Source organism: Chrysoperla carnea, chromosome 3 (assembly GCF_905475395.1).
Source record: "Chrysoperla carnea chromosome 3, inChrCarn1.1, whole genome shotgun sequence".
Lineage (NCBI taxonomy): Eukaryota > Metazoa > Arthropoda > Insecta > Neuroptera > Chrysopidae > Chrysoperla > Chrysoperla carnea.
This window is the reverse complement of record NC_058339.1, coordinates 46,657,950-46,718,897: the sequence shown is the minus strand read 5'-3', so window position 1 is coordinate 46,718,897 and position 60,948 is coordinate 46,657,950. Positions and strand designations below refer to the sequence as shown.

The 60,948-nt window shown below is 28.5% G+C and overlaps 6 protein-coding genes across 6 annotated transcripts; 2 read left to right on the top strand and 4 right to left on the bottom strand.

Annotated features, from left to right (window-relative positions):
- Window positions 1-5,546: 5,546 nt before the first annotated feature.
- LOC123295022 (nuclear pore complex protein Nup75) lies at window positions 5,547-8,607 on the top strand. Its single transcript, XM_044876221.1, has 9 exons — window positions 5,547-5,677; window positions 5,745-6,434; window positions 6,571-6,693; window positions 6,755-6,970; window positions 7,417-7,526; window positions 7,591-7,808; window positions 7,867-8,085; window positions 8,145-8,244; window positions 8,354-8,607. The coding sequence occupies exons 1-9, from the start codon at window positions 5,654-5,656 to the stop codon at window positions 8,565-8,567; spliced, it is 1,914 nt and encodes a 637-aa protein (XP_044732156.1). The 5' UTR covers window positions 5,547-5,653; the 3' UTR covers window positions 8,568-8,607.
- Window positions 8,608-10,429: 1,822 nt separating this feature from the next.
- On the bottom strand, window positions 10,430-11,054 carry LOC123294562 (7,8-dihydro-8-oxoguanine triphosphatase-like). Its single transcript, XM_044875633.1, has 2 exons — window positions 11,028-11,054; window positions 10,430-10,953 (listed from the first exon to the last, which is right to left on the bottom strand). Exons 1-2 carry the CDS (start codon window positions 11,040-11,042, stop codon window positions 10,480-10,482), a joined length of 489 nt encoding a protein of 162 aa, XP_044731568.1. The 5' UTR covers window positions 11,043-11,054; the 3' UTR covers window positions 10,430-10,479.
- Window positions 11,055-11,109: 55 nt separating this feature from the next.
- On the bottom strand, window positions 11,110-11,878 carry LOC123294564. Its single transcript, XM_044875636.1, has 2 exons — window positions 11,770-11,878; window positions 11,110-11,431 (listed from the first exon to the last, which is right to left on the bottom strand). The coding sequence occupies exons 1-2, from the start codon at window positions 11,872-11,874 to the stop codon at window positions 11,219-11,221; spliced, it is 318 nt and encodes a 105-aa protein (XP_044731571.1). The 5' UTR covers window positions 11,875-11,878; the 3' UTR covers window positions 11,110-11,218.
- Window positions 11,879-15,365: 3,487 nt separating this feature from the next.
- On the bottom strand, window positions 15,366-18,204 carry LOC123294563. Its single transcript, XM_044875635.1, has 4 exons — window positions 18,140-18,204; window positions 17,625-17,835; window positions 16,726-16,868; window positions 15,366-15,530 (listed from the first exon to the last, which is right to left on the bottom strand). Exons 1-4 carry the CDS (start codon window positions 18,171-18,173, stop codon window positions 15,475-15,477), a joined length of 444 nt encoding a protein of 147 aa, XP_044731570.1. The 5' UTR covers window positions 18,174-18,204; the 3' UTR covers window positions 15,366-15,474.
- Window positions 18,205-18,450: 246 nt separating this feature from the next.
- LOC123294561 (E3 ubiquitin-protein ligase CHIP) lies at window positions 18,451-20,961 on the top strand. The gene is made up of 6 exons (XM_044875632.1): window positions 18,451-18,764; window positions 18,860-19,058; window positions 19,120-19,355; window positions 19,419-19,475; window positions 20,155-20,271; window positions 20,798-20,961. The coding sequence occupies exons 1-6, from the start codon at window positions 18,645-18,647 to the stop codon at window positions 20,921-20,923; spliced, it is 855 nt and encodes a 284-aa protein (XP_044731567.1). The 5' UTR covers window positions 18,451-18,644; the 3' UTR covers window positions 20,924-20,961.
- A 9,573-nt stretch (window positions 20,962-30,534) lies between these two features.
- On the bottom strand, window positions 30,535-54,232 carry LOC123296069 (probable serine/threonine-protein kinase dyrk2). The gene is made up of 3 exons (XM_044877531.1): window positions 53,390-54,232; window positions 33,216-33,341; window positions 30,535-31,626 (listed from the first exon to the last, which is right to left on the bottom strand). The coding sequence occupies exons 1-3, from the start codon at window positions 53,525-53,527 to the stop codon at window positions 30,535-30,537; spliced, it is 1,356 nt and encodes a 451-aa protein (XP_044733466.1). The 5' UTR covers window positions 53,528-54,232.
- Window positions 54,233-60,948: the final 6,716 nt, after the last annotated feature.

Sequence of the window (60,948 nt, the reverse complement as noted above, 5' to 3'; positions counted from 1 at the left end):
CAAAGCAACGAATAAGAATGACCGTTAGATTTAAGTACACCTAAGCGCGCATAGCATTGCCGTTGCTGGTCTATATGTCTTTGTACACAAAACTAAAAAACGTTAAATCTTAAACACTGTATAATAAATATTATTCAGCTTTCTTAAAAATTTATCGCTAGAATATTTATATTACAAGCAATTTTAGCAATTTCGAATTAAAAGTATGTAATTATGATAGAAACGCTACTCAGTTAACTTGTTTTTTACGCTCAGCCTCATATACCTATATAGTTGTTCGGTATGATATTACCATGTAAATGGGGTAGATTTTTTTCGAAAAGATGGTACCTTTTTCTATTTTTTTTTTATCCAAAAGTATATATATATATATATATATACTGACATTTCCTAAGCGTGTCAAATGTGCGAGTTTTTAAAGTTTAATTATTTATTTTGTGATAATTATAAAATTTATCCAAAGTAATTATTACCAATTAAATTTTTTTTTTTCAAATAGTGAAAATTTTAAATGAAAATTTATTTCAAATAGTTTCAAATTTGTAAATTTTTTTTTAATTTTTAATAATTATTGAACTTTATACATAAGGCAAACCTAAACAAGTGAAAACAAACAATTGACTGAGTTAATTGTTGAAATACCATGTATAGGCAGTGTTGATTACTCTTTCACATTACACATACATACATGTCACACATATACCACTAGTTCGATTTACATCTAGGCATATAAATATCGCGAGTATGACAAAGTACATGCGTTAAGCAATGCATCTAAGTAAGAGATATTATAGATGTTATATGAAATTGCAAGACTATCGTGGCTTCGATGTCTTTTCAGCTATACAACAGTTCTTCTGTTGTGTGCCTGCATAGAGTGGGAGAGAACACATGTGTATCATACTGCTCACTTAGATGCATTATATAAAAATTTCAGCCTGATATGTTTTTTCGTTTTTTAGTTATCGTGATGACAGATGGACAGACGACAGACAGACAGACCGAAAATGGACTAATTTAATGATTTTATGAACACCTATACCTAAATTTTGTTCATAGCATCAATATTTTTAAGCGTTACAAACTTGGGACAAAACTTAGTATACCTTGGTATATTTCATATACATAAAATAAAGTATATAAACAAAAAATCGAAAAAAATTTATGGTTTCTGATTTGAATGAAAATTAGTATATAAGGTAATTTTGACCCAAAAAATTCAAAAATCGTATTCATTTGTTGATTGAAAGCATAGTTTTAGAAATATCACCCATTTTCTCATATTTTGGCTCGATATCTCCGAAACTAGTTGCCTAACCGTTATATTAATACCATTTTTGTAATTTATGGGTCATAATTACCTTACCCCTTAAAAAAATTCCAAAAAATCGAAAAAAATTTATGGTTTCTGATTTGGATAAAACTTAGTATATAAGGTAATTTTGACCCAAAAAATTCAAAAATCGTATTCATTTGATGATTGGAAGCATAGTTTTTGAAATATCATCCATTTTCCCATATTTTGGCTCGATATCTCCAAAACTAGTTTCCTAATCGTTATATAAATACGATTTTTGTAAATTAGGGGTCAAAATTACCTTATAAACAGAGTTTTATCGAAATCGGAGCCAACATTTTTTTTTCGATTTTTTCGATTTTGTATAAAGGGGTACCCCTTAAAAAAATTCCAAAAAATCGAAAAAACCAATCCTTGTAATTTTGGAATAATTAATAATTTTGAATGGAATACGCAAAGTTAATTTTTGATAAGGAACATTTTTTACATTTAAACTTTTGTTCTATCTCTATCGGTTTACAAGATGGGTCCTACGGACCCAAGGCCCAATTGACCTATGATGCTCATTTACGAACTTGACCTCACTTTTTACGTCCTGAGTACGCTGTAAAAATTTCAGCTTGATATCTTTTTTCGTTTTTGAGTTATCGTGTCCACAGACGGACGGACGGACAACCGGAAATGGACTAATTAGGTGATTTTATGAACACCTATGACAAAATTTTTTTCCTAGCATCATTATTTTTAAGCGTTACAAACTTGGGACTAAACTTAATATACTATGTATATTTCATATATACATGGTATAAAAAGCTGGTGTCATTATTTTTGCATAAATTTTATAATTGCCACAAAATAATTACTTAATCTCTCAAGTACAATATTAATAAAAAAAAATAGCTTTTTTCATTTTAAAAAAATGTTGCCCATCTTTTGAATAAGAAAAAATATATACGGATAGCCCCGTATGAAAATCCCGGCAAATGAACAAAATTAAAGCAGTGGCGTAAAAGTATTGTAAATAAAAAAATTTGACATTCATTATCATTAAAAAACTATTTTTCTTCTTCTTTTTCAACTAGTGTTCTATACATTTCATAATCGAGCACAAAAATTTTTATGTAAAATTAAAAGTGAACATGAAATTTCGAAATACGACCTTTTTGAATTACAATGACGATATAACGATATAGATTATGTATAGAAACAGGTAGCAGGAAATTAGAAAAACTGATTAGAGATAAAATTACGAGAGCTTGATTAAATTAAATCAATAAATATATGAAATTATTATAAAATAAGGACCAAAAGATTAAATATTTATTTTTTTAAATTAATTAATTCCTAACTGTTTGTTCAGTTGATTTTTTTAAATGTTAATAAAGTTTTTTAGCGGGCGTTAAATATTTCAAATATTTTAGCCTATTAGCTAAAAAAGTTCATAAAAAGAAAGCTCACTGCCCACAAACAAGTTTGTGAAACTGTTACACTTGGCTCTAAAAAACAAAATATGTGACCCTAAAGGCATAATGTATCAAATTTTGACATAAATTTTAACACAAAACTCAAATATAATCAAATTAAAACTTAGAAATAGTTCGACAATAAAAAGGATCATATATTGCAATATATTGGGCCATATATTGGATCATAACATCCAAAAAAGGGTTGTCTCACTGAAGTTCAATTTAAATACCGAATTTCTCTATTTTGAGCTTATAATTAATAACTAAATTATCATAATTTGAGAAGGCTTTTCAAATACTACGCAGACTTATTACTATTTTCTATTCGCTAAAGTCAAGTACAACCCGAAAATTAATAAATATTGAAATTATGTATTTAATAGATTTAAATGATGAATGCATGTAATTATTGCATTTTGGTTTATCAATAGTAGGTATGTAAATTTAGTTCCTGAAAGAAATTTAGGGTGCAAAATAGTAGTAAAGATAATTGATACTGCAGTATCAAAATACGAAAAAGACAACGAATAAAAGCAGCCATACATGACGTATATAATCATACTACCTGTTTTCTTTTGTGGGGCATCAAACTGTCGAAATAGTTAACTTGTAGTTAAATTTTGTACGATGGAATTTAAAAATATTGAAAAATGGCTATTTCACAAAGTTTAACGGTAATTTGACGTCACAAAAAGAAGCATAACTACGTTATCCATCAGCAGTTCTTTTTTTTTATTGTGTAAAATATATAGATCAATAATAATATAGACTAAGTACGAATAAATTGAACCGAAAATGACTTTTTGATAGAGACAAAAACTTATTTCTTACATAGAGTTGAGTTAATCCATTTATTTTCTACATTTTCCCAACGAAAGTTATTATTACATGCAAGTTTCGAATTTTCCTTTTTTCTATTCAGGACTAATTTGAGTTAACGGCGTTAATTCAAATTCATATATCGTTTAAGTAATACCTACATTAAATTATTCATCGATTAAATTGTAGGTATATACCCTGATACCAGTTGTCTTTAAATATATAAATTTCGATAAGCAGTCCGTCAGAATCCTTAATAAAAAAAAAGCTAAATTCTTTAGCGTAATTTGCTGTTCAATTATGTTCACGGTTAAATGATTCTTTAGATCGTGGATCGTAAATCGTCAAGCACAAAGCCCAGCAAATTATTTCAAAACCCTGATTTTGCACATCCACTCTTGAATTCCTATAATCGATTTATAAAGCAATCACACTATAATTAAACTATAAGACATTCTAAATTATAGAATTTTACATAGAAAATTAATTTCCTAAACAAGCAGACACTTATAGCTTGAATATATAGCCTCAAGTTTTCAAATCAACGTAGTAGAAAACTTGGAAAAATTTCGATTGTAAATTAATTATTAATAAGTTTCATCAGATTTAAATGATACCCTTTGTTTTAATCAAAATTTTCGCAACACGTTATGGTTGACGCAACGCATAGAAATGATTTTATAAATTTTACCATAGTTTAAAATGGCAGAAGTTAGTACTTTTATGCGTTAGATACTTTTATGTAAAAACTATGGCTCTTATCTTTGTTACAAATGCTGGTTTTTGATTGGTTAACGACAACCAAGTCTGTGTTTCACATCGCTGGGGAGTTTCCTTAGTTGCTCAACAGCAGTTGTGCGGACTTAAAAGCAAATCATTTCCAGCAAATAAACTCAGTAAAAAACGGCAAAATAAAAACAAATCTTTGAATTTCATTCAAATCAGATGAAAATTTTCAAGAAAATAACATAAAATAAATAATATACCTATTGAAAGAAATCATACTCACATAATCATTACATATAAGTTTGTTATTGAATTGTAAATGAAAATATGTACATTTTATTATACAATTGTATACTAAGACAAATAAGTACATAATATTATACATAATAATTAAATAAATAATAATTTTTTGTACATGAATTAATAGAATTATTATATAATAATGTCATTTTGGTAATGAGTTTTCTTAAAACTGTTTGTTGTTGAAATCGAAGTTACGCTGGACCAATAAAAAAATTTGAAATCTGTCTTTATTGTTTTATTTATTGCACCTCTGTTCGTACAAAATTCGTTGATACACCTAAAAAAATGAAATTAAATAGAAAAAAAAAATCAGCTATACTGCTGATGTAATATATCACCATCTAGTCTGATCAGTAAACAAACAAAGATTGGTGGAATAAATAATATTTATTCTACAAAAATGTAGCCAAAAAGTGAAACGACAAAAGGGCCCTTCTATTTATTAATATAAATATAATCCACTTACAAATATCGAAAAATCTGGCATACACAACAATACTATACATATAATTTATGACCTTGCCAAGAACATAATTTTTTAAATAGCCGCCACAATAATCTTTCTGTTAAAAATATTCAAATATAAACAGTTGCCCACCCTGCTTTTTTAATAGGCGTCAAAATCAAAATAGACTGAATCAATATTCTTAAATTAATTTACAATTTTAATATCTTGTTAAACTAAAAAATTCATTAATTAGCAAACTTAAGATAAACTTAATAATTCTTATTATATTCTTAACAGGATGATTTACGTAATCTAATAGTAAGAAATAATTTTAAGAAATGACAGCGAAACTTATAACTAGTTAACAGTCTAGGTTTAACTTCAAAGTCTGTGAACTTAAAAAGTGTTATTGTGTGGTTAAGTTATTTGAATTTTGTTGTTCAAATATCAAATTTTGTAATAAGTAATTTTTTTTTAATTAATGAAGTTGAACTGTTAAAAGAATTTATTGAATTTTCTGACAATATTAATAAGACGGGCAGATCACGAATGAAATATTTGACTTCATTCACAAAATAAGTTATTTTTAGTAAAATGGAAAAGAAACCGGTGACATATGTAATGTATTCGAATGTTGAATAATCCTTTAACCCATAATAATTGCTTGATTTTTTTGTAATTGCAGACAATTCCAGATAGCCTTTGTTACAGTGCGGGAATAACAGGCTCTTGGATATCGGCTAATACAATTGGAGCCCATGCTTTTAAACCAGTTAGGTTTAATCACAGAGACGCTCCCAGTCAATATGCCCAACGACCAACGTTAATTCACCATATACGCCCAGAAATTGTTATATTTGACCCAATCCTTCGAAAATTAGTGAATGAAGCTAACGGAATATTTTTAAGAGTCCAACAAATTAACGAAACTGAAAAATCAACAAATAAAACATGGCTAAATTTAAGCCATCAATACCGGTCTATTATACGTGCATGTTTAGAAAATTTACAAGAAGTTGAAGAAAGCAATGAAAAATATTCAAGTTATCTTACGATATTTTTTGCTGTGGAATGTGTTTGGCATTTGTGTGAAATTTTATACATTGATCAAATACCTGGCGATGTTGTTTTGAATCCACTGTTAGAATGGATAAGATTTCATTTTCCAGAACATGAGCGAAATGCAACGAATTTACTTAGTGGTTCGTTGATCAGCGGTGCTGAAGCGCATCCTAAATATTGGGATACAGTAATTGGAGTATTTATGCAGGGGAGAATCGATATTGTTCGTGCTTTATTAAAATTACATACGGCTTCGGACAGCGTACCATTTAAAATCGCAGACAATGTTTTACGAATAATGCCATTATATAATGTAAGTGGATACCCAAAATGATCATTTTTCAGGTTTACTTTTTTAATTATAAATTACAAGACAACTAGTTTACACTAAATTTAAATTAACAAAATTTCTTAAAGCTATTGAATAGTCATAGTATGTGAAATTTCAGGTTTATGGAGGATTATCGGCGAATGATTTTCAAACCCGTTGGAAACATTGGCAAATGGATACACAAACCAAAATAGACTCAAAATCATTTACAACTCAAAAAAATTTAGAATTAATGATGAAGGTATTATTTCTGTAAATTTCATTAATTGAAGTTAGAATAATATTGGACATTATCATTTTAGTTATCTGTAGGCGACAAAGCTATGTGGGAATCAGAAGGTATGGCACGATGTGATACGTGGTATGAATTTTTAGCATCCTATTTATTATATAGTGAACCATTTGTAAGGCGGTCACATTTAGGCCCGTTAGCCACTAAATGCTACGATTCCTGGCCTACTACCAATAAGCATTTGGATCAAACTTTATTGGCAATTATGCAACAAGATTTACATCAGGTAAAATATTATTTGATTTTATTTACCGGACCCAAAAAAGGTAGAAATTGTATTTGGATAGACGTCGAAGTCTGCAAGTAGGCTATTTCCTTACATTGGTAAAGTAGGGAAATAGCCTACCGTCAGTCGTCCGGTTTCGTTAGCGTTTAGCGCGACGGCGGTTTTAATTTTCTAAAAGAAAAAAATGTGCCTCGTAAATTAACTCCAAAATCTGAAAATTATTTTGTGATTAGTAAATTAATAAAAAATTAGTTTTAAGATCGCCAGTCATGCAAATTCTGTAACCGGCCGCTTCAGTCACGGATGACACCAAAATCTTAATTTAAAAGTTAATATTATGTTAATGCATGTGGACGGGAAAATAATATTAGTAGACAGGGGCATATTATGCTGTTTTGTGATTATTGGTGGCGTAATCTCATTTTTAAAATTATTTTCATGTAAAGGTAATTCATGAAATACAACAAATGTCAGAAAATGGATGGTTTGCTGCACATATAACAGATTTATTATACCATTGCGGAGCACTTTCGGATCTCGATAGTCAAAAGAAAATGTAAGATATTTTTTTTTTTAAACATGTTTTTTTTTTCTTGAATAATTAATTATTTTTCTTATAGAAATTCACATGCTTTACGAAATTCTCTAATTCATGATTATGGCGTGATTCTAATGAGTCATCATTCACTGTGGCAAATTGGAGCAGATTATTTATCTCATAGTAACGAACCAGGAATACGTCGTCTAGAATTACTTTTGGAGAGAGTGCCTTTCAAATCAGAAGGGCGCGCTTTAAAAATCATTCAAGTTGCTCAAAAATATGGATTTCCACATATTGGTATGAGAATTAAATCATTCAACATTTCTTAATTTTATTGAAATTTTCATTCTTTTAGTTAATAGTATTTGTAAGCAACAAGCGATGTTGATGAAACGGAGAAACCGTCCAGGTCACGCATTAGGTTGGGCATTAAAGTCAAAAGATTCCGTGTTAGCAGGTCAATTAGCAGATGGCTTGTTAAAAGAATACAGCGAAAATGGAACATTAGTTTCAACTGATTTATTAGATTCTTTAGGCGCATCAATGTTAATTAGCGATCGACTAATATTTTTAGGTAATTAATTTCATTTAATAGTATTTAAAACAAAATTTTAATTAAAATTAATTTTGTAGGAAAATATTTTGAATTTCACAAAGAATACAAATCAAGAAATTTCAAAGAAGCTGCAAATTTATTGATTTTGCTTCTATCTTCAAAGTTAACACCAAAATAGTAAGCTTTATTTTTAAATGTACCTTAATTCTTATTAGTTGAAAATTAATGTGTCAACCCGATAAATATTAATTATTGAAATAATATGCATTTTTTATTTACTTTTTAGTTTTTGGGGAGTATTATTCGCAGATGCACTTCCATTATTAGAATGTGATGATACTGTATTAAATTCAAATGATACTTATGAATTTTTACATTGTATCGAACAAAACTGTTCAGATCCAAAATATTCTGATCAGATCGAATTAATACGACTTGCAGCTGCTCGAAATCTAGCTCGCGCTCTGGTTCATGAAATACAAAGTACTGCCTCTTTATAATAAAAAAAACATTATTTTTAAATATAGTTAAAGAATTATTTTTTGTATTTTAATTATTAATTTATTTTCCTTTAAATACATTTTATCGTTCAAAAGATGGTATGTAAATTGTCCTGTGAGTTCTTATTATATCGTAGGTTTAACTAAATAGGCTTTTCTCCATTAAGAATAAATCGGTTGGATGAAAATTTCTAATTATTAATCATGTAATGTAGATAACAAAGCACAAAATTTAAAAAAATAATAATAAAAATAAATAAGGATTAACTATGGTAAATTTGCTGTAATCGGCGTAATGTTTTTTTGGCTCCTCTCATTTGACGGATCCCAATACAAGTTTAAATTTTGTATAAATTCTATTTATATTGTCATTTAACAAACAATTGACTGAGTAAATTGTTGAAATATCTGTATAGAAATTGTTGAATATCAAAGCTTGCATTATTTATTTACAAATTAGAAGAGTTAAAAAACCAATACAATTAAGCCACCATATATTTGTTTTTCGATAATATATTTTAGAATTTTAACTTGTTTTCTGAGAATATTTCATAAGACCACTAGTTGAAGCTATCAGCAAATTATCAACATCTCTTATATTTTTGGAAAATATGAACAAGGTTTTGTCCTGATTGGCACGCGTCACGGGTAAACAGTGATGTTTACGAAAAAATGTTTTGAACAAAAGTTTTTTTTATAAGGAACATTTTTTACATTTCAACTTAGGTTCCACCTCTAACAGTTTACAAGGTGGGTCCTACGGATCCAAGACCCAATTGTTTCTATGTTGCTCATTTACCAACTTAACCTCACTTTTAACGTCCTATTGTCCTGGGCACGCTTTAAAAATTTCAGCTTGATATATCTTTTCGTTTTTGAGTTATCGTGCCCCCGGGCGGACAGACAATCATAAATGGGCTAATTAGGTGATCTTATAAACATCACTGTAAAAATTTGTTCGTAGCATCAATATTTTTAAGCGTTACAAGCGTGGGTTTAAACTTTTAACTTATATACCTTGATAATAGTTGGTATTTTACTGATATAGTCTCTGGTTGGTATGTATTTCATGTGTACAGGATATAAAAAGTATTATTTTACACAGAAAACGCGAATGAAATGTAAACAAAACTGGATTTGCTAACGAATACAGGTTATTTAATTTAAATTTTTTCAAGCTGTTTGCTTAAAAAAAAACTTTTATTAGTTTTTGGGTAAAACGGGCAATTTTTCAGGTAATCAGCCAATTAGGTACTGACAACACTGAAGAACACACTGCGTATTATACATATATTATAATAAAAAAAATCAATCTTTTAGCAAAAATGCTCCGCTAAATTATGCGTGTGTTACTGCATGAAATATCCACACTATAAACATTACAAATAGCATTCCGTATTTTAATAAAAAAATAATTATTTATAAGGTACTCTCACAAATGACATGTTCATAACCTTTACAAATATATAGCATGGATGATGTTTGAGGGTTGGGAAATGAAGATAACTTGATAGGGACATATGATATCCAATGATTATTTATCATGCAGGGATGTAATTCTGATCCCAACTAATCATAAGCTTTTTTTTTAATTTTACATATAGACTTAAGACTAGTTAAAAATAGTAAATGTTATAAAATTTTCGGCTCGCAACTCATCACAACACTTTTTTTTTTTTACTTTATCATTATGGTCGAGTTAATATTTTGAGATTTCGATTTAAAAAAATGTAGTGTACTCAGTTCATAATTTTCCTAACCAGCCATTAATCAACATTTAATAGTCGCTTCCGGCAGTCCGGCTATGGAGGGTAGAGGTAAATGTCATATGCGGATTTCATAGGTTACAATAATTAAACGTATTCCTTGAAAAAAATTTATTTAAAAAAAATGGTTAGGTACAATAAGCAAACTATACTTCTTTTAATTCATATTTTAAAATTTTGCTATGTCCTCGAAAATAAAATTTACCTTCAAATGATTTATCATTTAACATTAGAGGATACCAAATTTCATCATCCAACCACATTTTATCATAAGGAATATCATTTATATCAAACCATTGTGGTTTCATTTCTTCGGATTCAATCAAAGTTCCATCATAGTCATGGCTCTTAAATACATGTACGGCTAGTAATGTGGGTTTTCCTTCAAAATCAAATATAATAGTTCCTAATTTTTTCATATTGATGGGAATTAAACCACATTCTTCTTTCAATTCACGTTTTGCACCTTCAAAAACGGTTTCATTTTTTTCAACTTTGCCGCCAAAACCATTCCATTTACCGACGCCAAATCCTCGTTTTTTTAAACCCAGTAGTATTTTCTTGTCATTTTGTACAAAAACTAATGTATAATCTTTCATTTTGCAATCAAGCTTCTCAAACTTTTTAAAATGAAAAATCTAATTAGTATATATTTTACACAAATACAAAAAGAAACTATTTTGAAGGTACTTACTTTTGGATGATCCATTTTATAAATAAATTAAATAAATATTGAGGTTAAAAAGATCCTTTATTTATAAAAGTTTTTAATACAATTCGTTATATTGAATATATAGTAAATATGTGAATAAATAATTTACTGGGCCCAAAAGGGATGAATTGACAATTATCCTTTGATTAATTATCTTAAAAATGGCGACTACATCACACATTTATACTATATGGATGGGTAATTTGAACCATAGTTTTTTTCTCAAATCGTTTTTCAATCCTTTTATCAGCTGATTGTTTTACAATTTTTTTATTTAACTCACAAGGTAATTTCCTCGGATTGGAATTGAATAATAAAGATCTTGGAAAAATGTATGGTGGACCTCTACTTGTAGAAACTTCACCTCCCGACAAATTACTAGCACTCTGGATGAATAAAATATTTTATGCTGCTTAATTTTGTCTTAGAAGCACCAAAAAATTTTTTTTCTGATTGATTGAACAAACAGGATAATTGCAACAATATTCATACACAATCATGTGTAGCATAGTCTCAGATTGGCCCCGTTCCACAATATTGCTGCAATGACTTATTCGCAATTAAAGCCATTAGCGGTCTGTATATCTTTATAGATCAGGTCCTTATACTGTTAATCAAACAGACAAAGAAGGCGTCTAGTGCCGTCGTATTGTTAAAAAAACCAGAAAATACAAATTTACTACCAATTTATAAAGAGTAAAGTCAAACCAGATAATATACCTACCTGTTTACGAATTCCTTCTTCCAAAATAATTGGAACGGATTTGGTTATAAATTCTTTATTTTCATTTCCACGTAAAGTAGAATCTGCACATCCTCTCATTTTCATCAAAGCTAATCTTTGAACCTTGCGATCTAATCTTAAGTTGGTTGTTACTCCTTCAGATATAAATCGGGAGTGTATATTTGTACCTATAAAATTTGCATTACTATTCGCATACTATTATCAAATTGAAAATAATTACGAAAATGATATGAAGGCACTATCGTGTGTTTAGTGTTTAGAGTCTCACGTTAAGATAATTTAGAGTAGATAACTAGCGAGAGCAAAATACTATCGTAAGTTTTTTTGAGGAAAAATTAGTTTTCTCTGTAATTGCGTTCATTCACTGATCTACGGGTTGGACATACTTCTAATGGAGTCGAGCTAGCACGGGTCTGTCGGTTTTTTGGCTTTATTGTTAACTTTATTGTTTGGTTAAAATTTAGATATTATTTTGTTCACGCTAATCATCTACTCCCAATTATATTAACGTAAAATTCGCGTTGAACACATGATAGTGTCCGTATGAATAACCTCATCCAAATAATAAATGAAATAAAATCAAGGTACTTCTCATTGTTGCTCCTAACTGCTTTATTTTATTTTCTCTGTCATGTTCAATGCTCATTTTGGTTTCATATTGTAAAAACTGTATGATTCTTATTTCCAAATCAGTTGTAGTTAAAATCTTTAAAGTTTAAAATGAAATGATATTAATTAATTTCTTAAATTTAGTTTTTAGATTTAAAAATATTATCATTTTATTTCCTCCAAATTCACAATCAAGTTATCAAACCGAATAAGTTTAACTTAAATTATAAGAAATCAAATAAATTAATTAGATTTGGAAAATTGAAAAAAATTTTTGGCTCACATTTGGATAGAAATCAATGCGAATAAGATAGAATCGGAACTAACAAAACATTCCAGTATATCCGGCCGGCGTCATAGAGACCCACTAGCTTTATCTCATTTCTAGCAACTTATTTGGAAAAGATTAGCAGTACTGTGAGGACATGCAAATGGAGCTTTGAAATTGAATCCCTGTTTATTTTTTGGAGGCCGGTGAAGATTTTAGTGTCTTATTCATTCAATGACGACTGAAATGTAACCTCACCTACGTTCCTGTAGAAGATTTATAATTATTTAAAAGATTGTCTGCTCATCTAACCCCTGTTTGTAACTATTGCGGTCGTATTTTTTTTCAAGAAAAACGTTTTTGTAAAAATTACTATGTACTTAGTATGCTTGCAAACAAAACGTACATGGGCGTAATCAGTTTTTGATCCAAGCGAGTTTTTGAAAATATGGGTAGACAAATCAACTAAACGGTTGTAGTTCTTCCTTTGTATTAAAATAAGGATTAAATGAATAATAATTACCATAAATAAATTATGCGATTGTTTAGAGAAATTATAAGCAAATACGCGTATATTCTGACTAAACACAGAAGTGAAGGGTTCCAAAGTACGCAATTTGATTCCCGATATCATATTCCATATATAGATATATCCTTTATTTGTTGAAGAAACTATATGTTTTTGACATATAGATATTGATGTTACAGAAGAATCATGTTCTAGACAAAAGTAACAGTCACCATCCATTAACATACTATCCCAAATTCTTATGCAATGATCTAGTCCAGATGTTACTAATGCAACATCATCAATTTCTAAACCAGTAATAATTCCAGAATGAGCGACAATCGACTGAAAAATACACACATTAATAATACAGCACATACTTTTTAATTTTTTATTAGAAAATTGGTGTCTTTCTCAAGAGCGATTAATTTCTGTAAAAAATTGTTTTAGTAAGTACTCTGTTTATACTATTGAAGAGACGAGTAGAATTTATTTTGGGAAATGATTTTCGGTCAAATTGGGTAAAAGATAATTCTATAGCATATTGATCAAAAGTTTCAAAGGGGTTCTTTTTAAATTAATAATTTTTAAGATATTTAGGGTAAATTTCCCTGCCTTTGTATGAAATACGTTTCAGTATTTTAAAGTTTCACAGAATATCCCTCCCAATAAAAGATTGATAAAATATTACTAGCTGAATATTTTAAGTTAAACTCGTAACGTATTGAATCCCTGAAAACAAAACAGAATTTTCAAATGTAAATGCCAAAATAATTGAATTGTGAGGAAATAAAAGGCGGGTAATACGAATCCTAAAGATTGCATATTTTACCTAATTTGATTATTCGGTTCGCCAGTGTTCGGCCATGACTGTATATCACTGCACTCTAATTTTAACGTCTGGCCTGTGCCTATTTTCATACGGACGACCTCTAAGTTTTCATTTATTTAAATGTATGCATCATTTGTATTAATTTGAATATACAAGTTGTTATTAAAACTTCACTTACTGTTAGCGGTACAGTTTTGTGGTACAAATATTTACTCAATTGTCCATTACTATATCCAACATAGTAGTATTGTAAATTAGGGATATTTTTCACAATTAATGGAGTGGCATTTACACAAGTTACTTTTGATAATAGAAAACTTGATTTTATATCATGAATTAAAACATATTCATTACTACAAGAAATCACAGATTCGCTTATAGCCGATATACATATAATGGCCGATAGATGTCCAGGATATCGAGAATCTGACTCTTTGTCCCATAAGTGATAAGCATTCAACCAACCATTTTCAAAACCCAAAAATATTCGGCTTATATTTTCACGCAACAGCATTGTTGTAATTTGTTTTTGAACAAGCACTACACTTAAAGCATTATGCGTCTTTTTTCCAGTTAACAATGAATAAATTTTAATTGTTGTTGATTTCATTGAATTCGTAATGAATAAACTCTTATCAACAGATATTCTGAAACTCGCTGGATATTGGTTTATTCTAAAATAAAATTTTTGTATGTTTGATGTTTTAAAAAATACACTATCAAATTGTAAAATATATTTTAAGAAATATTATTTTACTTGGCGATTATATATTTTCCAAAAGAAAGTGTTTTATTTTCAAAATCATGAAGTTTTTGCCATTTTATAATTTTATCTGATGATATGTTACGTTTTGGTTTTTCTAAAATAATGTTTGAAAATCGAATATTATCATTTCTTTTATTAACTAATTTTTTTTTCTGAAAATGAAGACAATTGCATTTTAAATACTTTTTTTAAAGTTTTACTGCGATTTGATGCGACCCAAGCGGAAATTAGCTGAAATCGCATATTATAATTCATTTTTAAATTAAAAACTATAATTTGTGGCTGAAATTCTAACTATGTATATATCTGTATATATAAAATTATAACTGACTGGTAAATCAACGAACAGCCCAAACTCTTGGGGCTAAAAAAAAACAGATAATAGAGAATTTTTTCTTGCATCAAATTACAGAAATTTTTTTTTATATAGGTATGTAAATGCACAAAATCCTTGATATAATAAGCAATTTCAGATTAGAATATTTTCTTGCTTCATACTTTCTAGAGCATGTTCTAAAATAATTATACGGAAGCTCTGGAACCAAATCATAAATGTCTTTATGTAAATTAAATTATGGAATTAACGACTTACTTGTTTTATCAATGCTTTTTCTATTTGTATATTAAGTTGCATTTCTGCTTCTACGGCCTTCACAAGCCTGTTCCAATATTTATTGACTTTCTTAGCAATTTTCATGGTTTTAGGATCTAACAAACTTATGATTCGGCGATTTATCCAAATAGGTAGTAACTGAATCTGAAAAATTTTAAACACTTATGATTAGAATTCATATATTTTAATCATTATATTATTTTGAATTAATTAATCATTTAAATTTACATAATCCAATGAATTTTTTGCAACAAATTCTAATTCACTCCTCTTATGTAAAAGGCGGGACCTTGACTTCTTGCTTGTTACAATTACACTATTCCTTTCGATAACGTTGAAATCACGTAATGTTTCAAGACTATCAGAAGTTATCAACTGAATAAGACCACTTTGATATGGATGTCTTACAGGTGTAGACTTTTTCATGGATTTTTTAATATTTTTTAATCCTCTTTCCCATGCTTCACGATTAGTTTTGATTGATACTGAGGTCACAGGCCCTATATAAAATTTACTTTGAGATGTTTTTGGGATTATATTACTATCCTTTGTATATTTCACTAATTGTAGCAGATTTCCTGAAGATGTTCCATGATATTCATTACTTTGACGTTTGATCCTTAGAGTGACAGCATAGAAAAAAACAACCCGCATTAATGCTCCACCACCAACTTTGAATAAAGCTACATTGAAAATTGTTTATGTTAAATGGCATATTAATAGCTACGTAGATGTAAGTACGGACACGCAGGTTCCCCATTTGCACGGTGGTTAGCTGGTTGCCTGATCTCCCCCCAAAAACAGCGTATTCGTAATTTAGAGGTGATCAACTCAAGCTGTGTTTAAAGAGTCTAAATTTGAGTACCTGTACATTTAAGTCATATAAATTGACTGCTCACAATCGGTTTTAACTTTTAACTAAGATGCTACCGTAAGTGAGGAAATCCACTTGACAGTAAAAAATATGCTCAATTTTTTTTTTTATATGGCGAAATTACGCATTTCTTATTTCGGGTTGTTCAGCTGGTATCCAAGGCTTACAAGTACCCTTCTCAGACAGCTATATCTTTAAAAATTGACTACAGCTTAATTGATTGTACAGGGTTGTTGAAAGATTCTTACATTATCTTTCTATAGCTGCCATAACGGTGTTGTCGGTGTTATTTTATTAATAAGTACTACGTATAATTTAAAAGGTAAAACCAATAGTGGTCTAATCGAATACTAGGAAAATTCTGAGCCAGTGAAAGTTTAATCGAAAATCAGACCGTCTGTTCCCGAAGTTTCCGATGTCATCCAAATATTTATATGACAGCATAGAAGGTACTGAAATACGTACCCATTAAAACTTCGAATTGCCTTGATTCTGATAAATTACCAAACCATGTCAAGTCTTTTTCTCTTATTTCATAAAATGTAGCACTAGATATCGTTCTATTATCATCAAATATAATTTTGTCAAATAAATTGTCAGTTTCACACCTAAAAATTAAAATGTTAAAATTTCAAAGTATAAAGAACTATGCGGAATCCTTATGTGGAATTACTTTCAGCGAAATTTAAAAAATTTGATACAAAAGACCTTTTTCACATTTTTTTTTTTAAATGAAAGTAAATGTTTTGATAAATGGGCTAATTTTTTCCTCGATTTGTTTGAAGCCATATGACCGAGAAAACAGACAATGAAAATCATTAAAATTCAAATTGGCGAAAACGATCCGGAAACACACGATGTTACACTAAGGTTGGTTTGACGTCATTTAAAGTTGATAATAGTGATATATTAATACTGTTGACACTGTTTTATTGTCATTGCTTGTCGGATTGACATCACAGATCACGTGTGCGATGGAACAAAAAAAAAATCGTTTTAAAATATTTCAAATATTGTGGATTTTTAACAATTTTTTTCATGGTGTTTTTATTGTTAAAAATGCGTAATTTTTGAGTTACAGGCTCTACTCGACCTATATTTTCATAAAAAATTATCAAAAACCATTTCTGTTTTTCATGAAAAAGGTCTAATAGTTCTAAAGTTGCTGATCAAGAGTATCAATTTGCCCAAAGTTTGAAAGATATTTGGAGTCAGTTATCTTCGTATGAACTATAAATTCGATTATTTTCAAGTTTCCCAAATTCATTCATGTATACCTAGTGTTCAGTTTACATCTAGGCATAGGAATAGCTACCACTATTGTATCAAATGGTTAACAAAATCAATATATTGTAAAAACTAACTGTGTTGCAATATAAATACATTCTTTATACACATTTCCACGTGTAGTATTAATAATGTTACCAATAACATTTAAACCTTTGGTCTTGTTCAGTAAATCTTCCACGAATTTAACACGTTCCATCCAAGCAGTTCTGATGAACCACATAAGTAAAAGAGATAGATGATCTTCGAATTCTGCATTTTGTGCGTTGTGAACCCGTAGTAATTGAGCTATATGAAATAAATATCTGATATTAAAAACAATATAATTCAATCTTTATAATATTAACAATAATTTTCAAATGATACCGCCTACAAAGAAAGAACCTAATATCGTTCCAAGTAGTATCTATCTGTTGCGTTTTCCTGAAAATCGTTAATTGGAATTATCAAATTAGCAAAAGATTGATTTTAGATAATTTTATCTGGTTTGACAGGCTAACTGATTGGCCATTTCTTGAAAGAAAAGGGCTTTTTTATGGCATATACTTGAAAATATGGTATAAATTCTTGTGAATAGCAAATACCTACTAACATTTATTGCTTTCAAAGCTTTTACGACCCCACATATTAATTTATTTTAATTATTGAAATATTTGCAACATCAAAAATTTACATTTCGATTAAAAATTGAAATTTATTATTAAAAAAACATGAATTCAAGAATTTTTAAAAAGTGTTACAAACGTAGGAACTTGTAGGAGCGCAATAGCATATTTTTATAACATGAGTAATAGAACTGTCAACAATTTTAAAATAGAACAGGTAAATGTCTTTTTTAAGTTCATCTGTTTGATAATTTATGTTAAAAAGTTGTTTTAATATTATGTGTAGCATTCATTATCATCGTAGACTTATTTGGAGTTATGATTGTGAGAAAACAACAAGAAAAAATAAAATTGTCAACTCTTTTGTAAAAGAAGCATTTCTAGAAATTATTTAAGGTTACTGATTATTTAATTATTGATGTGCATTACGTCCTGTAATAAATAAGTATTTTAAATGTTTAAAGAAGTTAATCAGATATATTTTGTACTAAAATGAGTAAGCATATGTATTCCACACAAAATTTAACTGATAAAGAATTAAAAGAACAAGGTAATCGATTGTTTAGTTTAAGGAAGTATGATGATGCAGTTTCGTGTTACAGTAAAGCCATTGTAAGTAAACCTTTAAACCTGACGAAAAATCAATTATCTTAATACAAATTAAAAATATTTTTTTAACATAACCTCATTTTTGTCCTAAATTTCAGATAAAAAATCCAAATGTTGCTGTGTATTTTACAAATCGAGCACTATGCTGGTTGAAATTGCAAAGGTGGGATGCTGCAAGTGCAGATTGTCGCCGTGCACTCGATATGGACGGCACGCTTGTAAAGGCTCATTTTTTTCTAGGACAATCTCTCTTGGAACAGGACTGTCTCGATGAAGCTATAAAACATTTACATCGAGGTATAATTAATCAATATAAGTTGACAAGTTTCATTTAAAAAAAATATATTTTGTATACTAGCAATGGATTTAGCAAAGGAACAGAAAAAAAATTTTGGCGACGATATCGCTTTACAATTAAGGACAGCTCGAAAGAAACGGTTTGCAATTCAAGAAGAAAAACGTATTGCTCAAGAAATTGAATTACAATCATATCTAAATAAATTACTCCGTGAAGAGACTGAACGACAGCTAAGTGTTTTAAATACAGATGATCCAAATGATCAAGAGAAGGCAAAACAGATTGAAGAGCAATGTGTAAGATGTGTAGCTGATTGTATTAAATTTAGCATTTTTAACTAATACTCAAAATAATTTTAGGATACATATGTAAATGAACTGAATTCCATTTTTTCAAAAGTTGATGAACGGCGAAGGGTATGTTTTTATTATATTATATTTTATATGACGCGTTGTATATTAGATTAAAAATAAAAATAAAAATACTCACTTTTAGAAAGCTACAGTCGTGTATATATTACACGATTGTGTTGCAACTGTAAAATGTTTCCAACTTAATTTATGCCCTCACGGGTCAACAATGATGTTTAGGAAAAAATGTTTTAGAACAAAAGTTTTTTTTTTTTTATAAGAAACTTTTTACATTTAAACTTTTGTTCTATCTCTAACGGTTTTCAAGATAGATCCTACGTATTCAGGACCCACTTGACCTATGTTGCTCATTTACGAACTCAACCTCACTTTTACGTCCTGAGTGCGCTATAAAAAATTTCAGCTTGATATCTCTTCGTTTTTGGGTTATCGTGTTGTCGTCGAACGGACTGACATTCAAATGGACAACAATGAATTTTATGAATACCTATGCCAAAATTTTGTTCATTGCATCAATATTTTTAAGCGTTACAAACTTGGGACTAACTTAATTTACCTTGATATATTCATATATACATGGTATAAAACCGATACATTTTATTTGTATGTCACATACGTTTAGTTTGATTTCGAACATGACATGTCTTACACTTGGATTTTATTTGCAAATAACGTAAGTGTTTTTGAATGATACTCCTTAATTGATAACTTATTTGTTTTTTAGAAAAGAGATGTTCCAGATTTCTTATGTGGAAAAATTAGTTTTGAAATTTTGCAAGATCCTGTTATAACACCAAGTGGAATCACTTATGAACGAAAAGATATTGAGGAACACTTACAGGTAATTTTTAAAATAAGTTTTTATATAATAATTAATAATTTTAAATGGCCCATAAATATTTAGACCAAATTTTATTCTGGCCCCACTATAGTAAAATTAGTCATTAAAAGGCAAACCTTTAAGAAAATTCGTTACTAGAAAAAACATTGATTTTATTAGAATAACAAAAAACAACAAAACGATTTCATTAATTCAAAGCTTGTCGTTATTAAAAATTTTCCGGACTTCATTTGATTCAACACTCCATTTATGAAAATTTTCATAGAAGAAAAGTTGTTAAGCTATAGATAATTTACCATCAAAAGAATTCTAGACTTGTGTTTATCAATGACATAATATGCTGGCGGACACTAATATATTTGAGATATCAAAATGAATTTTTCCACAAAAAATGGAGCTGGATCAGAATATTTTCAGAGTCAAACCTAAATTTTGGGCTACCTAATTTTGTATTATTAAAAATTGGCTATAAAAATGTACGATATTTATGTTTCTCAAAACTTTAAATTATTTATTTGTTTATTAGAGAGTTGGTCATTTTGATCCTGTTACCAGAGTAAAATTGACTCAAGATCAATTAATACCAAATTTTGCCATGAAGGAGGTTGTGGATGCATTTATTCAAGAAAATGAGTGGTCGTTAGATTATTGATTATTATTTAATGGTGTATAATTATGAATTTTTAAAAAAAAAAACAGAACCTGGTAAAATTATATTTTTCGGATACATGGATAATTTTTTGTTACTTATTATGTAAAAATTACTTTAGCATTCGATTTTAATTAGTTTATATATTCGTTAAATGTTATTTATTTAACTTTTAAGTGCTGGTTCTTTAGTCAAAATTTATATCCTTGATTTTAAATATGATTTAATAAAGGTATTTGAATAGATCATATATTTTTGAAAAAAAAAAAAATCATTCAGGTTTTATTGAAACTGTACATGTACATATAAATGATAAAGAATACATGAATAATATTATATTGAATAAACTAGTTATAAGCAATAAAACAATTAAATTTTATTATAAAACCTCTTACCAATTATTTACGATACATTGAAATTTTTCTTTCTATTATCTACTTTTTATCCGGCTCTAAAGTTGAGAGCTTGACGTTACGGTGGCAAAAAATCTCATATTCTTAATCGAATACTTATTATTCAAATTAAGGTGAGCAGTTTTAAAGAGCTGTATTATGCATTTTGTTAAAATATATTCTCTCGCAATAAAATGTGGACCCTAAAGTTCCTTGTAATTGTGGGTCTTGAAGGGGGTATATTTAACGTAGTAAATGAATACTTATTGATGATTTTGAATTATATTATTCTTGGTAGACACTTATTGTCAATAAAGTGCCATTTTTATCAAATTTATTGATTTATAATCAAAAAGCTGTTTTTATAGACATATTTTAGCTTGAATGTCATATATCACTCTGAATGTGCTTTTTGTCAAGAAAATGTTATTTAAGAACTACTTGCCAAATTAGGCTAATTTTAATATGTTTTTATTAACACGCTTTTGTATGTCAGGTTGGAATTTATTAATTAATTTTAAACTTGTCGGTGAGCTAGAGACCAAAGACTATAGGATAGACAAGAAGCAGAAGTATAATTATAAGTGACATCTGGAGTCTGAGGCGATCAACTATTAAGTTTGTCGGCCTTTGCGGGTATGGCTATTAAGTTTAACTACTTTGCGGGGGTGACTATTAACTATTAAGTTTGAAAGCCTGACTCGGTAGAGGCGCTGAAACTCGTATACTACGATTTTACATTAGCTCATATGGGCTGCTTCTCCTCTATCCTATGCTCTTTGCTAGAGACATGAAATTTGGACCATATCTCAGAAGTAGATGACAATGCATTCACATGGCCATAAAAAAAATAAAAAAAAATTTTGTGTACCATGTTTTTATAACGGACTAAAAAGTTAGCTATTAAAATACTTGCAAGATTGGAAACGAAAAACATGGTGAGCATGCAATACATAACTTTAAAGGGTGTAGTGTCTGTTAATTTTAATTTAATTTTTTATAATGTGCTTCCTGTCAAGTAAACATCAAACAATATTAATTATTAGTTCTTAATTTAATTGTTAGATAGTGTTTTTTAGTTGGTCCCTTTATTTAATAGGGAAGTCTCATATATCACTTGAAGTAAGATAGAGATACTTTTGTCCTTATCTCTCTTACGTGTTGTTTTAACAGCTTGCATCCCATGTGATTTTTCATTGGCGTCGCCATGTTGTTTCTGTGTCTTTCAGTCCCTCGACTAATAACATCAGTCGCACATTACAAAAAAACTTGATTGTATATATAATGTAATTCACGCCTATGATGAGACAAAATAAAAATAAAAACAAGTGAAAACAAACAATTGACTGAGTTAATTGTTGAAATACCATGCATAGTCAGTGTTGATTTCTTTATCACATTACACATACAAACATGTGACACATACATAACTGATAATCAAGTATAGAGAGTTTACAGACACATAGACGTATAAATACATATCGCTTAGTTTTCGAAATAAAAATTTTTCAAAAATTAAAAATTCAATAATCGATTATAAGAAAAATGTGTTATTTTTACAATCTCTGAGGGAATTCACTTAGATTCCTGCGCTACGATTTTTTTTTTAAAGAAAAAATCTATCAAATAAACCTAATAAAAGGAATCAGGTAAAATTATCAAAAAATGTTTCAAATCACAGGTGTATGCTGGTTTATTATTAATAATATTTCAATAAAATTACACAATAAAATATATAATATTCATAAAATACAAATAAATAATATACAAAATTATTATTCGCACAATTTTTTTAAATTAATTTTATGTATTTTTTTTAAATTCCGTTCTTTTTTATTCATTTTATTTTTCAACATTATGCAGGTACTAATTAATAAATTAAGGTCAGAGTACATTTAAAATTAATTTCGTATGTGCCTCAATTAAAATTGCTTATAAAATATTCATTTTTGGCTTAATGCGCAGAAACATAATAGCATAATAGCGTTATAAATATTTATTGTTAATCATAATGTTTACAATTATAAACATTATAATATGCAAAATTGCAATTTGTATAAACCTTTAGGGGTAATTCGTATTCTTTACACTTTCAAATGAAAGTGAATAAAAAATATAATAAATCTACTAAGAATTTTAAACTGAATCTATCACCCGCCTGTTCACATTTTTCTACTATTCATTGTTTCTCCATATTTTTCCAATACGAATTCTAATCTTATGTATGATACCTACCCTAAATTCACCTCGTTTATTTAGACAGGATTGAACTTTCTTTTGTTTATTTGTTTGTATGCTAGTGTTTAATTCTGGACTTTGTTCTTTTGCGTTTAGAGTGATCCAAATAGAATAGGCAACATGGGTGATTCTTTAAATGGTTTTATATCAAAGTTGAGACCTAAAGATAAATGTGTTCAAGCTCAAGAAAAATTTAAAGCTTTTAATTATTTTTAATGTTCAAAAAAATGTTATTTTTGCCTGTCAGCCTAAAATGATAGACCTTGCCTATGTCACAAAGGCTGTACACACGACATTCTATCACAAATAATTATTAATCCGACTTAATAATTCCGGTTTAACGTGTAAGTGTCCAATAATAATTTTTACGTCATTTTCAATTTACTCTTTATTGTTGCGAAACTCATAGTATATTTAATCGTAATGAATATATTTTTGACAAAAATTCTGAAACAACACTGCATGTTTTATCTTCATTATTGAAGAAGACGCATAGTTCAACAATGCATAGATCACTTTAAGGGCGAAAGAACACGCAGCACTGTAAATTTTCTAGTGTCCAATCAATGATTCGACTTCGGCTTCGGCTACCTTCGGTCTAAAAATCACCTTCAACGAAATCTTCGACTTTGGTCCAAAACCCGATCGAAGTCGAAGGTTTCATCAAAGGTGTTTTTTTCGATAAATTGCAAGGTAATTTTTTTAAATCATCTCTAGATCAACTTCTAGAGATGATTTAAATTACCAGTCTAAATTTTAAAATCATTTATATTATTAATTGCAGCTTGTAGCCAATCTTGAGTCAAATTTTTTAGAACTTTTAAGCTTCGATTTCGGCCAAAGGGTGCGGCGATGGCCGATTAATCGGCTTCGGTCAGAAATGGACCTTCGATCGGATAGTATTGGTTTTATGAATTTATTTCGTCAAATATGTTTGAGATTTATGGCTCTGGATGGTTTTATAAATTTAATTCGTCAAATATATTTGAGTATTATTCTTCTCTTAAAAGTATATTGAAAGTTTCATGTAAGTAATTTTTTGCAACAATGATCTCAACATGCTGGGATCATTTAAAATACTAAAGCCACCATCTTGTAGTCTATTCGGCATCGCACTAAGCAAGAAATTTTATTTGACTGATTTAGCAAGAAAAATTTGCAAAATCGTACCGCCATTTAAATGGTACGACTATTACACTTTCCACGAAATAATGTATTTTTTTAACAGATGCCATTTTAAAATTGTGAAGATTTTAAAGTGCCACTGGAGGATTGTTTAGTGTTATTAATGTAGAAAAATTCAGTTAAATGGCGGTACGATTAACTTTCCCCTAAACAGTTCGTAATTTTAATTATTTATAATTTTATCCATAGTCGATACGGCTTGCTTATTTAAGTGATTAAAAAAAATTTTGTTGGACTTCTGATAGTCGGAGTCCTTCAACTTCACTTTTTTATGAAGGATGACTGGCGATTAATTCTAACGGTAATACGTTTTGATTAATCCAAAAAAATTACTTGAGATGATTTACAGTAATGGGAGGCCGTAATCCTCTGGGAGGAGGTTTTCGGAATGTATAATATAACAATCACAAACAATTTTAATAGCTGTGTTTTACTGTAGTTGTGCCAAATTGCTTTGTTCTACGTAAGGAACCTTTGTCTTCATGTCAAGAGCATAATTGGGATGATATCAAGATTTGATAGGTTGAATAAAATCAATTTGAAATTAAAATTATTTGATATTTTATATCAATTAAGTAATATGACAACTTATTAAATAAATCAAATCAAAATAATCATTAATTGCTAGGTATTTTTGTAAACCTCTCTTTCTTATAGATTTCCAAAATATGGTGTTGTATGCTTTATGTTTGACTATAAATCTTGATTTGGAGGATAATAATTCTTTAACAAACATAATACAATATTTTTAGAATTCGTGCATTTTGATTGACAATAACTAAGAATTCTGTTAACTTATAAAATTAATATTTTTTGTCTTTGATTTTATTCCCTTAGGGCGGACTTAGACTCTTCTAATTATGAACATACTGAAAAGAATCCGGATAAAAAAATTCGATATATTCCAATTAAAACCATAAATCCAATTATAAAGTCGTTAAGATTAAGAATTAATCGGAATTTAAATTTTTCATTCAAACTCATTTATAAAGACCAGAATCGAAATAAATGAGAATGAGAATATTTTCGATTAAATTCCAGAGTGATCAGAATTTTTTAGAGAGGGAATGTATGTATGTCTTATCCCAAGGCAAGAACTAATCATTTTCTAGTGTTGGTCAAATATTATGTATTAGATCCAGATTAAATTTTAAAGTGGTGTTTCTTTTTTTGGTGTATATGAAAAAAGAAAACTTTTTTGTCAAAATTAATAGATATTATCTACTATGTACATAATTAACAAATATTGCGGATCAGGTATGACCTTAATAAAGTTTGTATTTTTTGTACAAATATTTTAACAACAAAATTCTTATAATAAATAGGACCAAATTTGAAATTAATACCAGTATTTATTTATTTGCCAACGAACGTTTCGATTTCGTATTCAGCCTTTTTTAAGCATCCATAAAAGTGGTTAAAAGAATTTTCGATGCCAAACAAATGTAAGGTTTTTTATTTAAGATATAAAACTTACGTATTTGATAAAAATTTTCGCTTATCCGTGATCAATTTTACTTTATTTAAAAATAAACAGAAGAACTAATTGACTGTCCACGAGGAACACACCTAGACCAGAGGACTAATTTCAAATCAGCTTCCCGTGGATCATTTTAGTATTCCCTTGAGGGACTTAATACACCTTTTTCAGTTAATGAAAATAATAATATGTGTTTAATAATATGTTATGACGGCAGTTTTATGTTTTACGTTAAATTTTCTTAAGTCACGGTTGCTTCACATAAATTGTTAGTAAATACTTTCCGTCTTTTTCGTTGATTTGTGAATTATTCATTGAAGGCGTTCGCTGAATTATAAATTTCGTGAAATTTATGATAAAAATGTTTGTTAAAATGTACGTTGCTTCTTAAAACGAGATTATAAACTGTAGCAACTGCTCAATAATGTTGATATCCTTAATGTTATGTACCTATCCAATATCGAACATAATAATTGAGGCTTTCATCTTGTAAAACAATTTTCCAAGATGATCACGAAGTGTTGAATATGATTAGCAAATAAATAAGTGAATAAATTTCATATTTGATTCTGATTTATTTTTTATTAGGTATATTCAAGAAGCCATTTACAACAGAAATAAAAGGAAGCACCACTAAAATTACGAAAATAAATTATATATATTTATCACATAATATTGGCATTTTGTGTTTGGTAACAAAAAATAATTTTTTGATTGCTTTTTTTTTTTTTTAATTTTTATAAACAATGTTTTTCATTGATTAAAAATAAAAATAATGTATAAAATATGTAATTTATTTTATCGAAAAGCGTAATGAAAGTTATTTATTCATAAAATCGAATGCTTGTACGTTTTTTTTTACTTATTTCAATAAACTTTTTTTGTATTAAAATCGTCACAGATTTCTATATTACATGATATTATATTGAATAATGCATTTGAAAAGTTTCGCTCACCATTTCTGATCCTATTGATTTTAACGATGACAATTTAGGTAAACAAAAATATTTAAAATAATTATTTCGAAAGGTATTTTATTCGGTTCTATATATTCGATTTAATTCGTTCGAATTCAATCTGTTATCATTTTTATTAATTTGTTTGGATTCGATTTTATCCTTAGCTGTTTTTTGTTAAGCTCGGCTTAGTTCGTTTATAAATGGCTTGAGAGTTTTTCATGTTTATTTCATTGATTATTATCAAAAGTGATATTAATTTTCACTTGTTAGGATGTTTTTATATTATTATTATTATTATCAGTGACGAGTCCAGAGTTTTTTTTAATGGGGAGAGGTTCGATCCTACAAATGTTAGCCCACCATTATTGGCCAACATTATATTATGCTAGAAATAAAGAAAATAAAACGATTTAAATTCTTCTTATTTGACAATGAAAAATATTTTTGTCTAAATTTTTGTTGTGTCACAAAAAACGCACGGTTTTATATAGAGTACATATACTAAAATGTGCATTTTTTGTGACATAGAGTGTACCTATAGGGTATCTCTTGGATATTTCTAAAAGTTAGAAGTTTTTTGATGTCAAGAATGATGTAATTAGTCGGTGTGGCTTCTTATGTGGCCATTCTATTTCCGTAGAAGATAGAAAAATGGATTCAATTTTCATCACTAAATGGTATATTTGATCAAAAAACTTCTAATAACATTTTTGGTAAGAAATTTTTCCTACACCCTATAGGTACATGTTACCTAGCGGTATACACAACGTGGATCATTTTAACCTAAAATGAGAAATATTTCGAGTGTAAGCGAGTAAAATGTTTTAAATAAAAGTTCTTGGTTTCGAACATATTGTTTTTGGGTTTGACCTTAATTTTTCTGGCAGCTTAAAACTCAACTCGGGCTCGAAACTGAAAATTAATAGAAATTTAAAGTTAAAAAAACGATTTTTTTTAAATAAATCGAATTCTTTTTTGTACATTTGGAATAAATTGAATATCCTATTTGTATATTTTCCCTCCTGTAACTATTAATATCTATTAATTTTTTATGAAACACCTAGGCCAGAGGACCCAAAGGGCCCAGCACCTCCAAATTACCACTAAATTTTTCAATATTTATGCTATCTCTCCTCAGTTACGAATCTTAGTCGACTTTTAAAAACCGCTGAAGGTCAAGTCCAAATTCAAGACCATTATAAGATGTCCTCGTTTGACATGTATGTCAATTTTTATTTAAAATCCTTTGCTGTATCTTATTAGTTCTACCAGATATTCCTCATTAAAGATTTGAACAAGTCATCCTATTTATAGAAATCTGTGTTAATCGCACACAAGTAAAAAATTTACTTGCAACAAATTGTCTGTGAAATTAAGCTGAGGCACACTAGATACATAAGTTTCTTTCAAATATATTCTTTGATATCCTATATATTATTTAATTAATAGTTCGTAAAATATGCAATTTCTCTCAAATTAGTATAAAATGAGCTGTAATTTTGTTTTTGTGAAATAAAATGTATATGGGTTGATTAATTTATTTTTGCCAAAGAGTAATTGCATATTTCGTATAATAAACATAATTTAATTAATATTTTATACCTTGATTAAATATTTATTGTTTATTTTTATGTTTTCTAAAATATTTTTTTTAACTATTAGGGCAGCGCTTTATAACTAACAAAAAATTGTTAAAATACATTTTATATTCATTCCCTTTACAAAAAGGGTTTTGATTTGCGAGTTTTATTTCGATATAAATTTTTGCAATTATACATCATTTTTTCCGATTTATTTATAAGAAATTTTATATACAACAATCACAGGTTTCCATTCTGAAGTTATTATTTTTGTTTTTACCTATTCTTCATTTGTATCAGCTTTTTTGACACCTGCTTGCTTAGTAAGTTCACAAAATTAAGTTCAACTACAGTAAAAAATTGAAATTAATTAACCAAAAACCAAATTTGAGAAATAATTGTTATTTAACACGTTCGCTACAAATAACAAACAAGTCAAAGATCAAAAGCATGTATTTTTATATGCTAAATTATATTTTGTTATAGCTAAAATTATGATTATGACGTGATACACATGACGTAAAGTGTTTTTTTTAAATAAATTTTTTGCTAAGGGTTTAAACGCCTATTATATTTTTTAAGAAACCGGTGCGCAGCTTTTCTGGGCCGTAATGAGGGTACACAACGCTTGTGGCAAGTATTTAGTTTGCGCCTTCCCTTAGATTAGGTTATTTTGCCGGTTACGAAGGACACACTTACGATATAGAGCCCATTTGCACCTTCTCTCAATAATTTATGTAGTTTTAATTAAAAATTTGAAAAAATTCATTGACATGGATGGGTTTTTAGCTGGTGACCTTCCGTGTTTAAGGAGCGAGCACCATAAGCACAAGCAAAGGACTATTAATATTTCAAAATAAGAAACTATAAAAAAGTGTCGGTCGCGGGCAAAAATATGGCTTTTAGACAAATTTGTCATATTTAACGAATATTACAATGAAATCTACGTTTCCAGATATCTTTGCATCAGAAGTATGTTTTATCAATATGTGCAACCAACCAACAGCTGTAGGCAAAACAGCTAAAGTCTTTAGGCAAAACATTGTATATAAAGTCATGTTTGCAGCATTTTAACAGTTTCAGGTGTTTTAAAATGCTTTTTTGGTCTTAAACTTTTTATACTGTTTGTTTAATTTACATCATGGTATAGTATCTCTCCCACGAATATGAGGGAGTAGGTATATACATTAAACAATGCGTACAAGAAAGAGGTGTTATAGGCATGTTTTCTTGATATGAGTTGAATGTAGCAGCAGTAGATCGATCCATCGTATACCGTAAAGGGAACCGAACACTTGCAAGAAACAATATCTAGACAATAACACTTCTTTCTTACACGTATTAATTAACACATGTACTCTGGAGTACTCGTCGAAGATGCCTATACCAAGATGTAAATTAAACGCATGGTATACAAGCACTTAATATGAATCCAGGAGCAGTATAAATCATTGAGAAATAATGAATTGAATAAATTTTTAGATGAGTCATTGTGCCTGGTAAGATTTATATGGCTTGTATACGAGTCGATGTGTGCGAACGTGTTTATACCATCTACAAAATAAAAATAAGGTTTTCGTTACATTTACGAACGTAATATTTGGTTAAGTAATTAGCAATCATGTTGACAGACAGGTGTCATTAGCATGTATACCTACAACTGATTCGGTAGGTAAAATGTTGTTATAAAAATTTTTGTTAAGTTTTGAAAACATTTTTCATACGCTATTTTTAGTGTTATCGGAAAAAATTGGATAATAAAACTGAACCAAATGTATTTTCACTGTCCAAGTTTAGAAGGGCTTAGAACTATTTCACCAGGTGTTGGTGTTTTATTTACCATTGTTGTGGGGTTTTTAATTTCGTTACGATGTACACCAGACGTTTCTGGTTGAACATTTATAGTTAACTCATTTCTTTTATGGAATAATGAGGAAGGGGTAGTTGTTGTTAACGACAAACTTGTTTCCATTATCGACGTACTTGTTGATGTTGAGGTCGCTGATGTTGTCGTCGAACTAATTGCTTGTGACTGTTGATTTAATGGTTCACGCTTACGATTTATTTTCGATTTAGATATAGACGTATTATTATCACTATCCTTATTCACATCCACTTTACATATTGTTGTTGATGTATTTTGTTTAATAGTTTTATCATTTTCATTATCACTAGATGATGAAACACTGCTTACATCATCATACATTTCTAAATTTTGTAATTCAATAATTGAATCAGCTTTTGGTAATGAACTATTATTATTAGTTTTAATTGTTTGTTTATTTAGATCACTTATTTCACTAACTTCAATTAAATGGGGTACCCCTATTGTTGGTATCTTTGGTTTCGGCACTACATTTGTTTGTTGTTCATTTTGTAAAAATAATGATGTGGTCGCAATATTTTGTGATGTACTTGCAATCGGTCTACTATTATTTAAACCGGTTGCAATCGATACCCGTTTTTTATTAGTCTGTTGTTGTTTTCTAAGTAATGATGTATTATGATCTGCCATACGAAAATCTTCATTTGGCATTTGATTACTATTACGAAATCTGCGCGAACTTCCACTACCAATATGACGACATCGTTTACGCTTTTTTCGACGAAAACAACGTGATGGACATACACATAATAGTATACGCACTAAACAGCACAAGAAACCACAGCCAACTAATGTAGGGCCAATTAATCGTAATTCTAATGTTTTGAAACCTTTTTCACCAGTACCTACAAAAAAGATGACAGCGCCAATTGCTACTGTACCTAGGCCGACATATAAAAGTGCATTGGCTGCTGCACTTTGGTTTCCATATAGTCCACCAAGAATATCTTCTTCATCAGAACTTCCTCCATAAGACGCATCATGAATCTGAAATATTTAATTATTTATTTTAGATCAAGGCCGACACAATTTTTTAATCAACATCTAAGACGCAGATCGTTTTCGCATGGGATTTTTCGCGAAGTGTTTTAAATAGAATATCGAAAAAATAAGCTATCCGCAGATACATTTTTTTAAATGCGTCGGTTGGTTGGGGGATTAAGTCTTCCGAAACAAAAAATATTTGTAAAAATATATAAAAATTGTGAAGTTTATAAGACACTAATAGAGAATTCTAAATTAAAAATGAAAAAGTTTTTACATTTCCTTGAATATGTGTAGATACAAAAGGAGTAAACTTCTCTCAAAAAAGAGGAATTGTACTGAAAATGGTTCAATTAAATTCAAATGGGTTTTTAGTAAACAAAAAAAGTTATTATCATCTCTTGTCAATACAGCCTGTGTATCGGAAAAATTAAATTTTTGAAAAACATGTACATGTTATGTTTTTACAGAATAAAAAAATCACTTGTAGCATATCTAAAACTATAGTAAAAAACACGGTTGGTTTTCCTATGTGATCGCTACTTAGAAATCTAGGCTAAAATCTTCATTTCATCGTCGATATACTCAAAACTATGGAACAAGAACGTTCTGCTGATGTTCAATTTATGATGCTGTTAGCACATGGAACTAATTAATATAACAATTATGCATAATATTATCAGCGCTTCCACCAATTTATTTTGAGTTGACTATTTTGAGTTTACGTGATTATTTTTATGTACTGTCTTCAGTTAAGTATGTTATGGGGAAATTATTTTGGATGTATAAAACTAATTGTATTAAATTACCTTAAAAATATCGAGCGGGTATTTTGGAATAATGATAATTAAACTATAGAGATAAAGTAAACTACATATGTATTCATCTACTTTTGAAAGTGAAACCGTGTGCTTTGCTAATAAAACTTTAGCTTTTATTCCATTAATTAATTTCGTTATCCTTGGACCTTTTGACCAGACTTCATTTTAAGGGTAAGGAAAAAGTGATCTTGAAGATACTCTTACACTCGAAGTGTTCTCTTAGAATCCGAAAATTCAAAACCATTTTATCATTAAGTTGTTTTGTCATGTGTCATTAAGTTACATAGCCGTACGATTTTTCGTTGACCAGATATGAGCGATTTTCCTAGGCGGAAATATGCCAAATTCCAAAATAATTCTAGACGTGGATTGTAAAATTCTGTAGAAAAATAATCCTTTTTTCCTTTTACAAATAATCTTGAATTTGCATGACATGATTGACCTGTCGAAAACACTTCGAGTATTAAAGTGTATTTATCGGCAACGAATCTTCAAGCTCTTTTACACCTTTATGAGCCCTGGTAGAGTTTAAAAGACCAGGGATAAGGAAGTTATAAACCTGCAAATACTGTGTATTTTTAATGAAACAGAAATATATCCTAAAGTTTCTTTATCTCTATGTTTTAATTATTAAAAGAAGTTACTTCTAAATTTCTAATCGATATTTTCATATTATTTACATGCTGGTTGTATTTGGAAGTGAAATGGAAAATGGTGAAAAAGGGTAATATTAATTTTAAACAAATTATACAAACTAGCTGATTATCTTACTCTGTTACGTTTCATCCATCGTAGGTGTGCCTCAGTTTGTCGAGCACGATGACTGAGTGCTGCTTCAGTCAGGGAGCCACGGCGTTCGCGTTCGCGTTCTTGCCATGCCGCACGACCCTGCGAGCACTGAAATTCCAGCCATGAAATATATAAATATTATGTTTAACTACAATACTTAAATAATACAAATATTTTAGCGTTTTATGAATATTTCTTTAAAGGATTATTAAAAATTTTATTCAACATTTGAAATAAATGGTTAGACTATTACTCCAATCATCTAAGGTTTTAACCTCGGAATCTAACGGAATAGGCTGAATTTTTGATAGTATTAAGATTAAAGGTCGCACAAAATTAGTTTTTTGATAATATCTCGTTTCCTTTGCCTTCAATCGCGTTTACATTTATTATAAAAGTTGTAGAGAATTTTCTACAAATTTTGCCCGAGACTTGTTTTTGTACGTTGAACCGTTTTTGAAATAGAGGGGGCAGAAGATTTTGGCGACCTTTAACTTTAAATACCTAAGGACGAGCACACGTCATTTGAGACAACATTTGTACTATCAAAATAAACGTTTGTACAAAAATTCAGCTTATTCCGTTAGATTCCTAGACTGGCCACTTTTTTTTTACTAAGATGATCGGGTTATATGGTTTTTTGAAGTTTAGCTCATACAAACTAAAGTATATTTTTCAACTTTTTACACAACCATTAATTTATATATCGACAAAAAAGGATTATACAATGAAACTGAAATAAATTTCTTGTATTTGTTTAACGTTATGTATAGTTTATGTAGTATAAGCATTATAAGCCCTAATCTACACTTGACCCAATTTATAAGGCACGTATTTGAATTGTTAATAAAGTCTAAATATTCATGAATTCTTTGTACAAACTATGAGTTTACTCTGTTTGCTAAGAATTTATACGCATATAAATTGTATATAGTCTTAGAAGATAAGGTGGCTATATCCATGATATCTAGAAATTTAGATATAATTTTTGGGCATATGTCCATTCTAAAAGTGGAATTGGTTTTTTCTAAACATTTTTTTGTAAGTTAAAAAGTTGTATAATAAAGATTTTTCCAAAACTGATCCATTTTCATTTGGCAACCGACAAAGCATATCAAGATACAAATTTGAAAGGACTTATTTTAAAGCTACATAAGTCTTAGTTTAATCAATTCCAAAGAAGCTGAAAAAATCTGTAAGAAGTCCTTTACTTTTTATTTAACTATCGCAAATGGGCCTATTTCAATCTTTTTTACTTTAAATATCTTGGTGATGACTAATGAGTATTATAAGGCGACACTCATTGTAAAGTTTCAATTGCGGACATAATTTTCATCAATTCTCAGATTTTATAGTGATTTAGATAAGAAAGATTCAGCCAAAGTTTCAAAATACCGAATAATTCTCGAGATATAAATATGGTTAAGGACTTTTGTTAACGACTGTTAACTGATAATTTTGTTAACGATTTCAATAAAAAATTGAATAGAAAAGCAATAAATTGATTGAGTATAAGGTATTTCGTTAGCTTAATTGTGACTTCCTTAGTAATCACGAGGAAAAATCACGGCCAAGAAATGTCTAACGTATATACGCATGTCTTATCGTATATATTCTTGATTTTGTTGTTAAATTGTTTCATAATCCGGAAAACGTTACAAGGCTATGAAAAATTTATTTTATTGCAAATAAGTTTCAGTTCTACTTTTAAGTGCGATTAGAATCTCTTAATCCGTTGACATTCCCTATATATTACAGAAATTACGCGTATTGTTTACTAATTAAATGGATATAGGAATATTTTAAAATTAATTGACAAGTTTTATTTTCAATAGCAACTACTAAAAATGTGGTTTCGATGTAATTAAAAAAATCGTATTTATTTGCCTACGTGTTAATCATCTTGGAAATATTAATCAAAATAAACATTAATAATAGGGCTTTTCATTTACAAAATGATTCTTTTTTGTTTCAGACTGCTTTCAATCAAGTAAAGACGTATCTCATATCTTCTATTCTTGTCAAAAAGCGCAGCTTGAAAAAGATAAAATATATTTAACTTTTTTAGGTTGAATAGTTTTTTGACAACTGTCCGAAACAAAAGCAAATCGATGAAAAGGTCTATTGTCAATTTATTTACTCACCCGTATATGCTATGGCATATGGTGCCAGGGGCGCACATAAAAGACTGAGCAAAGGAAAGCTAACTATCTTTTTCGTAAGACTCACCTTATAATATTCTTTAAAAAGGATCCTTATAAAATTTTTAGCTAGGTATTCTCAGTAATTGAATGGTTCAGCTAGGTACCTATTTCGTAGAAGTGGATATTCGTGTTTTGCATTTATTTTAGTGAACGAAAAGTAGACAAGATAATTAAGGCGACCACTTTTCTTAATTATTCCAAAATAAAATAATTTTGGAATAAGTTTATCAAAATTATATTTAAACAAAACGAAAATGTGATTTTTAATTTACAATATTTTAAACGTATTTTCATTTCACATTAATAAGTATTTTAATTTTAAATACAACTATTATGTCATTGTCAGCAACATCTGAAGCAGGAGAGCATAAATTATTACTTCTGTGACTACTATGCAGATTACCTTCTTCTTGAATGAGTAGTTGGTTAAGTTGGAGAATCGTTGTTCTAAAATATTGGACCAAGTTTTACTGAATGGATTAGAAGTGACAGAGGAAATAAATATCTAAAAAGTCAGTGAATTTCGATGTAACTGATAATATTTTCTGACTGCCAGTCCAAAGTCCTAACCAGTTGACAGAACCTTTAAGCCTAAACTTACTTACACAAACGTATGTTCTCGAACTCCAGCACTTAACGAGGGAAGCTTAATAGTTCATGTGAATATATGTGTTAATGGTTTTATTAATAAATGGAAAAAGAAATTTTTAAAAGTAACCCCAACGTATTTTCTGCTTAACACTTTTATAGATGAGTGGCGTTATTTGATTAAATTGATTCATTTTATATGAATGCTTTTAACATCCTGGTTGATACTCCAAACTGAATAAATTATGAACAACATTGGTACTTGTAAAAAGAATCAATAGATTCAAAAGAATAGAATCTTTTAAAATATTCAAGAAAATCCCTACAATCAGTATCGTTCAATTTAAAAATAAACCAGAGTCATTGGTAAAAATAATTTGTGATTACACCCCTGTATTGCTAGATTGTTGCTTTTCTTTTCCAATTCAATTGTTCAAACAGACCATAAGTCTATAATGAAGTGCAAAATTCTGTGATAGTTTTCACGTACCTCCAGAAGAATTGATAAAAGTAAGTTTAAATTTAAGGAAAATTGAAGCTTTAACCGCATTCCAAGTCTCGCCGTAATGAATATCGAAAGTAAAAGAAAGTCATTGTCAATACTAGATATAAAAAAGAATGGCAGGAAGTTTTCAGGTCTCAAATAGGTTGAAAAATGTATTTATAAAAATTCATTTTCTTTCAAAACATGCATACTTTTTTTTTCTTTTAATATATACAGTAGAAAATTTCTTTGGACCATTGTGAATTTTTTTTACTAACTTCCCAGAGGAAGTTAATGTAATGGGGTCGATTTTGAAAATCTACAGTTTTACATATACCCCGGTTTCTAGGCCTTAATATCCGAATCAAACTTTCCAATGTGACATCTGTGTGTGTTTGTGCGTATGTGCGTATGTTCGTTCGGATTCTTTTACTTCGATTATCTCGCGAACTAGTTAACACGTAATCGCGTTTTTAAGAACTGAAAGAGTTTTAAGCAGAATTAGTTGAGCCGTTTTTTAATGGTAATAAAAAAACTGGAATAAACTGAATAAACAGAATCTGAAGAATCTATGAAGGCTAACAAGACCTTTTTTTAATGTTTTTTCCCCTTCTGGGAAGCTGGTGGTGTGGACTACAGGGGTCGCACTCACACAATTTCAGTACCACACCGACTATGTAATGCCAATTTATATCAAACTTATCTTTTCCCATTCTTCTAAAAGCAGGTAAAAAAAACACATAACTATAACTTCATTATAAGCTCACGGTCTAAATGAGAATATAAAAAAACTGGCACACTTTGAACTTTTATTTTACCATTAGATTCATTTTATTTATTGACAAAATAATTTTTGTTGTGTAGTAGGTATGTAAAAGGTGATATGTATATAAAACAAAGAAAGATAGAAAATCTAATACTATCTCATTATAAATATATAAGAGTGTATCGTTGGTAATAAAAATGGAAAAATAACGTTGTTGAATTTTCTTTCTGTTCGTACAGGTGAACCGGCGACACGCAATCTGAGTCTAACTCTATAGCGATAAAATTGTGTAAGGTGTGCCTGTAATATCTTTTTTTTACCTCTATATAGATTTACAATTGGTTTATGTTCTTGTGTCGCGCTTTATCAGTACATTTCACTGTCGAAATCTGTATACCATATATATGAAATATACCACGGTATACTAAGTTTAGTCCCAAGTTTGTAACGCTTAACAATTTTGATGCTATGAAAAAAATTTTGGTATAGGTGTTCATAAAATCACCTAATTGATCCATTTCCGGTTGTCTGTCTATCTGTCTGTCGTCGTGCGTATTTGTGTGATTGATTTGTGCGTAGCATCAATATTTTTAAGCGTTACAAACTTGGGACTAAACTTAGTATACCTTGCATATTACATATATGCATGGTATAAACATTACACTATAAAAAATATTTCATTTCATAGAATAAAAAATATCGACATAATTTACTTAAATAATTAATCTAAACTTTGATTATTTCAATTCTTTGAAATAACATGTAACAGCGTTTGGCCATGAGACGTTATTCACATAGCCAAACACTGTGGAAGGTTTTGTTCTGTTTCGTTTATTTATTTTTAAAGTGGATATAATTAAATTCCGGAATAATTGAAAATCGTTATACTTCAAAACTATACATTTTTGGTTATAATAGCCATATAATTAGTACTAGGCACATTTCGTTTTATTGCTTTTAGGCTTCCAAAAAACTTGTGATGAAAATCAGTTGTGAAGTTCATTTTAAATTTAATTAACCCCCGACTAAAAGGAGGGCTGATACAAGTTTAACTTATCTGCGTGTTTGTGTGTCTGTCGGCGGCATCATAGGTCCTAAACGGATGAATGAATTTTGATTTTAGTTTGGTTAGTTTGAAAGACAATTTGATGAGAGTGTTCTCAGTTATGTTTCAAAAATGAGTTTAAGAGTTCCGTACCCGATGACAACTAGAATTAGTGTGAAGATCTTCAAACAGCTGAGCAGATTTTTTTGAAACATAGCTAAGAACACTCCCGTTTCAAACACCTTTCAAACACAAAAAAAATCAAACTAGGTTCTTCCGCGGTTAGGAGCTCCCATGCCATAAACAAATCGAACAGACTTTTTTATGGCAGCGTAGCTCTTAAATAGTTGAATCGATTTCGATTTGTGTTTTATTTATTTAAAAGGTATTTTAATCGAGAGTTTTTTTTAGTTTTGACGTGATGGTCTTCAAAGGACAAAGAATGAGACAAAATCGTCTCCTTTTTCGGAGGTGCGATGCCGCAAACAAATCGATCAGACAGGATTTTATGTCAGAGGTTTCTTTAAATTTTAATTTAATATTGTCTATTATTATATTCAGTTTATTCTTTATATTTTTTTTACTTGTTTAGCGTTTTCTTGACAAGAGCATCTTGAAGTGTAGAACGCAGAATTGTTTATTTTTAGTAAAAGTTCGATAAATCTGATGGATCACGGGAAAAACTTAAACCACTAATGAAGTAAAGATATATACTTATTCATTCATTTGTAAACAAAGTAAACTGAGTAAAATGATTACAGAATCTACCTACATATTAACACAAAGCACCAGAGTACACTAATTTGATCTTTCGAATAGTTATAAAAATTAAAAAAATAAAAATAGTCGAAAATTTGTTGAGTACCTATGTTTGAATATAGAGGTCTTGTTTGTGTTAAAATTTATTAATATTAAAATATAATACTGTATTTTGTTACACTTTACTGTCTAAGAAGTAAAAAAAAAATTATAGGTTTAAAAGTGATAAAAAAAATCCCAATTATTAACCAAAAAAAAAGTGGGTACTTTTTCAAAATATTATTTCATATCAACGATTTTTAATGAACTTCAGTTCAAACAAAAACACGAATTTCCACTCTAGTGATAGGTATTTTAAAATTTAGCTATTTAAATTAATAATAGTGTAATTTGATTATTTCGTGATTCTTTACATTTATAAAAAAAAAGAAGCATATTGGATACTAGTCGATTAACAGTGGCGTATTAGGGTTTATTTTAGTATAAATTGTCTGATGAAAATGGTGAATGGCATGAAATAATGCAAAAAAAATTATTAAAATCACTGTAGTTAGTTGCAAAACGAACATATATATATCTAAAAAAATTTTAAATTTAGTAAATTTCTTTATTCCAAGGAAAATAAAAGAGAAATGTCCAACGACCTTAAGCAAAATATTGGAAAATTAAGTTTACAAAAAATTATTACATGATAATGAAGGTTTTAATATATCAAGTAAATATTTACGATTTTAAAGTTCTACTTTTTTATTTAAAATTTTGGTATGTGTTGTTTAATATTTTGCTACTAACATTATGTAGTTGCATTGCAAATTTTTCTAAAATAGTCGTGTATAATAGTTACTAGAATTTAACAGTTGACCGCCGCCGTTACTAGTTGCGTCTCATTAGCTTGTAATCAATCTTATTCAACTTTATTAAATAGTAATGCAATTAGTATTCATGAATTATTTATTAATTTAACTTTTGTTCTATTTTATTACAACTTTTATAAAAATTGAAAAGAAATAGTTTTATCATAGCATGCCAGTTGTTCATAATTCAGTGATGCCATTTTTACTCTGAAAATTGTAAGACTAACAAAAATTGGAAAGACCAATATCACATTTTAAAATAAAAAATAAAAAATAAAAAAACAAATTAAAGGAAATAATTTAGAAGTTTATTTTATTTATTAAAGATATTATTTTATCTATTCGCTGTATACCCAGACTAATTAACAATTTCGAAAAAAATTACACAATTGTTACGTGTATGCATGAATCTTTTAAATGTTACGTTCTTGTACAGACTTGGAAATAGTCCTAGATTTTACTCGATGATAAAATTGGCGAAAAATTTACACAGCATGGCAATCCTCTGAATAATTATATTTCTAAATACACGACATATAATGTATTTAACATTACGATTACATCGAATCTGTTCTTTTTCATTCATAGCTAAAATCTACCCAAAAAAACCATTCTTACAGCTATCTTGTAATGCATCTTTTGTAAAGCATATGGTCATTGGTTTTCATTGTGCATTTGGAAACATAACTTTCCAGATGATTTTCCATTGATTCATTATTTGAAAACATAAGTTTTCAGCCAACAGTTAGTGTAATGTTCGGTGCATTTTTTAGTCATGGCTATAGCCGAGTATAAGCGAATAGATTAAATGCCGCCGTCAAGATAGTTCAAAAGCTGGAGATTTTGATGTTATATTATTGGCATATTCATAGATCATCGTTTGATATATCACTATTTTTAACAAAATTCAGACGATTACCATTCCATCGTGTTAAAATTTATTTCTCTTTTGTAGGTTGAACAAGAACCGAATATAACAAATGATATATTAATTACACTACAATACTGATACAATCGATTAATCGTGGCTACGATCGATACCAATAACAAATTTTGTCAAAATCTCTACTTGATGAGTTAAGTCTACGATGAATATTAAAGGGTTATTATCTAAAACTATAAAATTATCAAAATGTATGTCTATAAAGGTATTTTCAATAATAATGCTAAAATCGAATACATTTTGAAAGTTTGTATATATGATCCTTAAAAATCCTTAAAAAACATTATTGATTAGAAGATTAATAAAATAATTTTGATTCATGCATGATTAATGGAAGAAACAATCATTATATAATTTAAATAAGTAAGTCATGGGATATGATCGATCTTATATGGATTATGTAATTTAAAAAGTCTCGGAATGTCTAATATTATAATCGATGGGTCTCGATCTCGATATGATTGAATATTAATATGATCGATCATTTTTTGTTCCAGAATACCAAAAAATTTTTATGATTTATGCTTGTGTTTTCAATTGTTTCTATGTAAATGGTATAGTAAATGTAAATTAATATAATTACTAATTTAAATTAGAAAATAGTATTAAATTCTTTCAATGTAATACATATATACAATCCATAGACTTATATGTCCATCCATATAATTATTTTAATAAAGAAGTCTGTCGTTACTATTGTAACTCTCTGAAATAAAACTCATGCACGTAGCGAATAGATTGAGATTCTTAGCTTTTAGACATCATTAATACAAACTTTCAATATTAACTATGATATTACATATATGTGATCAATATGATTAAATGAGAAAAATTTTACAAAAAATTAGATGGTTATTTTGGAATCTGTAGTACTACCTGTTAAATGTTACACATCCCATTGAATTTTCTTGATCACATGTACTATATAAGCTTTGGTGTATCAGATGCTGAATTATGTCATATATTATACCTAATGCTATTTGCTCTATTTTGTTTCTGATTTATTTTACTTTTTTTTTGGTAAAATTGAAAATAATTGTGTTCTTCTATACCTATTTTTATTTAGTAGTAGTAGTAGTAAGAGTGAAAGATGTGCGTATACAGGTAAGCGACACAGTGCGACAGAGTGAGAGGAGAGCAGATACACAGTAGCACAGTAGCGAGTATTACAGCTGGAAGCACACTGAAGACAGAAATTATTATATTTTTATTTACATTTATATATATATTTTCTTAAAGTTTCAAATTCTCATGAGATTTTCAGTTTACGATCATTTTATTTAAATTCTTTTCAATATATGGAAAAATGGATAGATAGACTTGATAAATTTGATAAATTTGGTTTCTTTAATATTTTTCGTTTATAAACATTTCGAATATCCATGAGAATTTTGAATTACAATTTATATCTAATTTATATGAAAATATAGAGATAATTTTTTTGAAAGCACAAATCACACTCACACCATAATAAAATTATATATTTTTTTCATCCAGTAAGATAATAAGAAGTATTTACTAAATTGTGCTCGTATTGGAGAATTTAAATAGAGAAACAAAGAAGCTTAAAGCAGAAAAAACTTAAATACTAGATATTATAGTTTGTAAATTAAAATAAAGCAAAAAATCATGTTTTAGTTGTATTCTAAGGTGAATTGAATTGTTAGTGTCAATTTTGAGAAAAATATTATTGATAAAATACATACAATTAAATTTTTGCCTGTATTACATATTTATTTTTAGAGTGATTTTTTAAAAAGTATTTACATTAATATTTCGCGAACGATATGGAATATAAAAACCGGAAAACATGTAGGCGGTTTCATGATCTCACAGAAATCAATTTTATATTTTAAATGGAAAAATTTATTTTTTACATATCCTTTGTTTAAAAAAAAGCAACGTCTTTTCCATTCTTATCCATAAAATGGTTAAAAATTATAGGCAAAGAACAGAAAAAAATTAATAGACCAAATTCACTTATTTTATGAGTGAATAAAAGTCTACTAAAAGAGTATTTTTGGATAAAAAAATTAAATGAGTGGACACTTTTTAAAAAAATCCCCTGGTAGATAAATATTTCAATAAATATACTTTACTAACACTATTTTTGATTAAAAAAACAGAACGTAATATTTTTATGGGGATGTAACCTTTATCATTTTTATATTATGCGGCTTGGGATTAGAAATTTTCAGATTATAAATAAAACTCTAAATGGTTTAGGCTAAACGTACTCTACCGCATGCAATGATTAACAACCTCATGCAAAAACTCAAAAATGTGCTTTTATAGATTTCTCCCGAAGGTTTTTAACAATTAGATTTATTTAAGAATTTGGCGGTTAATTTTCCCTTCGTGTTTGGTTTTGGCATGTATTTCGATAAAAATTCTTGAAAATATTAAGCTAGCTGTACTTTTATATATTTGAATGCAGCTTACCCAGTAAAAAAAATTTTAACAAAAACAAAAACCGACTTCAAATAACTATTCCAAAACAAATTAATATGCACTAAAAAGTAAAGAAATAATTTCGTATTCTTCTGAATAACAAACAATCATCAAAATGTTTCTTCTTCTAAGTAGAGTTATTCTAAGTAAAAGATAGACACCTGTTACTTTTAATGATAAAAAGACATTTTTAACTTCCACTCCCGTTTTTGCATAAAACGATATATAGTTATTGTAATCTGGGCAGGAGAAACAAATTTTAAAGTTTTATGTTTCAAAGTACGTAGATTATGAAACATAAAAATAATTCTCCCCGCCGTACGCAAAAAAATTTCCAGAGTTTATGTTCGAAACTATAAGAGAAAGTTGAAAATTGATGTTACCTATGTAGCTTTAAGTTTTTGGTCTTTAGTGCCGAATTCCCTCATTAATTATTCTATTAGATAGTATTAAGGAGGTAAAAGGGGTGGAAATCAATTTTCCAAAAAAAACATTTAAATCATTTTCGTCCCTTTAATGTTATCAAATCGGTTTAGTATGAAATTTGGCACAAGAAACTAACTTGAACTACCAAACGGGAAACTTCTATCTATTATAGTTTCAAAAAAGGCTCGGAAAACCTCAGGGTACCAAATTCCGAGAAAAACGCATAAAAGGTTTATTTGCCGATATGCAAAAGATAAAAAACGCGAATAGAATTTTCTGTTGAATCATTTGTAGTGCTTTTTTACATGAAAATATTTATATCATAATTAGTTGTCTATGATAAAAGTAATGAAACTATGTATCCACACTTTAAGTTTATAAAGCAATGAAAAAAATCAATGTAGGTTTTTGTATAACCTTGGATAAGTATGACTATTTTTTTAAATTTCACTATAATATATCATACGTACATTTACAAAAATTGTAACTATAAATAATACCTAGGTAATGTTTTCTATTCAAATACTGGGTGTAAAAACACACCGGTGGCCCAAAATATAAAAGTTGATAGGTTCAAAGAGTTGCACTATTTAATGACCTTAAACTTGACTTTTAAGTGGATTTTCAAGGTAATTTTAAACCTAACTTTCAAATGAAAACACCCATTTTTTTACATCGAGTACGAATCAAGCACAAAATTGTACGTTGAATGATGTATTCATGTTCCGGGATAACATTGAGGCTAAAAGTCTTCAAAATGTAATACTTAAAATTAAAAAATTATACTAAGTACTTGCTTTGAAATATACTTTGAAGTTAATTTTCGTCGTTTTTAAGGCTCTTGAAGTCATTTTACACGACCTTTAGGCTTAATGTTAGTCATGTCAAAAATTGGTGCTTTTATTTGAAACTCTAAAGTTACCAACCTTGAAAAACAACTTCAAGATCAAGTTTATGTTTTTTTGCCATTCATTTTTGGGGTACTGGTATTTTTTCTATACCCTGTATAAAAGTTAAAAGAACAAATACATACTATTAATTTAAACACGCATGCATATAAAAAACAGGCTATTCTCTATATTTTATCATGCTCTTACATTTAAGCAAGTATACATCTACCTATCTGCGTATTATAGTTCAAAGAAAGGACCTCGCACTTTCCTTATCAGGAATGGTTTTTGGTCAAACTTTCTAAAAATATGAATAAGGTAATTGTAATAGTTTGAAAACTGAAAACTTTTAAAAACATAGTTTTTGTGACAAGGAGGGGATATACCAAAAATTCTAAATAAGAAAATAGAATAACAGTTTTCTAGTGACTTTTTCGCGAAAGACGTTTCGAAAAGTGTCTTTTATTACCTATGTTTGAGCTTTAACCCCTTTTTAACTCTTAATATCCCAAAAATCTGAATTTTTAGCACTCTGTATTTGTTAAATCCACAAAGATTACTAGAGTCTATAGTTTCAGAAAAATGAGCCAAAAGCCGTTTGTTTAAATTTCACAAGGATTACTAAAATTTATAGTTTTAGACAAATAAGGAAAATGTAGAGTATTTTAAAAATATTTTACTCTTTGCATTACATTGTAAGTTACCATTACAGTGCTTGCCATGGTAATATGGTAATATGATTCCATTTTCGTGTAGTTATTGCGTATATGTGAAATTGAATTGACGAATTTCTAAATTATATATATTTGCATTGAACGAACCACTATTGTGCCCTAGCCTCAAATTAGTATGTTTTAATTTTTATTATCATTCAAGAACAATCTTAAGCCTACTGCTTAAAAGTAATAAGTATAATTCATGCATTAACTATTTGAAAACTATTTAATGAACTGTTTTTCTATTAATGAACTAATTTCGGAAAGTTTGTTAATGTCTAAAAATAATAATTTTAAGTTTAATTCAAATTGAAGTGGTAAATCGTATTACTGACAAAATTATAAGGTTTTTGTTGAATTATCATCAAGCATTTGTGCATTGAATACAGCTTTCGAATGGTATCAGTTAAATTTAAATAGTTTTTCTCCAAAGATATACTAATTAAAACATTAAAACATTGTTTACCCTTAGTATAAAGCACTAGGGAATGATAAAAGTTCATGGATTCAAAACTAGAAACTACCTACAAGATTACAAGTGTGATGTTAGAGAATTAAGTTCGTACATTTTTCTCAGAGATACAGCTGTTTGAAATTTTGATGTTATTAAAATAACCGTTTAATTATTTAGCTGAGTATATATATATGTTATTTTAAGAATGAAATCTGAACTATAAATATAAAATAATTATAATATCAAAGCAACAAGTTGGACAATTTAATGGTGGGCCAGTTTTGATATAAACAACAAATATTGAAAGTTGATTAATTATTCATATACATTTAATTAAATTATCAATCAGATTGTATATGTATGTATAAATATTAGGAGATCAATCAATAAACTTGAATATTTAACTAATAAACAGAATGAACGAAATAATTTTTATTACAGAATGTCACATTCAATTTCAATTTGTCTCTGTTTTTATTCGTAAGCCTAAAATTCTTCTTTTCCTCCTTTTAATGGTAGCCATCCACAAAGAAGGAGTATATAAAATATTAAGATTTATTGAAAACTTGGAACAAAATGAAAATTTGTCATGGCATAAAAAAATTTGCACATTGATTGAACTTTTCTCAAAGCATTGCTTTTAAGAATTATGAATTCTACCAAATATTGCCTGTATTGTTGTAGTTTTGATTTGTTGTTGTAATTAAAAATGCTAACTATAAAATCCATAGAAATGATCGATACTTTTATTCTATACAATTCAAATACACTACAATTATGAAAGCCACAAAAATAAACAAAAGTTTTCGTGAATAAGTGTTTTTCTATTTAAAAATATGAATACACACTTTAGACGAAGAAATTTACACATTGGAAGATGAAATTTCTGTTCACTAATACATCTTACCACACTGACAGCCTCCTAAAAGTATTTAAGATGTTGTTCTAGTAAGTTCTTAAAACTTCAAGGGGGCACAAATTCAAGAAAAATACATTCTGTATAAAAGTGTTATACTATTCATAATTAAATACATGATATTGATTATGTTAATTTAATATTGAATAAATAAAATTATATGGATAGATAATTACAATTAAACACATCAATTATTATAATTGATTATCGAAATATTTATAATTAAAGTTCGGTGTGTTAACGAAAAGATTGTCATTGATTAAACACACAAATGTTTGTAATTTATTTAATAATAAATAAATATCATTAAAATTAGTGGAATTTTGTAAAATTTACGTCCAATTTACTAATAAAAATTTCCGCTGGCTATATTTGATGAATACTTGAATCTCATAAAAGGATTTTATAGTTAAATGGAAGAGTGTCGCGAATAATTTAAGATTTAATTTACTTGTTATTACTTCCCTGTGGCACAATCAAGTAAAAATTTTAATGCAAATTAAAATATTTACTGAATAATTTAAACTAAAATCATTAAAAATTTGCTGTGTTACGTTGAGGCTTTTTGAGTTTTACTTATTTCATCACATAAATAGGGACTTTTAAAAATCAGTAATACGATTTTAAATTATTATTATTTTTTAAAAATAAAAACCATTTTTATATAAAGCTACATTGCCTACAGTCATTCTTAATGTAACTAATTAGTAAAAAATTAGCCAATTACGCTAAGTGCTGTGAAAATATGCCTTTAAGATATATCGGGTGTTCCATTTTAAAAAATCAAGCTATAAATTTCGATAAGTTTTTGGAAAAAATATCTAAAAAAAAGTTAAAGTTTCTCTGCTAAGAGGAGGATATTCCACCAAAACCGTAAATATGACCTGGATTTGCAAAGGTTGTTCTGTTCTACTCATGCCTGAAAAAATGAAAGATCAACTCATGCTCCGAACTGATAATATATACAGGAAAGTTTCAACATTGAAAGTTATTCTTTATGAAATAGAATTCAAACAACTTTTGTAAGAAACATTTTTTCGTAAACCTATCAAAAACAGCAGAAACTGAAAGCATAAATCGGTCTATAATTAGCCTAAATTATCAAGGTAAACGAAAAATGTTTCTGCCATAAGATGTTTGTTATTTCAAAAGAAACTTGCAAATTAAACTTTTCATTTATCTTCAATCGGTTATGAAATAGTGTTAATTTAAAGGATATTGCAAGCCTAGGTCAAATTTAGGGCCTCTGAGATATGTCCGACTTCAACTAGAACAACTTTTTTTTGCGTCATTTTTTCAAAAACCCTTTCAACTGAATAATTTTAAATGGGCCACGCGGTACATAACGTGAAATTATAAAACAATATACTACTAAAACTAGTACTACTAAAACTCGAATATAAAGAATAATATTATTTTAACAATCTCTTAATGCTAACATGCTTTAAAGTAATACGAAATTATTGTTAAGTTTTTAGAATATAGGAAAAAAATTATTAAACCAAAAACTAGATATGGTAAATTTTCGTCGTACCCTATACTTCTCGCATTAATTCAATGACAAATAACGTAGTATACGTGGCTATGAGATGCTCGCTTTTGATACGAACAAGTTTTGATTGAAACATAGAAAGGATGATGAAGGACTTACTGTATTGGTATAGATATATATTATACTGTATATTATGCAAGAAGTCTAGCATACAGGCAAAGTTTGACAGATCTGGTTCTTGGTAAAAATGAAAAATATGCAAAAATTATGTTTTCATAAATTCAATGGAATTAATATCTAGATTTGTTCAATTTGAGAGAGCACACAAAGCGTTTTAGAATAAATCTTGTGTATATAATTATGATTCCTAGAATATAATTTGTATCAAAAACTAAAATCCTAGAACACTTTGAATAATCATAATTTTTAAATAAATCTTACTTAATAAAATGAATAAAATAATATTTTGAATAATACATACCCACGTGGTACGTCCTGGAGGTGGTTGTCCATGTAGTGGAAAATAAGGGGGATACCTGGGGAATGGAGCTATTTCTCTAGTTGCCACGTGGCTTGGAAGCTGTTGTGGACGATTTGGGCGTTTGCCCTTACGTCGTAATCGCTGTTTCTCGCGGATCAAAAGTGCGGCTTGCATACTGGCCGACACGGCTGTGCTCATCGGCGCACTTCACACCACCATGAAAATTGAAACCGCATTGACACTGTCACAGCGGTACCAGCTTCCATAATTTTATTATACACCATGATGTTTAATATATTTGATAAAATTTGAGCAACGTATCCGTCATATTTTTCCATTATAGCCATTTCCACAGTTTTTTTATTTCCCATATTCAATGAAAATATGTGTAAAATATTGTTAAATAAAATATTGTCGAGGATTGTTAATTATTGATAGTAAATTTTTGTTGTTAAACTTTTATTTTTCATTTGTATAGGAACTTTATCACCTTTTGTTATCCAAAAATTTATGTAAATTTTTTAGATGATTTCAAACGAATTTTCATTAAAGTGTTAGCACTATACTTTTTTAAACATTGAATATTGTTAAATTTGATAAGTAGAAATCTTAAATACATTTTTTTCTTACAACAGGTTAGAATTAATAAAAATATTATTTTCTCATGAGATAATCTTTTAAATTTTGTGTATGCTGTATATAATATATTTTAATTATATGCTGTAAAAAAGTAAGTAATTCAGGCATATAAGGAAAATAGTTGTATAAATTTTGCAGTTAAGTGAAACCCCAAACCCTAATGTAAATTTATAATATAACTAGCTTGATACCCGCCCGTTCCACTAGGCTTAAAAGTAAAAAACACCGCTTTATAGCCTCCACCTCTCTTGATGTGCACAGTTTTCAACTTTGTTAAATGTAAAATAGGCATAACTCAATGAGTATATCAGAAAAGTTGACCATGAATGGTTTGACAATTAGTATTTAGAAGTTTTGCAGAATACTTTAATTTATGGTTCAAAATGATGATTATATAGACCTGCTCCATCTATAATCATCATTATGAACCAAAAATTACCGATTTCTGTAAAAAATGTCAGATTAAATTAAATTTTTTTATTTTTATACCATGTATATATGAAATATACACAGTATATTAGGTTTAGGCCCAAGTTTGTAACTCTTAAAAATATTGACGCTACGAACAAAATTTTGGTATAGGTGTTCATAGAATCACCTAATTATTCCATTTCCGGTTGTCTGTCCGTCTGTCTGTCAACATGATAACTTAAAAACGAAAAGAGATAACAATCTGAAATTTTTATAGCGTGCTTAGGGCGTAAATAGTGAGGTCGAGTTAGTAAATGAGCAACATAGGTCATTTGGGTCTTGGGTCCGTAGGACCCATCTTGTAAACCGTTAGAGATGGAACAAAAGTTTAAAAGCAAAAAATGTTCCTTATAAAAAAATAAACAACTTTTGTTTGAAACATTTTTTTGTAAACATTGCTGTTTACTCACGAGGGTGCTAATTAGATGCAAATTTCAGAGTATGTATTAATATGGGAATATCAGTTACGTGTGTGTGGCTATTTAAGAGTGGATACCTTTTTTTATTTACGAGAAGTCAAAAAACAAACGATAGTGTCATCAACACTGTCTTTACATGGTATTTTAATAATTAACTCAGTCAATTGTTTGTTTTCACTTGTTTTAAAATATATCTTTATAAATTATAGCTCATGTGTTATTCTGAAGTATGAGCTATAATGCTGTACAGTTTCATTAAAAACCATTCGCTAGTTTTAGCGTGAAAACGTAACAAATAAACAAACAAACATTCTTACTTTCGCATTTATAATATATAGAGATAGAGATAGAGATTTATAAACTCATTTTCTCCCCTCAACAATTAGTAAAAGACTAGGTAATGGTGATAGGTTTTATTCGGTGATTTTCTCAACTTATTCCTCCAATAATATAAGCCTTTACATGTTCAAGAATACTTGGAGGTATGACTGAGTAAAATCTGTCATCGGCCAGTCAAAAACCAATAAATTTCTCTTAATGCCGTTCGGACGGTGGTTTTTAGTAAATAGCTCTTAGTACGAGTAAATAAATAATTACGAAGACAATAATTACTATCTATTCGCAAGTTTCCTTCATAGGTTTCCCAGGTTGTTTTTCATTTTACCCTACATGCGTTTATTTAAGTAAATTTTTACCAATAATAATCTATTAACGAATAGTTTATGTAACCTTAATTTTGAACACCAATGGTAACTGAGAAAAACAGAATAATCGAACGCTAGACAGTCTGTGTAATTAATTTGTAATTAAATTCCTTGAAACGTGTCTTCATCATTTGTCAGTAGTATCTTATTTGTAAATGAAACGAAGGATTCTTTTAAATAAATATGGTGGGAGCGCAAATAATTGAACATCATATAAGCCATAGATATATACTACATAACTTAAATGCACTTCCACCATTTTATTACTGCTAGTATTATTAATTTACCACAAATATGATGGCAGTGAGCATTTTTTGGAATTATTTATCATAATTAAAAAATTTATGGATGAAGTCCTTAAAATTATTGAAAACCTTATTTGCTATTTTTATAGGTTAGGTTAGGTTAGACATACCATCGTTCATTATCAGGACTGGATTGACGAAATGAAAAGTTCGCCAAATGTCTAGACACCGTGGGAAAATCAAAAATCCACAATCATCGTGTTTATTGGCGGATTTCCGAATGAAATGGAGCTTTTGTTTTTGTACTGATGATAGAAATTTGTAAAAAATCTCTTTAAATGTTCTCTTCAACATTTAAAGAGGTTTTTTTTTTTTCAAATTTCTATCATCGGTACAAAAGCAATAGTTCCATCTCATTCAGAAATCCGCCAATAGACACGATGTTTGTGAATTTTTGATTTTCCCACGGTGTCTAGACATTTGGCGAACTTTTCATTTCGTCAATCCGGTCCTGATAACGAACGATGGTATGTAGGTAATACGAACTTATTGTGTAGAATATAATAATGAATGTAACAATGAAACGATTGAATTCTTTAGTAGTTTCAAAGATATTGTTAGTGAATTTTAGAATACATAATATCATATTCTCTAATATGTAACATAATAGGAAATTACAGTATTAAATTCCTACAATTTCAATGGTAGACGTAGGATAACCTATTCAATTATTTATATTTTATACTTCGAAACAAAATTACTTTTTTATTTTGTTTTCAAAAGTATGTATAATGGCCATAAAAATAGGTTATTATTATTCAAAAATTTTAATACTAATAAAAAAACAAATTAATATTATACAATATGACAACCGAAAATTGTTTGTATAAACATCGAATAAAAAAATTTCATCTTTAGTATTAAGAATAAAATTATCCACTAATAGTCGTGTCACTTTAGCATTTCATAGAGAATTTTTTTGTACCTCAATCTATCGAGCCCTTTTTTTTTTTTTTTTTTTTTTTTAAATGATCAGGAAGGTCCTTATATCAGAATCTTCCTCTAACTTTTTGCCGCTAGAAAGTTTTGGTTTTTGCTATGGGCCAAATATTCAAATCATTAGAATCCATTTATGAGGTGATTTTTGAAAATTTTAAAACCTTGAAAATATGGGCCAGAAACGTATACTCGGGGATTTTCGGGGTCTCTGATCACTATTCCGAAATCAGATTTTCGATATAATTTCCCCCTCTTGTGGTAATTTACCTCGCTGGTCCAAAATTGAAACATTCTGTAAATATTCAACAAAATGGATCAAAAAAGTATACTCAAGGGCTTTTGGGGTCACTGAGCACGATTCCGAAGTTGGAATGAAGATGTACTCCCCTCTTCTGGGGTTATTCGCCCCCGCATGTCCAAAACAGAAGGATTCTGTAAATATTCGACAAAATGGGCCAAAAAAGTATACTCGGGAGTTTTTGGGGTCACAGATCACGATTCCGAAGTTATAATGGGGATATACTCCCCCCTTTTTAGGGTTTTTTGCCCTTCGTTGACCTAACAAAGCAATTTTCTGTAAGTATTCAATTTGGACCAGCGGGGTGAATTACTCCAGGAGGGGGGAAGTATAATAAAATTCTGACTTCAGAATAGTGATCAGCGATCCCGAAAACCCCCAAATGTATGTTTCTGGCCCATTTTGTTGCATATTTTCAAGGTTTTGAAATTTTCAAAAATGACCTATTATAACAATGGGCTTTTTTGGCCCATAGCAATGGCCAAACTTTCTAGCCGCAAGAAGCTACATGTAGATTTTGAAATATGAATCTTGCTGAATATTGCTGAAAAAAACAACTGACCCGATAGGTTGAGGTACATAAAAATTCTTCATTTTAGCCTTTTTTTGATCTAAAATGATTCGTCTAATATATAAAAAGCATAGATAATTAGAGCAATTCGTTCGATATTATACAGCAGGCTTTTTTAACTGTTTTTCTAATCATATGCATACACGATGAGGTAGAGAATTTCGATGGACCTTGATGTATAATACATGAGATTTTTTTTGTTATAATTTTTGCAATATTGACACTTTTGAAATACTTTTCCCAACTTGTTACATAATGTTAGTCGATATAAGTTTCAAATGTTGAATAAATATTTTCAAACACGTAAGTAAAACAAATTTTGTTTATTTTGAACAAAGTACCTCTGAAAATGGGAAATCAAGACTACCACAATCATATTTATCATGTGAATCATCATTGTAACCCATAATATCCCATCTTGGTCTATCTTCATTGTAACCCATTTGATGATTTAACTGATTCTGATTGTCATACGACATATGATTGTCATCGAATTCATGTTGCGTAGCATCCCGATGGCGAACACTACAACGTCGCTCCAATGGTTTCCCACCAACATCATCGCCAACATCAGCACCACTAATTGGTAGTACAAGGGAAGACTTTGCAATAGCAGTTGGATCGATAATACTATCTGAACGTTCTGGTGGTTCGGGTATTAGGAATTTGTGATGTATGTGTGTATGATGTGTATGGTGATGCGATGTCGAAGAGGTATGTTGATCAGTGGGTGAGAATGGATGATTTGGAAGTATATCTTTTGTGGCAAATACACATGATTGTGAATGATGTATTTTGGTTGTGGATTTGGCTTTTGATAAATGACCGGAAACTGTTTCTGAAGGCTTTAATAAATGACTATGATGATGAACATTTGAACTATTACGTCGAGAGACAGCACCAGGTGGTTTTAAACCAGTAGTTAAACTTGAACGTTCAGCAGGACTTGATTTTGGTTTATTTATACCAAATTGTTGATTTTGATTATAATAATTACTTGGTAAATTATGGAATTGTTTGCTTTGTGGTGTACCGGATGATAAATTTATTTTGGATGCTGATTGTACACATTTACTACTGGGTATACCTGATTTACCACTACCTGACCCTGTTGCTTTTGTTTGTAATGCGGCAGCTTTCTTTTGTTTTTGTTTTTGTCGTGCTTGACGACTGGCAATGGAGGCACCACCTGCAGCCGCGTACATTTTATAAAATTATTTTTATTTTTTAAAAGTAAAAATTTTAAATATTTAATTTATTTTTTGTTAATTTAATTTAATTTAAAAAAAATATATTTTTATTTTTTTGTATTTTAAAAAATGAATTTTCATCGATATGACTGCGTGTGTAAATGACTATTGTATACAATTTTATAAAATTACCCTTTGGTTTTTTTTTTTTAATTTTTTAATATTTTTTTTTATTTATTTATTTTTTGGTAAGATTCGATTGAGCGTTAAAATTATTTTTATATTAGGTTATGTGTTTTTTTTTTTTAAATCCCTAAATTATTTTATATAATACCGATATATAGATTATGTCTCAAAATGTCTCTTAAAACGAGACTTACATTAAAGTTTACACTTCTACTTGCATATAATAAGCTCATACTAAATTTAGTTAGTTTTAAAATGTGTTGTATGTGACAATGATGACGTCGTCAGAGCTTTTGTAAATAATCAGGCCACAAATCATTCATATTTTCTATTATATATATAATATATCAATTATAAAAAATTAACAAATAAATTTATATTCATTTTTTCATATTTTATCAGCTATAAAATATAAAAATTGCTTCTATATAAAATTTTTCTTTAAAACAATTCAGTTTTCTTGCATTAAATATATTTTATAAACTTAATCGGCGATTTGAAATAATCATTATTTATATATATATATATTTAATAAGTAATATAATGCAGCCTATGGTTTAATTAATAAAACTACAGGCCATATTTTTTTTGTTTTGTTGTTGTTTTTTTTTTTTTAATTATATCTCCAAAAAGATTTATTTATTGTCATATATTTTTTTTTTATTCAAATATTAAATTTAAATTTAATATATACGTTAATAATTCTAAATTTAACAACGTTTAACATTTAAATGAATAACAATAATTATAGTTTAAAACCTATTTAAAATTTAAATAAGATTTTTGATTTGTATATTGCTCTGTCTCTGTCTAACAATGCTTTGTTATTTTTTTTTATAATGGAATTTTAAATATTATTTACAAATCTAAGGATTTTTTTTTTAATAAGACACATAGTGGATATTGCTTTGCTAATTACTTACTTTGTATTTGATTAAGTAGTTTTAAGGGTAGAAAATATTAAAATTTTGTTTTTCTAATACGGTTTTTTTTTGACACACCACGCATTTAAAATATTTCTAAAAGTGCTTTTCTAATAATTCATATTTTTTAGTGATTATATAGACATTTATATAATTTTTTTTTTCTAACAGTAATTAATAAGACTTTGGGCGTATATGTTGTTGTTATTATATATATATAGAGAGTTTTTTTTAAAACATTTTGATTTTAAAATTATTAAAATTGACTGTTATTTTTAAAATATGATTTTTTTGTGCGTTTTTTTGTAGATTTTTAATTTTTATTTCAAAATTAAAAATATGTATAACAAAAATAATTTTCGGGTTTATTTTATATTTTATATTATTTAAAAATTTGTTCTTTAATAACAAGTTAAATAAAATATTTGATTTAAAAATATTAATTTATATGATAAAAATTAGTTTTTTTGTGAAAAGTTTTTTTTTTCTTAATTTTTTTCTTTTTCCTCTTCATATGTTTTGTAAATCAAATCTTTTGACTAGAATATGAACTACTACATTTAAATTTTGTAAATATTTTTAATTTCATTTTTATTTGTTTAATTTGATTTAATACTTTTTAACTATGGGTTTTAATTGATTATTTTAATTATTTTAATTAGCAGAATGGTTTAATTTTATTCAACATTGTAGTATTTGATTTTTTATAAATTCTCGGTGCATGTGCCGTCAGAATATTTTTTTGAAAAGTGTTATCGTATTGATGATACATTAAATTTGATTGGATGTGACAATGTAAAAGAAATAATGAGGACAATTAAATGACCTATATGAAAAATTAAAGAAAATGTGTGTTTGATGTAAAAACAAATGTTATGTAAATTGTATTATGTATGGTTTGCACTTGGAAGTGATTTCAAAGAGGTATGTAAATGTAGGTTAGGCTAGGTCAATTGAATTAGAACATTCAGTATGTCGTTTGAGGCTATTATATTGAAGTTTGCCATTGTTATTGCATTGTAACCAGATGAATCGTGGAGTTTCGTGTTGGTGCACACAGTCAAAGGCATATTCATCTTCTTCTTGTGACTCTGAAAACAAGGAAAACAACATTGTTAGATGTGAATTTACTTGTTTTACATACAATACTAAAATATACATTATAATGTACGTTATATTTAAATTATAGTTATGAAGGTACACTTGAGACTGCTTACAAGGGACAAATCACTAGAAAATGAGAAACATTACAAAGAAACTTGTTTTACCAAATGTGGTATGGCAAGAAGATATTTTTTAAACTGAAAATAAAAACGTGAATTAAATCATATTCGATTTTCTAATTACTGGAATTTTTTTTGAAATGTTATTTGCTTTTTGTTTTGGTGCTCTTAATATATTTTTTTTATGAATAAAAACAAATTAAATTCATTTTTAAAACCAGAATGCGGGTACAGTTCAAGTCACATATTAATACAATTTCTATCTTAATTAAATTTACGTAGAAATAGTAGTATTTCTAAATAAATTCCACATTTACTAATATACAAATTGTTTCGAAGAAATATAAATATCAATGCCAGATAGATACGAGAATATAAAATAATTGTTTCGAAGAAATATCTACTTTCAGATAAATATTACAAAATATTGACTGCGCTTATGAAGAAAATAGGGACTATCCGGCTTAATTTATATAAACTACAACTATCGTTTTGCTTTAGCATAGGTAGGCATTATAGATATGAAAGACCTTAATGGAAGATTTGAAATTAGATGAATCATTTCTGAAATGGCTACTGTTGTCGACTTCAACAGATAATAGAGAAGTTTCATTTATTTTTGTTGCCACAAATTCATATATGTATAAATTTTTATTGATTGTTAATAAAAAATCTAACGTATTTAAATAAAAAAAAATAAAATAGAGAAACTTGAAAATCTCTAGAGGAGGCCTCTATGATAAGTTCATGCTTTTGTTTTTGTAAATATTTTATTTTATTTTTTTGTAATTTTTTGGGTAAGAAATATAAGACTTTTTATTTTTATTTATTTTATTTATTAATAAAAAATAGTTATATTTTTGAATTAATAAAACGGTAGTGACGTATTAACCTCCATTAAGGCTTTAAGCTAATCGGTTTCTATGAAAATTTGCGTTATAATATAGTGAGAGACCAACTATTTATCATTATCATCTTATTTTATCATTTCTCCGTGCGTTGGCGGTACGCAAGCGAGGTGTTAACGTCACTGCCATTTTGATTTATACATTAGAAAAACCATTTTCATTTGTAAAAATACATGAAAAATAAATTAAAAAGACATACAACTTCTCTATTGTCAAATATTGTCATCTAAGGGCGTTTAAAAATTGTATAATTTAAAATACTTTTTGACATTTGAAACATTAGTATGCTTTATTAAACAAATTTCTGTTAAAGTGTGTGCAAAAGTTTAAGTGTTTTGCTCAGGAATGAAGAATATTGGTGAAACTCGATTATTATATTTTTCTGCTCAGGGAAAAACTAGAAAACAAATGGATAGTAAAACATGTTTTCATGTTAGTTAATTATTAAAGAATAAAAAAATGGGAAATAGCAAACATGATTAACCTTATATTTGCAAATATTTGCACACAATATCCAATTACGACTAAATTTCAAAGTTAATTAGTTCAACTGATTCATCTATTATTCAATTAGCAGTAGTACAGAAATATTGATAAATATTACAAGTATATTCTAAATTGAAATATTTTCTATGGCGTTTGGGTTGAACAAAAATTTTCACAGGATTTTCATTACTAGTGTTCATTAAGCTTGTGGGTATACCGGACCTCTCTTTGGAGTGGTAAACATATGAAAAGAAAGTCAAGAAGATTATCGATCTTCTCCAGGATAAGATTTTAAATATTTAAAAAAAAAATAATAATTGTGTTTTTGTTTGCATATATCCTAATATCACATTCACACCATAAGCTACAGATATGATTTTGATTAGTTTTTTACAGCTTCATTTTAACATATTAAATTTAATCAAAAGCTGCTAGAATTTTTTTTTATAGAATATTAATTTTATTTAGGTGCTTAGAAAAATTCAATCTTATATTTATTTCGCAAAAACATTGTTATCGTCGATATCCAGGCTCACATCTTTATGATTATTTATTATTTAGAGTGAACGTAGCTATTGCGAAGAGATCGACCTCTCTTGAAAGCGACCTCTTCGCGATAGCTACGCTCACCAGAAGAGGCGCCAGTACTTATACGATAGTTTTTTTTTTAATGGTACGCAATTATGGCTGTAGACATTCCCAATAGCCCATAACGGTAGATACATACTTTCCTGTATGATGCATTTTCTATTCCCTAGGTATATAAAATGGCCTGGTCCATTCTATAAAATGTTTGATTTTGAATTTTGATGGTGATTGATCAAGGTATATAAGTAGACATTTAAATAATAGATACATTATAAACACAACATATTACGTAGGTGCACATGCAATGCAATGCAAGTGGTTTTGCTAAATAATAATTATAATATAAATATCGTTAAATGAAGAATAAAGAGGAAATGATATAAGTAACTTGTTTTTCATGCTTATGATTTATCGGTTGTAGTAAGTCATCTGGTAGTTTTACCTGAAAAGTTTTCCGGGAGTTTTGGAAATGGATGATTTCATAGATTTTAAGGTGTTCTTTTTGAATTTCCACTTTGATCCCTCGTATATTTGCCACTCGCGCTGAAAAACGGCGAGGAAAGCAGTTTTTTAACATAATTTCCTTTCCGAGACATTTACGAGAAAAATATTTACCTACAAAATTAAACTTGAAATATTTCTTACAATTTTTGCCTCAAAAATTTTTTTCGTAAAATCAATGGTTTCGGCGTATACGCGGTTTCCCGGAATAACTCATTTGCACAAAAAACTTGAGGTAGAGTAAGAAGTGGCGTGTTTTTTGAATGCGTTTTTAATCCTTTATCCTTAACTTCAGTTACTTCACCATCAGTTAGTAGACGTCCGCAAATAAAACAGTTTTCTTTATTAGAAGCCCATGGCCTCGATGAACGCAAACTGCTGGCAGACAATTTTTTATTATCAGTTATAATTTTTTAATATTTTATCGAATATCAAGCGATAAACATACGATAATTTATGAGCAGGTACTCGATAAAAACTTTAGGAAAATTGACTTTTATTATAATAAAGGACATGCCACTTTTGAGAGGTAAAGGGTACAGCTTGTTTAATGGCCGCTATTTTCGGCCATTCCATTATTTTTGTTTAAATCTGTCTATTAGAAACAATTTTAGAACTTTAATAGCAACTTTGCGCCAACACCAAGACATGATGTAAAAGGAAGCTGCCGTTATCAGTTCGAAAATCCAAATCTTAATTTTCAAAATATGGATGTGTTTCATCAGTGCATTACTCATTTGTGTGTATGTTTCGTTTTTCATTTACCATTAATCGCGAAAAAAAAGAAAGAGATTAGAGATTTGGAACGTTGGGGTGAAGGGGAAAAATTAAACTTTCTGTTAAAATTAAGAAACTAGAAATTTTGATAATCAAGTTAAGTTGTAGAAAATCATTTAAACAATGATTTATCTCCTGTTTTTTTTTTTCAACAAAGCTAATATTTACATAAATATTTCGGATATTTTACGCATTTGTACGTTTTTTCCCAAGTGCAGGGTTTTGATCTCAATAATTTTTGAATTCAAACCGACTATTTAACATCAAGCTAAATATCTTTGTGTCAATACAGCTATTAATATTGAAGTGTTTTAGGCAGCTATAGAAGGTTTTTTTCATCGTATGGAAGTGAAATGTGTGGAACACTAAGATCGCACTCATATGAACACGTTGTTATAAATAGATATATAATATCTATAAATATATAGGAGACTTTCTATAGATATAGATAGATAGATAGATAGATAGTCACTCATCACGATATCTCTGGAACTATTAGACCTAGAGACTTGAAATTTGGCAGGAATATTCCTTTTGCCAAGTAGAGGTCAGCTAAGAATAGGATTTAGCCTTCGTAGGATTTTACGAAATTCCACCCACAAGGGGGGTGTTCATGAATAAAAAATTCATATTTTTCAATTATGGCTTTTAATAGTTCAAAACTTGGTCAGAATGTTTTAAATTACATTTAGAAATTTTTTTAACCTTCGGAGGGTAGAAAGGTGTAGCGAGAAAGTGGGAAGGAAATATCGAATATTTACAAATATACCTAAGTGGGGTGTCAAATAAAAGAGCATGACGTGTACATTACAAAACCGTTATCCAACGCAAGGAAATGTGGAGGGAGGGGTGCAAGTGGGGATGTTGCCCAGCAAAGCGGGTATATTTTACGCCACGCAAAGCGGGCGGGTAACAGCTAGTTGATATATAAAATACTCCTTCCTCTATATTCTATATTCAAAGATAAGGTAAAATGTGTGTTTCAGTTATAGTTCTGTTTTAATTTAGGTTGATAATTAAGTAAAACGACAATTCAGTTATTGAAATGACATTACTAACTTAATTTTAATGACATATCTCTACCTACACATACATACATACATACGTATAACCTTTAC

Excerpts from the sequence above, each read along its gene's own strand:
- LOC123295022 (XM_044876221.1), top strand. The coding sequence starts at position 5,654 with ATGGAAAAGAAACCGGTGACATAT. Across the intron at positions 5,678-5,744 it reads AAAAGAAACCGGTGACATAT|ACAATTCCAGATAGCCTTTG; the intron begins GTAATGTATTCG and ends TTGTAATTGCAG. Across the intron at positions 6,435-6,570 it reads GAATAATGCCATTATATAAT|GTTTATGGAGGATTATCGGC; the intron begins GTAAGTGGATAC and ends GTGAAATTTCAG.
- LOC123294564 (XM_044875636.1), bottom strand. The coding sequence starts at position 11,874 with ATGAAAATGAGAGGATGTGCAGATTCTACTTTACGTGGAAATGAAAAT. Across the intron at positions 11,432-11,769 it reads AAGAAGGAATTCGTAAACAG|AGTGCTAGTAATTTGTCGGG; the intron begins GTAGGTATATTA and ends TTATTCATCCAG.
- LOC123294563 (XM_044875635.1), bottom strand. The coding sequence starts at position 18,173 with ATGTGGGGTCGTAAAAGCTTTGAAAGCAATAAAT. Across the intron at positions 17,836-18,139 it reads AAGCTTTGAAAGCAATAAAT|CTCAATTACTACGGGTTCAC; the intron begins GTTAGTAGGTAT and ends TATTTCATATAG. Across the intron at positions 15,531-16,725 it reads GCAATTCGAAGTTTTAATGG|ATTCAGTTACTACCTATTTG; the intron begins GTACGTATTTCA and ends AAAATTTTTCAG.
- LOC123294561 (XM_044875632.1), top strand. The coding sequence starts at position 18,645 with ATGAGTAAGCATATGTATTCCACACAAAATTTAACTGATAAAGAATTA. Across the intron at positions 19,059-19,119 it reads TATAAAACATTTACATCGAG|CAATGGATTTAGCAAAGGAA; the intron begins GTATAATTAATC and ends TTTGTATACTAG. Across the intron at positions 20,272-20,797 it reads ATATTGAGGAACACTTACAG|AGAGTTGGTCATTTTGATCC; the intron begins GTAATTTTTAAA and ends TTTGTTTATTAG.
- LOC123296069 (XM_044877531.1), bottom strand. The coding sequence starts at position 53,527 with ATGTCGTATGACAATCAGAATCAGTTAAATCATCAAATGGGTTACAAT. Across the intron at positions 33,342-53,389 it reads TTGATTTCCCATTTTCAGAG|TGCTCGCAGGGTCGTGCGGC; the intron begins GTACTTTGTTCA and ends CTGGAATTTCAG. Across the intron at positions 31,627-33,215 it reads GATGGATGAAACGTAACAGA|ATTCATGATGCGTCTTATGG; the intron begins GTAAGATAATCA and ends TAAATATTTCAG.